The sequence below is a fragment of the Juglans microcarpa x Juglans regia genome, chromosome 4D, assembly GCF_004785595.1.
Source record: "Juglans microcarpa x Juglans regia isolate MS1-56 chromosome 4D, Jm3101_v1.0, whole genome shotgun sequence".
Lineage (NCBI taxonomy): Eukaryota > Viridiplantae > Streptophyta > Magnoliopsida > Fagales > Juglandaceae > Juglans > Juglans microcarpa x Juglans regia.
The window spans coordinates 18,807,839-18,879,927 of NC_054600.1; the positions used below are offsets into that span (position 1 = coordinate 18,807,839).

Consider the following 72,089-nt stretch of genomic DNA (forward strand, 5'->3'; position numbering starts at 1 on the left):
TAATTATTGGACACTTATCTACTCCTAGGTAACAATACTCCCATTTACATTTCAGTTTTAGTACTCACTCACATGATCCTGGCCGTTATATAATATTATATAGATTTAATATATTTATTATTTATTTAACATTATTCAAAACAGTTATACAGAATAATAAATACTATATAACATATATTGAATTCAACTTTGATAACTTGATCCAAATCTTCAGGTGGAACGATAAGAGCCAAGCTCATGAGTTACATGATGATCTGCTACCAACTTTTTCTCGAAATGAACGTACGTGCATGTGAGTTTTGAGGCAGTGAAATTGAATGATAACAGCAGAATTTTCCCTTCTTTTTTTTTTTTAACAGAGTGAGAGCAAAATTAGCCGTACGTTGATCAGACTGGATGAAATTGGAACGTGGTTTGGACTCATTGGTTTGTTGATCTGAAACGTCAAAGCTTAGTTCCCCCAATACTGGAAAGAAAAGTTTATTAATAGATTATTTTATTTATTTGTTCATAAAATAAAAAAAAACTTATTGATATCTCGAAATTTTTTAATTATAAAAATTATACATATAATGATATTTTTAATGTAATATCATTCAAACTATTATGTTCTTAAAAATAGTTTGAATGTTGTTAAAACTAGTTTTGTCAAAAAAGAAGATAAAGTTATGATCCAATTCAGCCACCCGCCTTTAGAGACAGTACTTATTTCTCATAAAGGATCTAAAATAATTGCTTCTCCTTTCAAAATCCTTACCACTGAGTCCAAAGATCTAAAGAAAATATTATTTTGCAAGAATATTAGCTTTCTTCTTAGACTTGATGAATACTAGTTTTTCAATAAGTAAACAATGGTAAGAGGCTTGCTGCCTTCTTTCATATAATATGATGATCATCTAAAGTAATAGTTAAATCAGGAAAACAATCAAAGTGAACACGACCATTAAATAAAGTGGATTAAATCATTCCAAGAATACTAGTTTCAAAATTTTTAAATCTAACATCTCGTAAACATAGTAAAACAGGGGCGTTGATGCATTTCCTTGTCAAAGGTTTGACAGCAACTTGAACAGAATCAATATGCAAATATTTGTAACCTTTTACTAAAAACTCTTGGATTAATGTTTTAGTAAACAGGCAATATTTTTCATGGATTTTTGAAATAGCATAGATTTGTTCAATCGTTCTAATATTGAACTCAGTTTTAAAAGTAGATTGAAGCCAAGTGGTTTTGTAAATAGAATTAGTATTAATCTTTGGAGTACTCCATCGATTAAAATCAACAGAATCAGTTTCTACAACAGAAAAATCTTCTTCTTTAATGATATCAGAGGGTACAGACCTAGAACTAATAGATGAATTAGATCTAAACATTCTATTCATTTTGTCACCACTCAAAACATAACTTCACACTTCAGTGCCTAGTTACTAACATCTTTATCCCAACCCGACAACCTCTCTACCCTAAATGCTCTCTTGGCAAATGGGTCTTACCGAGATACTAGATGGACAATAAGAAGAGTAAGCAAGACAAAGTAAGAATTTAGTATTTGGTTTAAAGGACGCAAAATAAATGAAATGAAGAGAAATAAGACAATCTATCAGCAACTAGAGCCGGAACTTGGCTTTGATACCAAAAAGGAACGGAAGTAAAATAGAGAATAGAGAAAGAATAGAGAAAATGCACAATTAATAACAGGTGGTAAAACCAACCATATGTATGTATGCAAGATGCAGAAAATAAATAATGCTGATAATAATCTGCATAGAAATAGATATAAAATTACAAATTAGATAACTCACAATATTACAAGAGAAACAGGAGGGGAGATCACAGGTATGGAAGAGAAGGAAGGTGAATCTTTGAAGGAGGAAAAAGCTTGTGAGTTTTAAGCTTATCTTCCTTGAACCAGAGGTTCCCTTTTTATAGATGAAGGGGTCACCTTTATAATAATTAAAATAGTAAATTAAGGCTCGTGAGTGAATAATGTTTGGAACCGTTCATTCACGTGAAAGTAGAATTTGCGGGATTTGTGGGAGCATCCGCTTTCCCAGCGTGATTTGCTTGAGCATCTGCTTTTGAGATAATGGGAATCTGTCAAAGAGGACAAATCAGTCTTGTGAGACGGTAGTCTTCTTTGTCATGTAGCATCAACAGTGGATCAGGAGATCATTCGTCTTCAGATAACCTTAGGGTACCTTCAGAGTCATGTCCAAATATGTTCATGTATGGATCAGCAACTGAAGCCTCGGATGATGCTTTTGACTTATTATCTTCGTCAAAATTATCTTTTTCCAATGACTTCTTTAGTAAGTAAATTAAATCATTTTTATTAAGTCCTTTGAGAACATTAGCTTTCTTCTTAGACTTTGAGGATTTATTAGTCTTGGTAGAAGAGGAAGCAGCTGCCTTTCCTTTTTGTGAAGTAGTTAGGGAAGTAGGGGCCTGGATTAGAGGATATCCAGTTGAAGCAATGGAACCATGAGTGACAGAAGGAAATTCTTCCTTTTTTTTTAGATCTAGAGCAATTTGTGAGAAGTCCCTTATCACATAATTAACAATATCTTGAGTATAGGGATATCTATCCCACCATTTTACAAAGCAAAATTAGACTAACAAATCACCATTTCTCTCATACATCCACTTCATGATCCAAGGGATCTTGTACCATTTGTAGAAATGTAGAGAATAAGGGAACTTGGCAGTATGTTTGTCCAATTTTGATACAACAGCATTAACAAAGCATTTGAATGCCTTATGAAGCATTTCTGGAAAGATCTCAGGAACAGGGCCAAACTGGTTCCACCATTTAGAAACCAGAGAGAGTTTTCCTTTGAACTTCTTGTCAAAATTCAGAAACTAAGAGTGACTCATATCAGACACTTGGAATAGCATAAATCTGGACCATGCATCAACATAATCATAATAATTATAAACAATTTCAGAGTCTGAGAGTCTTTTGGGAGTCCATGGGTTTGTTCCCCATTCTACTTCTGTAATGACTCGAAGAATGTAAGCACTGTGGTAAATTAGTTTGGTGAAATCATTCTTATCATAAATGGGTTTTATGACAAGAGAGTTAGTGAGAATCAAAATACTGGAGATTTTTGGATGAATCTTTAGGTATCTAGTGGAAATTGGGGGGAAAATAAGAATAGGCTATTTTAAACGGATCTGTTAGGTTAGAACGGTTAGGTTCTATGTGAAACAGATAGGTTATAAACGGCTTCTTCAGATATTCAGATTTTCCTTCTGGGAGGAAAAATTGAGGAGAAATTAAAGCAGGAATTTTTGATGCCACTGCTTTCGCATATGGATCAAAAGTTGTAGAAACCGTAGACGCGAAGGTCGCCGATTGCATAATTTTACCAAGAGGTGTGAACCTATTGGCAATATCCAGTGCTGATGATGAGGCACTGGGCATAGTGGTGGATCCAAACTCATTCTTGATGAGTTTTATACTGGGTATTGGAGGTGGGGGGTTCGCTCTCTGTTTTTCTTTTCCTTTCTTCTTGCTCACGCTCATGGTTGGGTGTCTGCAAGAATTCTCTGGTAAAAAAATCAGGGATAGAATTATTAGTACCTTTAATGTATTCTATATCGAAATCAAAAACACTTAAAATACCTTGCCATCGTGCAAAAATATGTTTTGATACAATGTTTTCAACATCTTGTTCTAAAACAAATTTAGCACTCATGCAATCAATTCGAAGTAAAAATTTTTTGTTTAACAAATCAGATTCAAATTTAGAAATACATAGTACTATGGATAAAATTCCTTTTTTAATAGTACTATATTTTTCTTGTGCAGGATTCCAGGTTCCAGAATAGAAGCGAACAATTTGTTCAGGAGAACTTAGGGAAACAGATTGTTTCAGAATGCCACCATAACTAATGTTTGAGGCATCTGTTTCAACAATTTTAAAAGAATCAGAAGTGGGGATACCAAGGCACGGAAGGGTCTTAACGTGTGCTTTGATTTTCCTCACTATGTTTATATGAATTTCTGTCCAAGAAGGAGGATGGGAACGAAGTCGTTTGAACAAAAGACGACATTGTTTCCTCATATCCTTGTAGAAATCAGCAACATAATTGAGAGATCCTAAGAACCTCTGCAATTGATTTTTGTTAAGAATAATATCAGGAAATTTGTCTACAAAATCAATGGCTCTTTGGATGGGCCTGATTTTCCCTTCAGAAATATCATAACCAAGAAATCTGATCTTGGTTTGAAATAGTTTGATCTTCTTCGCTGAAATGACAAGACCATTGATTCTAATGATGTCTAGAAACGAGTTCAAATGTTTCCAGTATTCATCAATAGATTTGGAAAAAAAAAGGACATCATCTATATAGACGATGGTAAAAGCAGTGAACGAGTTAAAAACATCATTCATAATGTTGGAACTCACTATGGGCATTTTTAAGGCCGAATGGCATCACATTCCATTCGAAATAACCAAAGGGGGTAACAAAGGCTATCTTATATCGGTCTGACTTAGCTATCTGGATTTGCCAAAACCCAGATTTGAGGTCAAATTTGGAGAATACCACAGCATCACTCAACCTATGAATTAAGTCATTTTTGTTGGGAATATGATACCCAATCCACTGCAAGACTTTGTTCAAGGGTTTGTAATTAATGACTAGATGAGGGGTACCTCTTTCTAGTTCAGCATTTTTCCTGACATAAAGATCTGGGCAAGACCAATGGGACTTTCTATCTCTAATTATGTCTTTCTTCTTAAAGTCATTCATGGTTTATCAATTTTGATACGAGATTCAAAGGAACTTTCCCTTATTGGTTTCTCCAATAGTGGGATCAATTTAGATTAATTCCAGACAATCTTCTTGAGCAGCTCGCCAGAGCTTTTACATTCTACCAACAAGTTGCTGGTACAAAATTAAATCGGCATTCAATAATGTTTCCTTATGAGCTCCATTTTTGCAAGAACTACAAACTACCGTGGATCTTTAAATGGACTTATGTGAAAAATGCCAATATAATTGACAGAGCCTACTTCACAAAGTGGTGGGATAGGTTTGGATATACTGAAAAAGTAATCAACCAGATGATTAAAGATTTGCCTCAAGTAGTCCCTGATTTGTAAGACAAGAAGGAATTTCCAGCAATCAAATCTGGTACACTTGTTCCTGAATACCCTTTAATGATTCAGGCTCCTAGTTCACCAACTGCTTCAGCAAGAGGAAAAGCCATCAGCTCATCCTCAAAGAAATCTTCTAAGTCTGCCAAAAATAATATCCTAAACAGATTTGGCAAAAAAGATTTAATAAAATTGCTTGAACAACAACTGTCTAAGTCTACGAGCGATAATTCTGAAGACGATGAGAATTCAGAAGCATCCTCAGAGGCCTCATACAGTAACATATTTGGTCATGATTCAGAAGGCATTCCAAAGCTGAAAGATGATTGACTACTACTTAAGTTCAAAGAAGACTAACCAAAGTTTACTTTGAGATAATCGTCGCCTAGTATCCAAAGCAGCCGCCTCAAAAGACAGCTGGAAGATAACCAGATGACCGAATGTTATTTTGTCATCTTATGTCAAAAGCAGCCACCCACAAAGACAGCTAGAAAGACACAATAATGACACTCTGAGTCCTGTGCTTAAACAGTTCTTATTGTTCACTCACGGATTGATTTACTGTTTTACTTTAATGATTGTAAACAGGAACTCCTTATGTTATAAAAGGAGTTCCTTACTCTTGAGCTAAGGCAGAACTCACATTTGAGAGAAACACTACTATCCTCTCTCCCTAATCTTAAGTCTCCTTATATACCCTGATTCCTGTAAGTGCAAATTTGCACTACCTTGCATCTGTAATTACTTTAAACTTGTTAATTTTAATAAAGCTTATATATTTATTACAACTAATTTTGCATACTCATACATGCATATGGTTGGTTTAACCGCCTATTTATTTTGTACTTGCATAATTTAATTTTTGTGCAATTTATTCTGATTCTTCCATTCTCTTCCTTCTCTTCTTCTTCAGTCAGCTTCGGCTTTTCCTTCTTTCCGCTGCTCTGATACCAAAACAGCGGAAAGAAGGAAAAGTCGAAGCTGATTTTGCCGTGGATTAGGTACCTTATTCCCAACAAAAATGACTTAATTCATAGGTTGAGTGATGATGTGGTCTTCTCCAAATTTGACCTCAAATCTGGGTTTTGGCAAATCCAAATAGCTGAGTCAGACCGGTATAAGACAGCCTTTGCTACCCCATTTGGTTATTTCGAATGGAATGTGATGCCATTCGACCTCAAAAATGCCCCTAGTGAGTTCCAACATATCATGAATGATGTTTTTAACTCGTTCACTGCTTTTACTATCGTCTATATAGATGATGTCCTTGTTTTTTCTAAATCTATTGATGAACACTGGAAACATTTGAACCCGTTTCTAGACATCATTAGAATCAATGGTCTTGTCGTTTCAGCGAAGAAGATCAAACTGTTTCAAACCAAGATCAAATTCCTTGGTTATGATATTTCTGAAGGGAAAATCAGGTTCATCCAAAGAGCCATTGATTTTGCCGACAAATTCCCCGATATTATTCTTAACAAAAATCAATTGCAGAGGTTCTTAAGATCTCTCAATTATGTTGCTGATTTCTACAAGGATATGAGGAAATAATGTCGTCCTTTGTTCAAACGACTTCGTTCCCATCCTCCTCCTTGGACAGAAATTCATACAAACATAGTGAGGAAAATCAAAGCACACGTTAAGACCCTTCCGTGCCTTGGTATCCCCACTTCTGATTCTTTTAAAATTGTTGAAACAGATGCCTCAAACATTAGTTATGGTGGCATTCTGAAACAATCTGTTTCCCTAGGTTCTCCTGAACAAATTGTTCGCTTCTATTCTGGAACCTGGAATCCTACACAAGAAAAATATAATACTATTAAAAAAGAAATTTTATCCATAGTACTATGTATTTCTAAATTTCAATCTGATTTGTTAAACAAAAATTTTTTACTTCGAATTGATTGCATGAGTACTAAATTTGTTTTAGAACAAGATGTTGAAAACATTGCATCAAAACATATTTTTGCACGATGGCAAGGTATTTTAAGTGTTTTTGATTTCGATATAGAATACATCAAAGGAACTAATAATTCTATCCCTGATTTTCTTACCAGAGAATTCTTGCAGACACCCAACCATGAGCGTGAACAAGAAGAAAGGAAAAGAAAAATAGAGAGCGAACCCCCACCTCCAATATCCATTATAAAACTCATCAAGAATGAGTTTAGATCCACCACTATACCCAGTGCTTCATCATCAGCACTGGATATTGCCAATAAGTTCACACCTCTTGGTAAAATTATGCAATCGGCGACCTTCGCGTCTACGGTTTCTACAGCTTTTGATCCATATGCGAAAGCAGTGCCATCAAAAATTCCTGCTTTAATTACTCCTCAGTTTTTCCTCCCAAAAGGAAAATCTGAATATCTGAAGAAGCCGTTTATAACCCTTCTATTTCACATAGAGCCTAACCGTTCTAACCTAACAGATCCGTTTAAAATAGCCTCTTCTTAATTTCCCCCCAATTTCCACTGGATACCTAAAGATTTATCCAAAAATTTCCAGTATTTTGATTCTCACCAACTCTCTTGTCATAAAACCCATTTATGATAAGAATGATTTCACCAAACTAATTTACCATAGTGCTTAAATTCTTCGAGTCATTACAGAAACCGAATGGGGAACAAACCCATGGACTCCTAAAAGACTCTCAGACTCTGCACCGAGTTATAATTACTTTGATTATATAACTGCCTGGAGACGTTTCATGTTCTTTCAGGTACCTGATATGAGCCATTCATGGTTTATCAATTTTTGAAATTAAAATTGACGAAGATAATTGTTCAGAAATCTTTTTGTATCTGATTTCTTGTTGAAGGAAATTTAGATGTCTTTCTTTTACAAAGAGCAAAGATTTCAAACCTTTATCTTGATCAATCTATTGACGAGATGCAAATTTGAATTTGACCAAAATGGTCGGTAGTAATACCGTCTTTTTCAGTCAAAAAATGATATAAAGCATAAATGAATGGAATGCCTAAAATCACTTTGTCAGACATGTTTCTGACTAAAACAGAGGGGATTTTAAAGCAAACATTGTTTTGACAAACATGAGCGTTGCTAAGCTCATATGTGATTTTCATCTGAGATCCATTTGCAGAAAATAATTTCTCAGAGGATTTCTCAATATTTGCTAGGAATGAGTCCTCCCTGAATCCAATTCAGGTCTGATCCGGAATCAATCATAGCAACAACAGAAAATTGAAAATTATGGGCGACCACAATGATGACCCTAGAAAACCATTTTGGAGGAATGGTATAATGGATCAAACAAATCTGATTATCAGCAGCTAACTCATGTTGGCTTGAACCAGAATCGTTTGTTTGCTCATTGTCAGAAGGAATATCCTGATCAAGTTGTTTATCAATTTTAAACACTAAAAATTCTTGTTTTAAAATCTCATTTTCAGACTTAAGGTTGTTAACCTCAAATCTGAGTTCAACGATTTCTTTTTTAACAAGATTTATTTCGTGTTGTAAATCATTTGTAGAAATTTCCTTGGATTTTTTCTTTTAAAATCTCTCCAAGGTTTCTTGACAACTAATCCTTTGCTTAGAAGACTCTGGTTCTTGGCGAGCCATAGTCTTTCTTAACTTAAGAAGATATTCTGCCTTAAGCTCTGGATTTGTTATTTGAGAAATCAAGGTTAGCAATAGGTTTTCTTGTTCTTCAGATTTAGACAAGACATGAATTGTCTTACCCTTTGTCTGGCAACAAGTATCATTACAATTGCAACCTAGCTTAGGACCAGTAGAATCTGGAGATTCAGTTTCTGAGTGATATTCTGAATCACTAGAACTGAACTCAAGGATATCAGATGATAAAGATGAAGCTATTTCTAGGAGTTGAAATAGTTCTTCTTTATAATTGTTATCAATATTCAACTGATTAAGCTTCTTTTTTAGTTTTTTATCTTTTTTGGCTTTCTGTGGGCATTTGTCAGCAAATGTCCTGGATTGGCACAAGTAAAACATTTTCCTTGAGAAAAATCCTTAGATTTCTTTTTCTTAGAAAATGGCTTTTTATAAGTTTTCTTAAAAAATTCATCACGGGGTTTTCTCCGATACCACCATGAGGTTTAGAAAACTTGTGCTTCCTTTTAGAAGGAGCTATAGCAGGAAGTCCAAATTGTTCACAAAATATTCTCATTTCATATTTGGCTTTCTTGCTATTTCCCATCTGCTCACGAAGCATTCTTTGATCATTACACTTACTAATACCAAGTTTCTTAATTACAGCACAAATATCACCATAAGTGTATGCATCGTAATTTAGAGACCCAGCAATAGTAAGTTCATCCTTCACTTTGTAAGCGAACAAGCGAGGTAATCCATCAATGAATTTTTCTTTCTAGTAAGGCTTCTGACTATTATCCCGAAACATTACTTTGGAAATAAAAACATCTTGGTACCATCTATAATCAGACATCTGATGACATCTAAGATTATTTAACTGGTCTCTGATGCGGCTAGTTATATCAGATGGTGTGCCAATAAAATGCTTTAAAATTGTATAAATCAAAGTATTAACTCCATCAGATTGGGCAGATCCAATGGATTCATCAAAAATAGGTAACAACATTCTGAATGGTTTCTTTGGCATCTCTGGTTAGGTGTTTATTCCACCAGTTTTCCAAAACACAAGAAAAACCTTGTGTTAAAATTTTAACAATATCAGATTGCCTAATATTGTTATTTACATAAGTATTTATCACAAGAGACATTTTACTCATGGAATTCATATTTTTTGTTCAGAGAAACTATCAATATTCCACTCGTAGACCTTGTCGGCAGAGTAAGAAGATTGGCTTTGAAAAACTTTTTCTTCAAACTGTAAATCAGGAGGAGTAAGCCTGGAATACCAGTTCTTCGTTAGACTCATTGGTTTGGGTCCTTTTGAAGAAAATCTGGCTATTTCAGGTTTTAAACCAATATCTTGAAAATTCTTTTCAAGTAGATCAAAATCCTTTTCTTCAGAAGAATGGTCGTTAGAAGACTCATATATAGTTTCAACAAGAACTTGTTCTTCTATTTCTTTGTTAGACAAAGCACTAGTAGAAGGCTGTTCCTTTTTCAGATCATTAAGTATTTAGTCAATCTTATCTAAAGTCTTTGCCTATAGATTTTTAAAGACAATTTTGGCTTGACTTTCAGGTAAGATAATCAAAGGTTTTTCAATTATTTTCTTTGGTTGATCTGTAGTCAAAACCAAAGGAATAGGATCAGATTTTTCAACATTTTCTTCAATCCGATCTAACTGTTGTCCAATCGTATGAAGGGCAAGATTCACAAAGTTATTTTGAGAAATAACCTATTTTGTTGCTTTGAGAATCTTGTCCTTTTCAGGATCTCTGGAAACAGTTTCTGAGATTTTGAAAGGTGAAGCAGATATCTCAACCCCTTTATGGGTGATGAGAACAGTCTCCAAAGGTGGATGGCTAGACTGAACTACCATTTTACCTTCTTCCTTGACAAAATCAGTTTTAACAACATTCAAAGTATTGTTAGAAACATAAATATTTTCAACAAAATTGAAGAAAAGAATATGTTTTTGTTGCTTATTCATTTCTTCTTTCCATTTCCGTTTAACACGTTGTTTTTCTTTTTCAGAATACTTTGTGTGATAAGCTTTTCGCCTAGCACTATTTTTTAGAAGTTTGTATTCTTAAAAAAGATAAACAAGATCAAAAGTAAATGGTTTATTCAACACAGTTAAACTGTGATAAACTTGTGGTGCAACAGGATGCTGGATCCTCCAAAGACCAACCTATTCATAATGAAGCTGATAAAGAAGATGACTCATCTTTATCACCTACAGCTTCAGATATATATATATATATTGTAATTAATTGGTATGAGTATTTCAAATGGATGTGTCAGTACGTTGGTGAGTGCATTAATGGTATTGTCACTCCATTGGTCACTGTATTAATGGTTTGCACAATTCATTTTTTAGGATTTTTTTTACATGTCTTTACATCTTTTTGGTACGGTTAGTTCAGTTTGATAGCTTGTTAGTTACTTTCGATGGTTCATGTCTCGTTTGGTTGGTATCTTTTCATCTATATTTGTTCGAGACTTTCAGTTTCTGGGGGTTCAGTAGATAGCTTTTTGTGATGAGGCTGAGTGTGTTAGTGTGTGAGGTCGAGAGGATGGGTTGTATATTTGTGTTTCTTTTTGTCAGCAGGTCAGAGATGTTTTTGTGTATTTTTGAAGTTTCGAATCGGCTGAAGGGTTCTTGTGACAGTTTTTCAGGTTGACGGAATGTTGAGTATTTTGGTTTTTTGTGTCTTCAGTGTATTGAAATTGGAGAAAGGTTGGTGAGTGACCTGATTGATTTACATCTTCCTGTGAATCACATAATTAAGATTTTAACATCTAAGCATAAAGTAATTAAATAAATATATAAAATAATTAGAATATGTTCATAAAGTAAAAAGTACAATAGTATAAAATTAAAACAGACCATAAATTGATACAAATTTAGCAAATAAGCAACCATTAAAATATACCGAATTTTTTATATATAGAAAAATAAATAGGTTATACAATAATATTATTACTTGTTACGTGTGTGTACATAGAACCAGTAATTGCATTTGTTTTATATTATATATATATATATAAATATATTCGTTTTTGCTAATATTTACTTGTAATCTTTAGTAGGGACTTGCTTCGAAGAACAAATCAATTTTGGCAAATATTTTATATGTTATTTTTTATGTGTTTTATAAATTTTCTTTTCATGGTATTTTTTCATTTGATGCCTTATTTTGTTATTTTCATTTACTTGTTGACTTGAAGTATAAATATTTCGATTGTACGTATTGTTTAACGTAGAAATCAATGGAATTGTTTATAGCTTTTAAGAAGCATTGTAGTTGTTATTTATTGATTTAGTCTTCCTTCAATCGAAAATGTGGAACAGTATCCAAAATTTGAAAGAATCATTTCCTTCATTAACATAATGAGAATGGGTAAGATTGCATTAATTAGTTACACAATCTTTGTTTGAAAAGGATATAATTAAATTCAGTTACACAATCATCTCTAATGAGCCTGTACAGGATGACACAAAATGATTAATCATAGTACAAACATCAAATGACATATATTTTGAACTACCATTTTTGTTAGACTTTTATTAAAACTATTGCAGGAAGTTTTGCTAAAATTATGAATGTTATAAACATGTATTGGATTGAATGATATTTTGAACTAATGTTTTTATTTTCTCAACTATGCCTTAAATTATTAAGTGAAATCAATCATTTTTATTAAATATATATTATTTTTTACAAATAATCATTTCATAAAACTAGGCAAACGTGTTTTGCACATTGCTCCCGCCTAATGTATATATACACCCATTCCTGAAGTTTTTCTTGAACAATTTTAGAAATTTATTAAAAGTTTTGCTAATGCCATTGTTTCAAGATTGGATCGCCGTGATGCCAAATTTCCCAACTCCCTCCATTTCTACAAAATGTACAAAGTCCCTTGGATTCTAAAATGGAGTTATGAGAGAAATAGTAACCTATTGGTTCGATACTACTTTGTCAAGTGATGGGATATATATCCTCATACACAAGACATTATTGATCACATTATCTGAGATTTCTCCCAAACTGCTCTAGATCTAAAAAATAACTGAAGAATTCCCTGTTATTGTTCATCAATCGGCATTGCCTAGATACATATTGATCCAAGCGACCATTGCTACTGAGAATACTAAACAGAGGGAAATTGCTGCTTCCTTTTTCTGCAACTATTAAATTTGATAAATCCTCAAAGTCTAAAAAGAAAATGTTCTTGGAGGGTTTAATAAAAATGATTTGATTTATTTGTTAAAGAAGTCCCTTAAAGATGATAATTCTGATGAATCCGATAACAAGTCGGAAGCATCTTCAGAAACTTCAGTTGCTGACCCATACAGCAATATATTTAGACATGATTCAAAAGAAACCTCAAGATTATCTGAAGATGAATTATCCGCTGGCACAAACCGACAACAACTATTGAAGGCTACTATCCTAAAGACCTGTCACAACCCCGCCCCGGGAAGGGCGGGATCGCGACATACATACTTGTCCTTTTCTTTTACTTTCTTTCTCTTTTTCTAATAATATGCGATCAACATGAACATGACACACATGTACTCTAAATTTCTAATCCAATAAAGGGAACACCTGATAGACATTCTATTCAAACATTCACCCATAAGAGACTCTCAGAGTCCATCCCAACATAAACATCTATACATAAACATAGTCCATCATCCATATAAGGTCGAATAGAATGTTCAACCATAAACATAACCCATCATCCATAAACATAACAATTCTAGTTAGGGAAGACCCTAAGCATCAGCCTCTCCTTCTGCAGTAGTGCCTTGCTCCCCAGCCTTTTCGTCATTACCTGGACGTTTTAAACATTTAAAACAAAAGTGAGTTAAATACTCAGTAAGCAGTACATCATGCTGCTAACTTATTGATCACTTAATCCCTTCTTTTGAAAACATGCATACATAAACATTTGCTAATCTTGACAATGCTTTCATGCATAAACAGTTTAAGGAATAGGTCATACTTTCATGCATAAATATTTCAGGAATAAGCAATACTTTCATGCATAAACAGTTTAAGAGATAACTATACTTTCATGTTTCACTTTCTTTGGTCAGTACATACTATTACGCCCCGTGTGTTAGGGTTAGCAGTCTTCCTTTGGACCTGGATTCTGCCCGTGGCTACAAGTTGGGAATCTCTTTCGGTCAGGAGGCAACACTGGGTGCATTACCATTACTACTTACCCGGCATTGCAATCTGCTCATTCCTTTGGTACACTTTTCTTTCATATGGCCGTTACGTATTTTCATACAATAAAACATTCATTTAGTCTTTTCTTTCTTTCATTCATGTCAGTCCTTTCTTTTCAGTCATTTTCATTTAACAGTTCATTCATGGAAGAACATCATTTAAAAGCATGAGCTTAAACATCATCTTTCATGGCATCCATAAAACATCGGTTCATAGAGACATTTTAAAACATTTTCTTCGCGTCATTTAAAGCATGAGTTCATATGGGCATTTTAAAATGAATTCTTTGAGTCATTTAAAGCATCAGTTCATAAGGACATTTTAAAACTCATTTAAAGCACCACTTGAAACATAAGGCATGAAACATTCATTTCCTTTCCTTTGTAATCAAAACATTTTCATCATCTTTCTTAGTCTGATACACATGCATTTTTATGAACAAGGTATATTTTTATGTTATACTACATATAGGAATAATCAATAAGTTTCTTAAGAGAGCATGTATGAAAATCTCATGATTTACGTGTATGCATTACCTTATACACATACACACAATTATAATCGATAGGGTGCTTAACAGGGGCTATCAAGAAATGGCTTGTACATACTATATTCATTTACTCTTTTCTTTAGAGGAACATTTACAATAAGAGAGAGAAACATTATTTCATAAAGAGAACTTGGTGTAAGCAGCATGGTCATAGCTACTTACCTCTATGCTCCTCGATACTTCTAACTTTAATATAGGTCATATTCCAATAAATAGCATAAGTGTGTTAATACTTATACAATATTCTTTAGCCCTCCCTTTAAAAGAGAAAGCCACGATACTACAATCTAACGTCCCTTCTATGCTTAGCATTAACCCGATGACTACTCCTCACATCAACTTAAAAGAGAAATAACTTAAATATTAAGACATGTCAGCTGTCCATGAAAATGCTATTTTAAAAGTATACATGAAAAGTAGTTAAGAATTCATAGGCTTCAAGCAAAAGACTCAAGCTCACTTTGGGTTATGGATATTAGGAGATAAAATTTGAAAATTCTCAACAATGGGCTTTAAAATAGATTTAGGCATCTCAAGTAGGCTAAACAAGCTTAGGAAACATGCATTTTAAATCAACTTGTAGTCTCTAATTATAAAAAGGTTAGCTTGTCAATATTTTGGACTCATGGGTTAGGTAGAATTTAACCAAATGAGGGAACACAAGTGGGCTATTTTTACATCAAGACATGGCATAACATGGACTTAAGAAATACTTGGACAGCTTTACATATCCTAATACATCATGCATAATTAATCTCTTATCTCTAAGCTAACTAAACTATAACCTATTCACATAAGCAATATTTTAATTAGTTTAGATAAAACCTCTCATTAAAATTAAAGTAGCATAAAGTATAGAAAAGTTACCCATTATGAAACTTTAAAACCTTTAAACACTTAAGCTTATGATTTACTCACTTAATACCTTTCAAAAGCAAGATATAAAATTATAGAATCAAGCAAAACCTCTAAACCAAACCTCTAGCATCCTAAAAATAGATTACCAACCAAACCTCAACACAAGGCAGATGATACCAACATATATAATTTAAAATTACTATAATCATCACCTATGATTAAACCAAGTTTAATAACAACATAGCATTTTTGAAATATAGGAAAATACATAGCAAAACAACTATAATACCATTCGGTTTGGGCCAAAAACAGGGCATACATATTTATTTGCAATATAGAAATTTAACTACATCAAAACACAAGCTAAAACAACTTAGTTGGCTTCTAAAATCACATTAAAAACAAATAATTCAAATTAAGATTTTTACCTTAAACTCTTAACTCCTTTCAAGAGGCAAGATAGAGGTATAGCCGTGTGGATGAAGGGCCAAAATGATAGAACTGTTTTAACCCCAAAACCGAAACATTTTGGGTAAGAAAATGGTGAAACTCGAAACCCATATGTAAATCATACTAGGGAATAAATTAAAAGTCTATTACCTTCAATATTTCACCATTTGGAAGATGAAATCAAGTTTTAGTTCCAAGCTTTGAGGCAAAACCGAAAATGGTAGAAATGAGGGAGTCTTGGAGAGGATGAGAAGAAAAAAAAAATTATTTTTCCCTTGCTATGAAGTCACAAGCTTGAAGGAGATGAGAGGAATTTGGTTTCTTGAAGATAAAAAGAGAGGAGAAGAAGAGAGGATCGGCTTTAACTTGCTTGGAAAGGAAGTGAAATTTTCTTTTTCTTTTCTTGGGTGTAGACCGACGGGTTAAGAGGAACTAAAGGGAATTGATTTTAACTTTTCCCCTTTTGTGTTTCTTTAACCGATGGGTGTAAGGAAGAAAGTGAATTTAATAACTTCCTTAGGAAGCTTACGGGTGCAAAGAGCTTAATGACTTGCCTTTGAAGCCTACGGGTGAAAAGGGATAAAGGGTTTAATTGTTTTAGTCAAAGCTTATCCTATAAGCTAGGGAGATGGAGGGTGGAGATCTATCCACCTCAATGATACTTTTCACCTACTAATCCAATAGTGGAGAATAATTGGGTCATTTCTTAAATGAATAAAATTAAAGGGCTTGAGGGAAAATATTTCAAAGTCTAAAAAAAATATTAATCTTGATTTATTTTAATAAATCATATTTTAAAAATAAAGCATACCCATCTTAAAATAAAATAATTAAAAGTAATAAAAATCTTTATCTGAAAATATTTAACTTAAAAAATTGATAAAATGACGTAAAAACCTACGTAGTAGGACTTGGGTATTACAAGACCGATTAGCCTCCAAACGTAATTCGACATTGGCAGAAAACAGACAGACTATCGTCCTCCCAAGACTGATTAGTCTCAAATTGTCAGATTTGTGATTTTACTATTTATTCCAATATTACTTCTGCTAGATTCTTGATTTCACTATTTGCTCCAGTACTACTTTCACTATTTACTTTAATAATTGTAGTTGGTGCCCCCTTCATCTATAAAATGGGAACCTTGCTTTAGAGGAAGGCATCACTTTTGTTTCAGGAAACATTTCATTCCGAATACTTTCTCATCCTCTCTCCCTTTCATACTTTCCGGATTTCTCCAGAAAATCCTTACTCCTTTTGTTAAAATTATCTTTTTAAGTTATTTCATCATGAATAAATATTGTTTCTCTTCTTAAGTGTTTTCAATTTATTTTCATTATTACCAAGTTCCAGTTATCTGGTCTGTCCAGTAATTTGGTCCTGCTTTTAGTTTATTTTCATTATCATCAGTTCCAGTTATCGGGTCCTGTTATTTTCATTACTTCCAGTTCCAGTAATCTGGTCTTGCATTACTTTCATTACCATTACATCCAGTTACCTAGTCCTATCCAGTAATCTGGCCCCCTGATTATTTGTGCATCTCCTTCCGCCCCTCATTAGTATCAAGACGTCTAATTATAGATGGTATCAAGATATTTTCATGTCTAGAGTAATGCTTAGAAATGATAGTCATAAGCCTTACTGGAAAGAAAAATTTATTGATGGATTATCTCATTTATTTGCTCACAAAATTAAGGATGAACTTACTGATATTTCAGGACTCCTTAATAATGATGATTACACCTATGGTGATATCTTCAACACAATTAAGAAGCTTGGTATTAGTATGTGTAATAATTAAAGATTGCTTCGTCAACAATTGAAGAATAGTAAGAAAGTCAAATATGAAATGAGAAATTTCTGTGAACAATTTAGCCTTCCTCATATTGCTCCATCTAGACAAAAACAAAAATATTCTAATAAATTTACCAAACCTCATGGTGAGAAAAAGAGGAACCGTGATGATTTTTACAAAAAATCTTTCAAAAAACCTTCTAGTAAGAAAAAGAGTTTTCAAACCCCTTCAAAAAGTAGATGTTTTAATTGTGGCAAGTCTAGACATTTTGCTAATAAGTGTCCCAAGAAGCCCAATAAATTCAAAAACAAGTTTAACCAATTGAATATTAATGCCAATGATCAAGAAGATCTGTTTCATCTCCTAGAAACAAAATCTTCCTCGTCATGTAACATCAATGAATTCAGTTCTAGTGATTCTGAGTATCACTCAGAAACCAGATCATCTAATTCTCCTAATATTAAGCTTGGTTATAATGATTCTTGTTGCAAATCTTTGGATAAAACAATCAATGTTTTAACCAAGGCAGAAGAACAAGAAAACTTTTTGTTAACTTTGATTTCCCACATTACTAATTTTGAGCTGAAAGAAGAATATATTCATAAGCTTAAGAAAATGATGGTTCGTCAAGAACCTGAGACTTCTAAACAAAAAATTAATTTTCATGAAACTTTAGAAAGATTTGAAAAGAAAAAACCCAAACATATTTCTACAAATGATTTGCAACGTGAAGTTGTTTTCATTAAAAAAGAAATTATTGAACTCAAAGCTGAGATCAATAATCTCAAATCTGAAAATCATTCTTTCAAACAATAATTATTGTGTCTAAAAATTGATAAGCAAATTGATTAAGAAATTACTTCTGATAATGAGCAAATAAATGATTCTGATTCCAGTCAAAAAGAAGAGAAGTCTTCTAAGATCAAATATGTTTAATTCATCATACGATTCATCCTAAATGGTTTTCTAGTTTCTATTATTGTTTGCCATGAATTTTAATTTTCTATAGTTACCATGATTGACTCCGGCTCGAATATGAATTGTATCCAGGAAGGAATAATTCCCTGTAAATACTATGAGAAATCTACTGAGAAATTATTCTCGACAAATGGATCTCAGATGAAGATCATGTATGAGCTTAATACTGCTCATGTATGCCAGGATAATGTCTGTTTTAAAATTCCTTATGTGCTTGTTAAAAATATGACGGATAAAGTCATATTAGGAATTCCTTTTATTTCTTCTTTGTATCTATTTCTTTCTGAAAATGATAGTATTACTACTAATCCTTTTGGACAAAAAGTTAAGTTTAAATTTGGCATCATGGCGATCCAATCTTGAGAAACAATGTCATTAGCAAAACTTTTAATAGAATTCTAAAGTTGTTCAGGAAAATCTTCAGGAATGGGACAAAACTGGTTCTACCATTTTAAGAACCAAAGAGGAAGTTTGCCTTTTAATTTTTTATCAAAATTAAGAAACCAGGAGTGACTCATATCTAGAGTCTGAAATAACATGAATTTGGACCGGGCATCATTGTAATCATAATAGCAATAAACAATTTTTGAATTGGAAAGTCTTTTCAAAGTAAAGGGGTGAGTACCCCAGTCTTCTTCGATAATGATGTTTAGAATGTAACCACTATGATAAATCAATTTTGATTTATCAGTTTTATCATAAATGAGTTTAATAATAATAGATATTGTTTGGAGCAGAATACTAGAATAATACTAGAGGTTTTTGGATGGATTCTCAGGAATCCAGTGAAAATTTAGAGGAAAATAGCTGGAAGCTATTTTGAAGGGATCTGTATATATTTATCGATTAGATTCAATATAGAACAGATTTTGGGAAAAAAAGTTTTTTGATATATGCAGGTTTGGGGATGAGATGAGAATTTTGTGTTTTGTTTGAAAATTTAAAATATTATATTTTAATATTATAATTGTTTTGGAATTTGAAAAAGTTGAATTGAGATTTGAAAAAATTGAATTGTTTATTATATTTTGTATGGAAATTTAAAAAATGTGTAATGATAATATGAGAATTTTATGTTTTATCTTGTGCCCCAAACCTGAGTGGGTTTGGGGTAGTAACAGAAGAAATTGGTCATAAGAAATTTGTCTTCTGAGTGGGTTTAACAGAAGAAATTGGTTTAGCATATAGGTCATCAGGGGTAGTAATAGCAGAAGCAAATGAAGCAAGTTTAACAGTAGGGATACTCTCAAGGGTAGTAAATCTATTCGCAATTTCTAATGGAGAATCAGGCTCATTTTTAATGACCTTGAGATCAGGAATTGGTAGAGGTGGAGCAATTTTTTTTCCTTTATCCCTTTTCTTGCTCATGGTTGTTGCAAAAATTCACAAGTAAAGAAATCAGGAATGGAATTATCATAACCCTTTAATATAGCTTGTCTTCTAGCAAAAATATGTTTTGATGCAATGTTTTCAACATTTTTTCTAAAACATATTTAGCAATTTTGCAATCTATGCGTAGTAAGAATTTTTTTGTTTAACAAATCATTTTGAAATTTTAAAATGCATAATACTATAGATAAAATGTCTTTCTTAATAGTACTATAATTAAGTTGTGCACTGTTCCAGACTCCAAAATGGAATCGAACAATCTGTTCGGATGACCCTGGTGAAATAATTTATTTCAGAATGCCACCATAACCAATGTCAGAGGCATCTGTTTCAATGATTTTAAAAGAACCAGAAGTAGGGATACCAAGGCATGGAAGAGTCTTGACATGTGCCTTGATTTGTTTAACAAAAGTAGTATGAATTTCAAACCAAAAAGGAGGATTGTTGTGTAGCCTTTCAAATAGTAGGCGACATTGTTTCCTCATATTTTGGTAGAATTCGACAACATAATTGAAATAACCAAGGAATCTCTGTAACTGAGTTTTATCAAGAATAACATCAGGAAACTTGTCAGCAAATTGGTTTCAAACAATTTAATCTTTTTAGTAGAGACAACAAGACCATTCAACCTAATGATATCTAGAAACGATTGAAAATGTTTCCAGAGTTCATAAATAGATTTGAAAAATATGAGAACATCATCAATGTAGACAATGGTGAAATGGGTGAATGAATTGAATATATTATGCATAATATTTTGAATTTCACTAGGAGTATTTTTTAGACCAAAAGGTATTACATTCCACTCATAGTGTCCAAATAGGGTATTAAAAACAGTCTTATATCTATTGGACTCATTGGTATGTGTGTATATATATATATATATATATATATATATATATATACACATATATAATAGTGAGATTTGTGAATAATAATAAAATTTGTAAATAATAGTGAGATCTCAATTCATTTATCAATCTAAACTGTGAGATATATATATATATATATATATACACATATATAATAGTGAGATTTGTGAATAATAATAAAATTTGTAAATAATAGTGAGATCTCAATTCATTTCTCAATCTAAACTGGCTCACAGTAACATCCAGGCTAGGGAGATTTTTTTTCCTTTTCTTTTTTCTATTTTTTTCCCTCCCCCGAAGGTTTCCTCTCCCTCTTATTTCACCAACATTTTCTCAGGACATTTCAAAATCCACACCCCAAGATTTTCTCAACAAATGTTTTTTTTTTTCCTTTCGGTTACCCACGTCCTCATTCCTCTCAACAAATGCCCTCCAAACCTCCACACCCACGTCAAAAACTCCACCCAGCCACTACCGCCCTCCAAACCTCCACACCCACGTCAAAAACTCCACCCAGCCCTCCACTGTAATGCACTGTCATTGAACCACACCAACGCACGACCTTGATACACTCTGGTCGCACCACACCAGCGCAAATCAAAACAAGCCCTCGGAAAGCCCCTCCATGTACAGAGCATCAAAAACCGCAAGCCTTCCAAACTGTCCATATTCAAAAAATAAAAGAATGTCAATTTTTTATAAAATTAAATTTATTTTTAATTAAATTACATGGTCACGTTAATTGATTGATTTATTTTCTTCTATATTATGCAAGATCATGTTTTGAGATTTTTAATCCAAATTCAAAGAGCAAAAGGAAAAAAAATAATTAAGTAGTAAAACAGTAGTAAAGTGTAAGAATATCATTACCCAATAAATTCTATTCTTGCAACTCTATAAAAAAAAAAAAAAACTATATTTTAAAACAAGGTTACCAAAAAGTTGTACAAAAAGATTTTGTTTATCGTATTCCTCGTTACAATATGAAATACAATGGTAGGAAAGTCCAATAGTTTTCACTATATTTTATACTTGAAATGGTTGTGTTGGTGAGAAAGACACCTGTTTAATGCAAGTCTGGAGGACTCACCCTTCCAGTTGTGCGACTCTTCAGCCACTAGTGTTGGTAGTGGCCAAATAAGTTTACACTACTGGACGCCAGGAAACCACTCGCCTCCGCCTTGTTGTCTAAGCTTAGTAACCGGTGGGCTTCCAAACATTTAGACTGTAATTGAACTCGGGGAAACTGGGGGAAGGGGTAAATCACAATGTGTAATTGCAGCTGTAAAAAACTAATTAAGAGCTATACAAAAATATGGGTGAGACATTTTAAATGAACATAGGCCAACCCCAATAACAAGGTCACAGAGAGAAAGAGAGAGAGAGAGAACTTTGATACATTTTAGAAGAAGCAATGGGCAGCACTATAGCACTATTCAAAAGAATTTTAGCCAAAAGGATTACACTCAACCAATTTAACAGTCCCACATTCATACCAAGCCGATCGTTTTCAAACATGCCATTCCCAGGCGCACTTTCCACTATACAATTTCATTATATACTATTTGGTTAGTCCATCTATTTACATCAAAAAGAGACCAGTAGACTTGATATTCTGGTGCAATGCCCAAAAGCATCATCCTTCATTCACCCAAAAATACCACAAAAGCATATTCTCCACCTTTTGTTCTCAATCAGAAGCTGTGACCTACTTGCCGCATGCATTTCTGAAAGGCCTCATGCTTGTTGAGCTTTCAAGTTTTCAACAAATATCACGACCTTATGTCAATCCTATGCCTGCAATTTCCATCCCAGGCCAGCCCAGCTTTCGTGTGCCTATTTCTCAAGTATTATGGATATAGTCCATTCTTTTCTAGAGAAGGGTGAACTAGTCTTCTTATCTTTTGGGGACTCTTTACTTATCCAAGAACTGAAGTTATCACATTCAACCATGAATCCATCACCCCTCATTAGAAGCTCCTCTCAAACTATCATCTGGCAGCGTCCATGACAGCAAATGCCCACCAGCATCCCCACTCAGTAACTGCTTCAGGTCACTTGTGAGATGAAGCGCAGTAACTGGATACTTATGGAACTTTAGCACTTTGTGCAAGACCAACCGGTACTCTGGCACCTTTTCACCCAGATTTAACCCTCCCGTCACATTGCTAGTTGACTTGCTTTGGGAAACCTCCTGGTTAGAGCAGTGAACCATTTGCCACACCTTAACAGATCCACTCTGGTGACCAGTCACATACCAGTTCGTGTCTAGCCAATCAGAACATGTACTACTTGTAACTGAGAGAATAGAATCAGAGGGCAGTTGGGATGTGTTAACCACTGCAAGGCAGTCCCCGTTGATGCTCCAAATGGCAAGCAGAATTCCTGCTGCTGTCACAATCTCCCCACTCAAATCATTTACATATATCGCTGAGACCGGCGCGGGGAACTCGGGGAGCTGCCTCACAAAAACCAAGGAGCTGAGATCCCACATAATAACAGTGCAGTCATCGGAGCCACTAACAATAAGCATGTACGGCTGGCTAACATGAAGGCATGTGATTTTGCCTGTGTGGGCACAAAGAGCCTTCTCCAACTGTAAGCGTCGTAAGACACGAGGCCCATACTTGGTGATTCTCCATACAGAAACTAACCCATCATCAGCCCCAGTAACCAAAATTTGACCATCGTGGCTAGCACTGACACACTGAATCTGGTTGCCCCCATGAAGATTTTCGTGTGTAGAGAGAAGTCTGTCCTGATCATAGGTAAAAAATCTCAAGCTACGGTCCGCAAAACCCCATGCAACGTATTTTGTATATGTTCTTGGTTTAAGCAAAATATTCCTTCCCGCAACAAGAATTTTCTCGTGGAAAGCAACAATCTGAGTAATGGAAGATGAGCTCTTGCGTATCTCATGTGCAACAAGATGGGCAGAATTCTTGAGTGGATGAGGAAGCTTTCTGTCAACCCGTCTCTTCGGATGGGGTTTGGGGAATAGTTGCTTTGGTGTCTGCCCAAAGTGATTGATTTGTGCCAGAATGGAGGCTTTCATGGCAGGATCTGTAACAGAGTCTATGTCCACATTCCCTTCATAAGTGTAATGGTAGAAAACATTTACAGCTTCTTCAGCTGCCTGTAAATCATGCAAGGAAAACTTTAGAAGCAGATCAAAAAGGAAAACTAAAATAGATAGCATAACCATGGAAATGTGGGTCAAATAGGTGTTAACATATGTGATGAGCAGGAAGTTAATTTCCAACCATCTTACACATTGCCTAACAAGATCTTAAGAGATCATAAACAGAAATTCATAGAAAAATAGAGTTTAGGAAAAAGATCATCTTGCTTTCCCTTTCTCTTTCTTCAAGTGAAAAGACAACCCACCAAAATTTCATAGCACGTTAAAAAACCCAGGACCAAACCAAGAGTGGTGGCAGGTCAAGCCAGTTTAGAACTCAACCATTCTTCATCAAGGTTCCATCTAATTAACTCACTGTCTGCTTGGTTCACACAAAATGTAAGCAAAGAAAAAGATTTCTGAAGTTAAAAATTGAGTTTAAGCACAAAGATAAACTTCATCAAGAAGAATATAGAGAAGGGGGGAAATAAGAGAAAACTTCATCTACAAGAATATAGACAAGGGGAAAAATAAGAGATTCTCAATTAGAACAGGTTAATTATTTAGCTGAAAGAAGATCAGAAAGTAAAAGTTTGTTTACAATGAGTTGGGACCTCCCATACACTCAAATTTAAATAGGCATAATTCGTACTTTCAGGATTTCAAAAATTGAGGTGCAGGTTACCCACCTTTCCTCTCTGTTTATATCCAAAGATAAGGTCGATCCAATGATGCAAATTTTCTGAAACATAATCAGATTCCAGTGCTTCCCTGTGCTTCCTGATAAACTCCCTTGCACTGCTGTTGGCCCATGGAGGCAAGAACACATCACCAACCTAGAGAGAGAAAAGAAACAATAATGATCAAATTCATTCCAAAGCAGCGCATCATGTGGGCTAGCATATTTAGATTCAAATCTATTTTTTACAGACTTTTTTCACTTCCAATCCAAACATCTTTGAGACAACCCAAAACCACGTTCACAAAAACCCAAAGGGAAAAAAACATGTTTAGACCGACCATTTACACAAGCACCAAAATAACACATACTAAAAATTTTCTTTGCAAACATATTTTGATGGGCCCCACCACTCACAAACCAAAAAAATCTCAAAATATTTTCATAAAAACTGAAAAATTTTCTGATCCAATCATGCCCAAGTTCCCTTGATTAGTACGATGACAAGGGTGCCTCTTCCAAAATTTACATGATGCCAACAATTGAAATATTCCATATAAACCATGCAACAAATAAAATATGCACTTTGGCACCTCCAAGAAAATTGTGGGGTCCATTTTGAATCAGCAGATTATAAATCAAATAATTATAGTTGTCAAAGATTTATCAAATATTGACAATTGAAACCTTCTCTCCTGATTGTTTCTCTCCCAAGTCAAGATTGAATCGATTTTCGAGGAACTCTGGCATGTAGAAAAATTCTGGAATTAGTTCCTTCACATCTGATGTATTGCCCTTTCCAGCTGCACTTAACCATGTATCTCGAACACTATTGAAAAGACGATCAGCATGATCAAACTGGCCACCCTGAAGTTTTTGATTCTCTGCACTGAACGGAGGCAAGCGTAGAAGATAGAAGAGAACAGTTCCAGCACTAGAATAATGAGAACCATAGTGAAATTTTGGGACCTCTGGATCATCCCAGCTCTCATATCTGACGTGGCAAAAGAAAATTCTCAATAACAGAAAAAAGATAAAACAAAAGAAGTGATTGGAAACAATGCTGTAGCACATCATAATAGAACTAAAAATGCCAAAGCAATGTGCTACGGACAATAGAATTCCCAATAAAGCAAAGAAATTTGCAAAAAAAAAGAATTATTTTTAAGAATTAATTTAATTAATAATACAGAACTAATGTAAATGAGAACAAAATCATAGTGGTATATGATAGATGCCAACCTCTTCCTAAATTCCTCTTCTCCTTCAGGTGTCTGACAACCCATCGGTTTTTCAAGCCTACGAAACGTTTTTGGATCTGAAAAATCCAGATTTTCGCTCTCATAATCTGCAAGAACCCATGGAAATACTGGATACTGGGTAAGATCACTGTATCCACGTCCCGCCAAGGTGTTGAGATGCATGAGATACTGAAAATTGCTGATTTCACCATTTTGCCATCTTTTTGAAAACGATTTTGCCATTACTTTAAAAAGACGGCTACCCTCATTGCTTTCTTGTTTTGTTGATCCTGAAATGGTTGTGTCCAACCTGACGAGCAAGGGAGAGGGTTGCAAAGTTCAAACCATGACCAACGAATCCACAAGATAAGGAAAAAGCAACTAAGCATGGTAAGCATCAAAGTAATAAAATCACCAAAGCATAAAAAAATAAAGAAAAACCATGAAGGCTTATTGAAGTTAAACAAAAACCCTAAAAACAAAATTCGATCCTAGTAGTACATGGAAAATTGCAATCCATGAACTCAAGTAGATTCAGCTCTTCATTTCGATTGCATCAATACATGCTTAAAAGCACAATACTATTACAGCAGTGAGAGTGATTTCAGAATAAATTAAAAATCACCAAGACTTCCATCAATACAGTCAGCAGATATCTCAAGTATCATCATAAAGCATATTGGCATACATGTCTGTCTTTAGTGAGGCATTTTTCATTGCAGTGGGGGTTTTGGAAGATTTCTTTTGGCTGAAAAATTGGTTGGAACGGACAGTTTTCTCACCATAGGGTGCTTGGGTGCAACAAGGCTAGGGAAACAGTTGATTATTTATTTTAGATTGTTGCACAGCTAGAGTTCTGTGGTTTCTGCTTAATGTGAAGATCTGCAAGGAGTTGTCGGTTAGTTGGAAATGAGCAGTATTGGAACTGGAAAGGTGGTGTAGCTTGGCCAGCAGTACATTTTGCATGATGTGGAGCACTGGGGCAAAAGGAATAGTAGATAAACTGCATGTGCATAGATACCTATACCTTTTTTTATAGGTACATAGATACCCATACATAAAATCAAGGTGTCCCTTTAGACATTTTGGCTCTGTTCCATCGTAAATGATTGATTCTTCCCATGTCCTTTCTGAACCATAGCTAATATAAATTTTTTAATAATAGTTGGTTCTACTTTCTATTTGCTAGGGGCTTCTTCTGTATACATCAAGCACACATGGGGTGGTGCCATTTTGGTGTTCCGTACCGGCGTTATTTACCTATCGAAAAAGAAAAGGGCTGGGACACAACAAAAAAGAAAGGGGAGAAGAGGCAAATTAGGTCATATCATACTTGATAATGTCTTTAAACAATTAAAAAAATGTTAAATAATTAGGAATGCATTCCTTTCATCAAAATTACATCAAATGGTGTGTTTGCACAGATAAAAGGGGCACTAAGATGTCCAGTTTCAGTTTTTATTCACAAGGGCAATAGTGAAAATATTGCAGGAGGACAATACATCCCCTGCCAATAAACTTTGGACCAATGTGAATACCAGACACTCCTTAAATCCTAAATGAAGAGCAGGAATCAAGCTCACCTCACCAATGGCCTCTTGGTGGGAAACCAATATACTAGCCTATAGCGGTACATAACACCATGACATCATATAACGCCATATAGCATTAGTGTTACAAGGAGAAACATACAATCATATCAATATTTTGTGTTGTTTTGTTTAAATGCTATAATAAACCAGCAAAAGATACTCAATAGCAGCTCAGGCACAAACATTCATATATAACAAAGTAAGCACAATATGTTTAAACATTAATAAAACATTATATTAGCAAAAGCATATGCATATGCATGTCGAAGAAGCCAACTTTCAATTATTTGACAGCAGGTAGCCCATATGGCACTTTCTCTCCTCTTTCAAGAACAAGGCGAAAGGTAAAATCGTGAGATTCAAGCCTCATTGGGTGATGGTGGGTTCAAAACCCACATGCTTAGGTCATGTCTAGAAGAATAATGGACCTTTTTGGTTCTTGTAGAAGATTAGGTGGTAGCCCACAAATTGCAACAGTGTGAAAACTGGTTCCTACTTGCCTCATGTGGCGTATTTGGAGGGAAACGAATGGTAGAAGTTCCAAGGACTGTGAATGAACGATGGAGCCCAAGACTTTCTCTTTCAATACTCTATTCCTCTGGATAGCTTCAATAGAGTTCAACAGGGCTTAATTTCCATGATTTTATTGCATATATTTTCTCTTTCTAGATAGGTGCCTCTATTGTATACTCCCTGTGTATTTAGATTCCGCCTTGCGCTTTATAATGAAATTTTTGTTCTTATAAAAAAATAATGGCTGGAGGATTTTTGGCAAACATGCAAAAATAATAAGGTACCATGTAAAAGAAATGAACAATGAGAAACAAATGAGTTAGTAGGGAGCATATTTCATACATGCTGTTTCGAGGAAGATTCATGGCAACTAGATTTTTGAAAACTTCTTCTCTCTCTTTTTTGTGGAACACCAGCAAATCATTACATCCATCCATGCTAAATATCTCAATAGCAACAGGACGCAGCTGGTAATCACGCTTTAAAAGCTCATGAACACTATTTAGCTTCCACATACGCCAAAGGTGAGGTAGATTACCGCTAGTACATGCTTTCTCCTTTCCCCATGCACCACCACTATATGCCCATGCCCTTCCCCCAACACATGACTTAACCGTTGAGCTGCAAGATGAAGTTGATTTGGACTGGAAATCCATACTGCCAGTAACATCCTTCTTTACACCCAAAGCTTGATCAATAACAGATAGTTCATCTTCATATTCCTTCTCGCAAATACGTCCAGAGTCATCAATATAAAAATTCTCAATTACATACAAACAGAATTCTCCTATTAGAAATATACCATCATGTTTGTCAAGACCTACAACCCGTTCACAGTTATATCTGAATCGTATCTTTTCAAGAGGTTCCAGATAAGGTCTGATCAAGTATTCTCCATTATCACTCAGTTCCTTATCTGGTTTATCTTCTGAAATTTTGATGTCATCTATTCTCACAGAAGAAGATTGCCTTGGAGATTCTAGTTCAGATCTTTCATGAATGCTCTCCGCTACTGGGATAGAAACTGTGCTTGTCTTGGCAGCAAACTCAAGGGCAGAATGAAGGCTTGCTTCATTTATACTACTGGCTCTGTCATCACTCCATCCATTCCTAACAGAAGCTTCATCTTTCAAATTATCCAATTCTTTAAAAAAAGATGACTGATCATACAGTTCAGCACCAACACCATTCTGTTTGATACTATCGGTCAGAAGAGGGAAGCGTGACTCTGAATCAGTATCAGAAGCATCAGGTCCATTCTCATTTTTTGCTTTGGACAGCTCTACTTCCCTTACTTCAAACTGTCCATCAAGAACATTTTGGATGGTATCAATTTTCAATTTGCAGCGCTCAAGCTTTTTGCGCATTCTATATGGACCCTCAATGGGACAAAGCTGACATCCAGGCTCTTCAGTCATAGATGATTTACGCATTGGGAATATTCCACGCTCATGAACAAGTTGTTGGAGTAGGGTTTGCCACTCACTCTCAGCATGTAGAATCCACCCATATTTATCTTGACGGACAACTCTCAGCTCAGTAGACATTGCATCACGAACCAATTCCAGTGCATATCTCCGTTCGTTTACCTGTTCCCAGTGTTTTAGGTCTAATTTTGAAGTTTCTCGTGATCTTCTTCCTATTTCCCTCTTACGACGACCTTCCATGCCTTTTATTCTCACCCCAGGAAATTTTGCTGATCCTGCAATATACTGCACCCACATAATTGCAGCACATTGCTCCAATACTTTATTCACAATCTGTTCACTTCTTTGAATCCACTCAAAGAAAGCAGGTAAACTTCCAGTCAATAATTTGTCAAACCCATCATGTAGTACATCCAGGTGCTGTCCCTGGTTTGGTTTAGAGACAAGAAGGTCTTCTAGTGCAACCCTGCGATGCACCAGGAGATACTTGATAATATCAACTGCCAAATTCTGTACATTTCGCCTTTGGTCATGGAGAAGAGATATTAAATTGACACAAAGACAGCAATTTAGATCAGTGTCAATATTACTGGGACAGAATATAACTCTTCTGTGAGCAACTAATAACTGCAAGACAGTGCAGATATCTGTTCCAGAATCATCTGGTGAATAGTTTGGGGATAATCTCTTCTTAGGTTCAATTAGCAAACTTAAGCGTGAAAGAAGATCATCTTCCCCAATGGTGACCAAGAAAGATGGGACGAAACAATACAATATCATACGATTTGTATTTTTAAGAATTGAATGAATATAAGCATCAAGTTGTCTGCTTCCTCTTGCAATCGATAAAAGACCCTTTCCAGTTGGAGCTACTTCTTCAATTCGTCCGTCCTTGTTTGCCAATTGCAACATAGATAACAAGAACTCCAGAGTTTTTAGCACACCAGCAGGCTGAGGAAAAGCACCCATATATACACGATCCACTATCATCCAGCATAATGCATCTAAGTTCAAAGACCAGCGATTCTTGTCCAGCTTTTTCTGATTTTCCTCATCATCACGCAAGAGACGCCTTTCAAGGAAGTTCATCAGTCTACTAAGGCACAAACCCTGGAAAACTAACACAGATTCTGTGTCAACATATAGAGGAACACTTTCCAAGATGCCTTCTATGACCAGTGAGGCTTTAATTTGCTCTGTCATAATATCAGAAAGAACTTCTGCCATGAAGTCTAAGACAGCAGTTGCTCCAGCAGAACAAGGACCACCACCATATCCAGAATCATCAATTTCATGAAGAAGGCTTGGACTGACAGAAAAGAAGGTATTTGTGGAAGATGGTCCTTGAGAACTAGACTTAAAGTCTGAAGATGGATCATATTCACTAGTGGACACAGAGGACTCCATGGAAGGAGTGGCAACTAAGGCAGCTCTGGATTCATTATGGCTTGCACTTCCCAGCCAAGATGTCAATGCAAGCACTGGAGATGATGAAGGTGTCACTGGAAGTCGAGAATTAGATTTTTCTGAGAAAATGGGAGAATCAAGCATGGTAAGAGATGTAGAACTCTGAGAATCTGTTGGTTGAATGGGATCAAGAGCGCCTTTAACATCACGGAAGCTAAATCCATTTATGCTTGAGGTAGCAGATACTTGATCAACATTATCACCATCTAAGCGCTGAGCTGTTTGGACATCTTCTTGGACTGAATTGTTCAAATCCTGCTGGGTCATAGAATCATTGACCTCAGCTTTATCACTGGCATCATGGTTTGGCAGAATAGCCATATCTTCAGAACTTGTACTCACCTGCGCTTGAGGGAAGCTTCCAATGCTAATGGAAGTTTTGGTAGACTGCTCCTGTTCATGCGGCATGCTAGAGAATGTATTCTGTGAGCTACTAGTATCATCACAATCATTTAGATTTTTATCTTCCGTCTTTATAGAGAGTTCTTTTGCCATCTTCACTGCATAAGCAGACCTATAAGAAACAAAACTATTAGTTCAGAAAAACAAGAAAAAATAATTTTTTGAGTTGGGAAATTAAATCAAAATAAGGAATAACTTCATGTCTAACCTAACACATGAAAAATAAAGGTCAATACAGCTTTCAAGAAATTCTGCCCGTCTGCAAACAGCACAGAAAGGAGGGCACATTTTTGCCAGATCAACCATGAATCTAAGGACTGAAGTTGCTGCCACAGGGGCAGATGCTTCCCCACCCATTAAACGTGCTGCATATGTCTTATGCATTAGCGCTTCGCCCTGCAGCTCTCCAGCCATGTCTGCATTTTCTTCCACAAGCTCTGCCACAAGGCCAGCACCAACCTGGGAAAGATTACCAGTTTGGTGGGCCAGCATTGACTGCATGCTCAACCTATCAAATGTAGATTTCGCCATACCAATCACAGATTCCAACAATTCCACAAATTTTAGTTCCACATAGCGCCCATCACTAGGCATAAGGGCATGAAAGTCTAGCATGCGGACTTCAGGTAACCTGGGATAAACTGGCTTTCCAAATATCAGACAGAACAAAATGTAATATATATCTGGGGAATCATAAAAGCTTGTGAGCACTCGCGCCAAACCTTGGTAGCCACCACTTGTGCGAAATTTTAGAGAAAATGTAGGAGAAGAAGTAAGACAAACCCCAAGAAGAGTCATTATCCATCTCATACTAGTAGGGTGAACAGCTTCATCAAGAAAATATGTAATTAATTTGGATGAAACAATCTTATGCCACTGCTCAAGCAACTCTTCCAATTTAATGGTTACTTGTAAATCAATAAGCATTTCCAGCAACATATTTCTCACTATGACATGCTTTCCCATAGACTCTCGCAAGATTGGACGACGTGGTGTGAGCTCAGGTGGATCAAATGTCATAATCACAAACCTAACCACAAGCTCCAGTTCGGAAGCCAGAAACCCATCTTCCAAAATGACCCCAAGCAATACAACCAACTTCTCCAAAACAGGAACTTCGACGTCACCCCTCTGTAGAGTCACGAGTAAATGTTGAACAAGGTTAATTCGACGCAGAACAGTGAGATTATGATTCCTGTACCAGTGCATAGAAACTAGATGCTCAAGAAATCCCAAGAGTGCAATCTGAATTGAAACCGAGGCTGTTACCCACAATGTCCAATCCAACAAGACATGCTCAACCATATCTGCATTTGACAAGACAATGCAATTTGAAGTTTCAGCAGGCATATCAGAATTTTCTAGCTCTGAAATATGACTAAATGAATCTTTCTGTGCAGAAAAATCATCCATATCTCCGTGAGATCCAACTGAAGAAGTTTCATCACGGAACTTTGACAAATTAAGATCCTCAAAACTGTTTTCCTGAACACTTGCAGGAGGTGACAAAGTAGTCTGAGGAAAATCTAACTTTTTTGGTTCAGAAAATGAAGCCTCGCATGCAGCAATCTGGAAGAATATCTCAAGAGATTGCATGTCAAATAATGACATTCTGCGACGTAGAAAGAGTGCAAGCAAATGGTACCCCCTGTATGTTTGCATGTCTCTTACATTTTGAGGATTCTGATGAAGTGCACAAGCAAGTAATGTAAGGGCCATGTGCAGCATATCCCTCGTTTCAGAAGCTTCAATAAGAGCCAAGACAACAGTCATCCCGCCAATTGGGTGGATGGTATCACCAATCAGACATTGTCTACAGACATAGATATTCCCATGAAAACGTCCAAACCGTGGTATACCTACATAATCAGAATTAAAAATAAATGAGGGGAGAAAAAAAAACCAAAATAAATAAACAAATTCAAATACACATCAGACTCCACTTGCATTCCTTAAATATGATGCCAATAATTTGATGTGTGGAAGTCACATACCCCCAATCGGAGAAGCAGCTGCTGACATAGGATCCACTAGATTGAGCATTGACATGGTCCCTGATGCTCGAATAGATTCTGTACAAGTCCCATCAAATGCAAATATGAGTTTCTTTCCAGAAAGCTGTAAAGCGAGGTTTCCTATCCTCTCCAAATCCCAAACAATTCCACTGCCATCTGCTTTGGACTCTCCTAGCTTGCTAGCACTGTCAAGCCTCTGCATATTTGAAGCCAAAGTCAAGTCAGCCTCTAATGAATCTAAGATGGCCATACTACCGCCGCCACAAGCCTGGTTAGGGACAAATTGCAGAAGATCTGTGTCTTGGAAGAGCCCTCTATATCCTCTACCAAGAATATACATGAAACAAATACAACCAGGTGTGAGCACCTCCTCAAAAAGATAGCATGAGCGGAGTTTCCAAGTCAAGTCACTAACTCTTGCACAATTAACCGGAGTCCCAATGGTTACCTGCAAAGGTTTCCCAACTGGAGATGGAGAGTATCCAAGTTTTCCTGTGTGCCTCAGCTTTCCATTGAGATACACATAAGCAACACTAGCTTGGAATAGCCCAGCAAGAGCATTTGGTTTGTTATGAACAACTGCAAGGTGATGCCACCTGCCTTCCTCGAGTTCTAATCCAGAAAACGATAAGGAGCAGGAGTTGCTGGTTGCAAGCGTTAGAACACCATCTTCCTTCAGATAAAGCTCGGCATAGAATGTGCTTTCATTATTAGCTGCACCAACAGAAAATATACGCAGAATATGCTGCTCAAGTTGCTGTGCAGTAGAGCCAGCTCTCGTCTTTCTGGAAGGTTCTGTTTCCTTTACTGGTGATTTCAAAAAATTTCGAAACTGAAACCAACAAACAAAGGAATAACCAGCAGCTGGCGGCCATGATCTTTCTCCCAGAGAAACCTGAACAGAAGCATGGCCAGTCTTGCTCATGTCCATCTCCACAAACGGTGCAAGAGAAACATTTTCTGAGGCCATATCTTCCATGAGAATCAATTTCTCCATCATGCCAACAAGTGCATGACCAGAATTCTTCAGCCTCATTTGTAGAACATATCTAATAAGCATTCGAAGTTCTGACACAGATAATCTATCAACAAAATTAAAAGCCTAGTTATTTAAAATTAAGGTCAAATAATACAAACAGGGATCAACAGACGCAAAAGTTTCTTGGCCTGACCGGTATTCTTACCTATATGCCCCAAGAACTTCCACAATCTTCAAAGCATAAGAAAGCAATGGAGATGAGCCCAAAAGAAAGGGATGAATTGTCTCCAATAAAAGTTCAACACAACCTAAATATATTAAATAAAGCAAAGGATAAGAACACTAGTAACTATTCAAGCAAAAAGAAACCAAAAGGAAAAGGCACTAATAATCAATTTAGCAAAAAGAAACCAAAAGGAAAAGGCACTAGTAATCAATTTCTCACCAACGGAGGTTATGGTTTCCTGATTGAAGGAGCCACCACGAGCAAGCTTTTCAACCAGGCTTAGCACATCTAGCTGCACCTTGGGAGTAAAGTGCAATAACGAACGGATAAGAACTCTAATGGCACCAGCATTATACACCCGTTGTTTATCATAATGAACTGAACCCGACGGAAATGTTAATAGAAAACTAGATGAGTTGTTGTCAAGCACATCAGATGATGTGGCATTCTCTGATGCCAAGAATGGTGGAAGCACTACTTCAAGAGAAAGTTCCAGCAACAACTGTATGACTTGCTTTTCACACTCCACACATAGTAAGCCAGACTCAGATAACAGATCAAAGAAAGTTTGGGATGATATAATTGCATGCAACTTTCCTCTATTAACAGCGTTGTCAGAAACTCCAGCTGTCATTACCCGCAACAAATATGTGAACACCTTGACATAAACTTCTATAGCAGATTGATCTATGAGCTCTCCATCACTTTGGAAACTGTGGAGTGTTGTAAGCAGCAAGGAAAACCCAGTTGCTTCACCAAAGACCCTCTGAGCAGAATTATTTACTCCCAGAATACGCCACAAGGCTCCCATGGTGTCACATTTTGCATCATTATGAAGCCTGTATTGAGATCCCGAAACACTGGTGACCATTCCACTTTTCAGAATTTCAACAATTGCACCTAATTCTTCAGGATGAGCCTGGTAACAATGAGAATTTAGTAAATCTTTGATATTGAGTATATAAAAACTGCACAGCGCAAACAGCATGAGTGATTGCTATGACATTCAACCTTATATGATTTGAATGTTCCTCTTGAAGCCACCACATTCATTGAAGAAAGATAATAATCAAAATAAAATTTAGCAGGTTTATAAAGTAAAAATCCGAGTAAATCTATCCAAATCTCAACCTATAACAGTGTAAAATAAAGATGTTCACACACCTGTGCTGCATCTTCAATTATCAAACAGGACAGAATCCTCAGAACTCCTGGACGATGTATATTGGACACCAGAAAAGGAAGAATGGTAGTTACACCATTAGCTGAACGAAATGACACTTGACTCGCTTCAGCTTTCTTTAATAAACTAACCATACAGTCCCATGCAACAGAAATTGTACCATCAACTTCAAAAATAGGAAACTTCCCAGAACCAGAGTCCATTAGCTTGGGTGAAGTAATAATGACATCCCTACCATCCAAATGTTTCTTGAAGCTGCTAGAGCTGGATTTTCTCTCCAAGTGATCAAGGTTACCAGTTTGTTGCTCTGGACTCAAAAGATATTTGTGCTGCTTCAGATCATCTAACAGGACTTCCAGCACACCAACTTCCCGCAGGACTTTTTTGTACTGCTGGTCAAAGGATAAGAGCTTTACGAAAAAAGCAAGTATGGTTTGCTTTAATTCTGATGTTATTGGTTGCTGCAATAAGCAGCAAAGTGAAAGCAATTCTTGCTCAGGAACGCAATTCACAACAGTCACAGCATACTCAAGAATTTTCAAGATTATCTCTTGGAAAGATGGAGGAAAACCACCCATATTTAGAATAAAAAGTGGAACAGTACGTAGCTGCTGACACAGTTTGTAGTTTTCAAGATGACTTGAGAATATTTTAAACATTCTATTTAACACTTCTGACTGCAATTCCCTGCTGTCTGCTTTGAGGAAAATGTCTTGCAACATCTGCACTGCTTCAAGGTCTTTAACTTTGTCGTTGTCCTTGTCCCAAACTTCATTAGCAATGCGGTCGGAAGATGATGTGCGACTTCTGCTATGGCCACCTGTCTTGTTATGAGAAGGCTTTGAACCTTTGCTGCCAGAAGATCCAGTAAATTCCTTTGGGCCGGTTTGAGCTAAATTAACAAGAACATCAAGCAACCTGGAGAGTGTGAGTGAAAGATGTTGGGGCGAAGGATCCTCCTTTCCAGTGGAACCTAGTCTTTCTACTTCACCCAATGCAAGGGAACTGTCTGAAGCACAATTTTGATCAGAAGACTGGGAATAGATAGACTGATTGGCCCGACTTTCCGGCATTTTAGAAAGAGTTAAGGCAAACTGAACAAGAAACTGATAACCATGGGCATTATGTATATCCTCCCTTAGCCTGACACCACCAGCCTCTACAAATCAAAATTGTAACAAATCAGCACCAACAAAGGACAGCACAAAGATAATACTGTGAAAATTATATATATGCCAGAACAGCCAAAAAAATAGCTCAGATATTAAGACCAAAATATTCTTGATGTATCATGGGAATCCTTATCATTGCTCTTATACCACAAGGTAAACACAATGTGACAATACCAGGTTTATATGACAATTCCACACATTCAAGTAACAAGTCCACAATGCCCATCGTATAGGCAGAATCCCCACTGTCAGGATTGAAATCTTTCACAGCCATTAAAAGAACTTTTATCTGCACATGGGAACAGCATATGAGCAGGAGAAATATTTGGTAAAGATGAGAAGAAGCCAATCAATCTTAACAAGAAATAGATAAAATTCCTGGTTGAAAGAAGAATAGAAAATTTGTAACAGGAAAAAGTAAGTTACAGATCCATTGCACAGCCACTATATGAGGCACAGATTGAATTTAGCAAAAAATATCATAAACCAAAAAGTTTCAGAAAACACTAAAAAGGATATAATAGAATTTCCGATCCACATAATATTAGAGTAAGGCTGAAGATGTCAACTCATTGCTTTCACAAAAACAAAAAACAAAAAACAAAACAAAACAAAAACAAAAAAAAGAAGTAACATGCTGTAAAACAATCTGCCGAATGTATATTTAGCGGAGTTTCGCATCTAAATGAAAACACTCAGTAATGCTGAAAAAAATGTACACGTGACTCAACACTATTCAAAGAATATGGGAAAAGATATTTCGTATAAAATGTGGAACAGACAAGCTCAGTAGAGTCCCACAAAGCTTTTCAATCCTTTAAATGCATCGAGAATATTAGCATTAATGGCATACCAGATGATGCTTGTGAATATATTTGGCTGTGCTTCCATTGTCATTCATCAATAGAAGACCAAGTATCTGTTACAATTGGTGAAAAGTAACAATAACATAAGTTAATTATCAGGTCATAAATCTGATTTCAAGGTTTGGTGCCTGTAAACTGTTTATGAAACTCTGACTGAATATAGAGCAGGACACATACTGTTCAGTTACCTGCATAGCATGTCTATGAAGCTGTATGCTGTGCAGAGGAACAAGACCTTCCTTGTATCGAGCAAAGACTATCAAAGACCCATTGGCAACCATCTGAAAGAGCAACTGAAGTGAATCATCTTCAATCAAACTCTGTGCTGCTGTAGGATGGTAGGCCAATGCTTTCATAATATGCACAATACTTCCCTCTACCTGCATGGATATGCAGTAGTAAACTTCTGTACTAGATGTTACCATCACAAGTTTGTCATGGATAAAAGTCATCACTAATACAGCAAAATTGAATCAAAATTAAAGGTAAAAGAACCAAGGTGCATGATTGCTATCTTTGGCAAGGTCCTAGTTATTCAGCAATTAATAAAGTTTATGCTTAATAGGTTTGGACTAAGGCCACTTGCAAGGGATAAATAGTAACATGAAAGCAGTAAAAGAACTAAAAGTTTGCTAATCAAACCAAAGAGTGTAAGATCTTTAGCAGTAAAATATATAAATATATATATAAAGATTTGATTTGATTTGAGACGTTCCACTAGAAGTGAACTTCCAGCAAGGATTCTAGGCTCGGCAAGCACTCAAAGACACAAATCAACTCAGGTACTAAGGCTTCCTCAATTTCAACATAAAATGGAGAAAATAGGAAAATATTCAGCTTCAAAAATATTTTCAGCAACCATAAATTTATATGGTTCAGTGGGTCCAAAAATTAATGTTGAGAAAATTGTTTTCAGGTACTTGGTTGGCATAGAAACCATTTGCATCCTACAACTAGACCAGGAGGAGAGTTTCTGAGGGTGGCGATTTTGAAGGGAAGAAGGGGGAGTTGGGAAGGGGTTTCGGGCTGCTGGTGGGTGTCACTGAAGCATAGGGTTGAGGTGGCAGGGGAATGGGCATGGGCATGGGCAATGGGTGGGAGGCAAAGCCAGAAAATGATTTCAGAGTCAGCAACGAAGTTGGCACCATAGGGAGGGAAGCAATTTCCGTCTGCACCAAAGATCAGAAGATGGGGAAATTGTTTGCTGAAAACATTTTGCATCAAAATAAACACAGCTTAAGTTTAAAAAATAATAACTTTAGCTCCACTTCATTTTTAGAAAAGCTATATGTCACCAATTGAGCTTTTACATTTTTCCAGTGCATCTCATTGCCGAAATAAAAAGGTGATTTGATCATACAGCCATATTATAATAATAATAAGGGCAGCAAATAATAGACACTAAGTTGATATAGAAACAAAACGATACAAATTGGTGATATATCATTGCACATCCCCAGATCAATAAAAGTCTCTTTTTTCAGCTACTAAATTTTCAAGAAGAAAAATATAATTAGGTAGAAAATCATGTTTGAGTATAAATTATGTTACAATTCGTGCACTCACAGTAATTAGGACAGACCAAGTCCTAGATATCTAATGAATTTAGTCATGCACTAGTTCACTTTAAAAAACACCTAGTTATGCAGCAGCCCGTTATAATTTAGGAGCACAACATAAGTCACCTAATCAATCAAAAATACTGATTGCTAAAACGTAGGTATTAAATGTGACCTTTTTTCCTCACATGAATGTCAACAAGTCAGGTGCCAATCATGACCAATTCATATTGTTTCAAGATCATTTCATGCACCAACATAGTTCAGAGACATCATAACTAGGTTGGAGCTCTATAACCATTACTAAAGATAAAATCAAAAAACAGTGAATGACCATCTACTCAATAAGAACTTAAAAGGTTTCTCCTTCCAAAATAAATCCTGCTTAATCCAATAAAAGCACAAAGAAACCAATGAAAAATATGTTATACATAATTTGTGTGTATAAATCTATATGGCAAGACTGAGGTAAAGTTCCAAAGGTCCACTAGGTTCCCTTCAAAGCAATCGTGCCAACAATCTGTGTGTAAGTATGCATGTAAATGTATGCATATCTATGGGCAAGACTTAAGAAAGGCCCAAAACATAATACAATATTGTTATAAAAATAATAAAAATGAAACTTCAAGTGGAAAGTCTAAACTTGTTGTAATGAGCATTTTAGTAAACTTTACATATTTAGCATGCATGGGTGACGCTCTTGTATATGTCCCGTATACTCGGGCCTTTGTCTATTTTATGCTCAATAAAATTTTGTTTATCAATAAAAATTAAAAAATAAAAGTAAACTTTGCATATTTAATGAGATTCATGGGATGATTGATCATGATCCTCAATTCACCAATATCATTTTGGTTTTTCTAAGCAAAAAAAAACATGTTATGTATAGATGTGTGTGTGTTAGAGAGAGAGAGAAGAGTTAGACCTCAAGACGGCGAATTTGCCCAACACCATCATTACAATCTTTTTCTGCTTGCAATGGTACCTCGTGATCAGATGCTTTTTCCCTTTGACCAGTCTCATAAGGATCCAGAAGGGCATTGAGAATATAAATGAGACAACACAATATGCCCGAATCAAGGAGAGATTGCTTATCAACAGGCTGCAACGATGAAAATGTACAAAAACCTTAACAAATGGGAATGTATATGCATTATACAGGCAAGATTAGTCACATGCACATCTCTGCATTTCACACGCCATCATTTTTTAGCCACCTCATATACTGTACAATGCATCATCTAGAGTTGCAGTACAGTACTCATTTACTCAAGACCAACCCTGTTACTTTCAGCTAATCACTGCAATTTTCAATTGGAGGACTAAGACAAAATCATTGCAGACTACCAATATCTAACATGACAGAACACAGAGATTGTTTCAAATAAAGATGTAAGACACAAAACAAAAATTAAGCCTCAAGACTAATGATTCTATTAAATATACTGAAGATTACGGAAATCTACCCCAGATACAAGGATCTCAACTGCCGTTAACAAATTTGAACCATGACTGATTCCATCCTGCAGAGAAGTATGCATAACATGAGTTCAAAAAAGCAATCACAGAGAAAAACGATCAGCATTCGGAGACAGACATAAGACAAACCTTTGTGCCTTCTGAGAAAAACTTTAATACTTTAACTACATCCAAAGACCTTGTTTTGCTGCTGATTTTTAACTTCTCAACATCGGCTACAAATGCTCTCCCCACAACAAAAGAGAAAATGTGTGTTTCAACTAACCTGTGATTCATTCAAACTTTGAAATCAATCCATGAGGTCAAAATCATCAAACAGGTTGTAAATATTCAGCACAGAGAGCCCCAAATTTGTTCATTTACTGGAAAACAAGCTATCATATCCATTGTTCACATGAACTCTCTGAAGTAAAGACTATATTCCACGGAATGAAACCATAATTCATTGTAGAATCAATAAGAATTTGTATAATTTTTATTGGTAAAACAAGTATGCATATCAACCATATAGACTGCTATGACTAGATCTGATGAAAGACAAACCATGCTATTAGCACCAAATAAGGGAAATTACCTTAAACATGCACCAAATACCATACGGCACATATAAAACATGAACACGTGTCACAGATACTTATCAATCAACAATCTAAACTTTCTTGTTGATAGAAAAACTAAGAAATTATCCAGTACTTATACTACAAAGTGAAACAAGCATATAACAATGACCATCTTATTAAACTACAATATTGCATTGAAATAATTCTCAATTCAATTCAGAAAAGTCAATAAGGAGGAACTGTGTGCATACATGGTAAGTAACTGAGCTACATTAGTATGCTGCTTCACTAATCTACAAAAAACATCTACAGTCAAATTCAAGGCCGCTTCTTTCTCCTGCATGGATAATGAAGATGCCATTAATAAATGATATCGGTTCAAAGTACAAAAAGTTAGATGGTAGACAGTAGAGTAGTAGAATGACAAACAAGTAAGAACCTTTTCCAAGCTGGATGACCTAAACTCTTCCCAATATCTCTTGAAATCCAATTCCAATTCATGTTTGTCTCTGCTTTCACAGAAAAGAAGAAGAAGAAGAAGAAAGTTGTTAACAGCAGTCATGAATATAGAAAGCAATCAAAAAGAGTATCTAAGATAAACCCCAAGGGGTTGCCCAAGTGTTGAAGACCCTGGTCTTGGGGTATCACTCCCTTCAAAGTCCAAGCTTCAACACCTCATGGGTGCAAACAATCCTTTGGGGCCACACCCCCTAGTAAAAAGCCAGCGATTTAACCAGTTCCATATAGGGAAACTTTCGAGGGTGCGGTGCACGGAACCAGGGTTTACTCTGCAGAGGTGGGTCTGAAGGGTCTTGCCTTGGAGAGGTTCCCCAACATCAAAAAATAAATAAATAAATAAAAAGAGTATCGAAGATATTATGTTTGCCTCTGCTTTCAAATGTGAAAAACTCATTTTTCAGTTTGATAGTAGATATACAATTTTTTCTAAGGATGGAAAGGAATGTTAACCCAGTACACAGGAAGTATACATGAATCCACTCAAAAAAACATAAGGGAAAAGAGGCTACAAAATCCTGAAAATTAGAAATCAAAAGAGGCACCATAATAGGACTTTCTCCAGCAATACATGATGTTAAGAACAGAAGACTTCAACCCTGCACCAATCTTTTGCAGTCCTCAAAACTCCATACGTAGATTTACAAACAATAGGCCACCAGAAATAAATTGGCAAGTAATAGGCCATCCAAAAATATTAGGGAATATATGTATCTTAGACCAACTTTTGCTTCACTCAATCCATACTTTAAGCGGCTTGAAGAATGGACAAAATCTAACAGCAAGAAGATAAAAACAACAGAATAGACAGCCAAAAGTCTTGTAGCAGCCAAAAGCCTGCTACAGTGGTTGAGTTATTGGCCAGCTGGACAACTCCGGATGGCGCTCCACAAATTAAAGCGGTGTGGAAGATGGTCTCCATTTGCATTATGTGGTGCATATGGCAAAAACGTAATGAGAGGACATTTGAAGATAAGGAGCGGTCTTTAGAGGAGCTTCGATCTTCATTTTTCTGTACTTTAATCCTTTGGGCTATAGCTGTAGACTTTAATGGCCTAAATTTGCATGACTTTCTTGTTTCCAATATTACGAACTAGACAGGTTCTATCTCTTGTATAACATCTTGTGTACTTGGGCTTTGCCTATCCTTATTAATACTACCGTTTACTTATCAAAAAAAAGGTTAACCATATAATTGAAATCAAAACAGTTGACCATGTAATTGATAGACAGTAATATGAACAAGTGGACAACAATAAGTTTCTGATTATATGTTTTAATAAGAAATATGATAATATCCACTGCCATCAGATATGTAGACAGTGAAATAGTTACGCTAAACCCGATAATAAGCCACCCTAGACACATATGGTGCAGGAATTTTCCTGAAGTAAATTGATAGTGGTTAATGAAATGATTTTTCTAGGATGGAATGCATTTCTTTTTGGCTAAATCACCCCCAAACTCAAGCAACACAATTCAAGGGGATGAGTTGAAATGTTATCAATTGTCGACAAGTGATCCCAAGCAATGGTGATCAATGGTTAATGTCTAATCGGAGCCAACATATAGAAAAGAGAATCATTCAAGAAAAGAGACACCATTGATCCCTAACCATGAGATACCCAAAAGAAATCATGACCGTTAGATGACTGGAGGGCATGAGACAGACACGAAACTAGGGGGCTCGTAGGAGCCCATTGAAATAAATAAATTGGGCCCATTAAAATTACAAAGTCATCTTCATATAGTTTGTAAATTGATAAAATATTCAACATATTTAACCTAAAAATCTATTTATTTTTATAAACTATGTACAAAATTTTTTTTTGATAAGTATAAACTACGTACAAAAATAATCAATCTAGTGTGCAGTATAGGACATTTTTTTTTATTGGCACTAGGTGTCCGGAAATAGCGTCCCGACTAATCTCGGGGGTACACAGACCCTCAGCAAGGAGTTTCCTGCAAGTACACCTCGAGTAATTCAAGAGGAAAATCCCTCAGTCCAATGGTCCCTATAGATTGTTTGCACTCAAGGGGATTTGAACTTTACACCTGGGGAAAGCATACTCCTCTTCATCTCCGACGAGGTTCAATAGGACATTGTTGCTTGATATTTGATTGGTTTATATCTTTAATGAAATGCAGATTTTGTTTACATTTTAGAAAGTTGTAAAGAGCAACAAGATAACAATTTCATCTCTAGCACAGGAGGAAGAAACCTAAGAGGAGATGCTGAAATAAAAACCTTTTTAGCCTTTAAAATTGGAGAACACGAAGCAGGAGTTTCTTGAGTTGGAAGTTAAAAGGATGAAATTAAAGAATGTATAGTTACCTACCATCAATGATATGGCAGTGCTTGTCAACCACAATCTACCAGTACATCAATGAGATGACAATGTTTATCAACCAAAAAAAAGACAGCAAAGGAAGCCACCAGCAACCTTTAATCTTAATCCTAAGAAATACTAATCCTACATACAGGAACCATTTGGGCACCATAAAATTCAATGCCGCATCGCAATTGAACACCATCAGCACCCACAGAGCTTATGTTGAACTACAAAGACACCATGGAATATATATATATATATATATATATGTATATGTATATGTATATGTATATGTACGTATGTATGTATCTGTTGCGCTTTACGAAGCCTCAAAAAGTACTCGAAAAGAGCTCCACTAAACCTACGAACTCACAAATTGCTCTCATCAACAAAACTCACCATAAAACTACCCAATTCAGCATTTAGACCCGAACCCAGTACAATCCCAAACCCACAAACCAGCGTAATTAATCCAATGCAGTACTGACCACACACACCATTTCATACAAATTAAAATAATCATTTCCATCTACTGAAAGCAATAACCAAATTGAGAGAGAGAGGGATTGAGGGAAAAAGGGAGGAGTATTGAACCTCGCCGGAGATGAAGAGGAGTCTTGCCAACGAGTTGAAGAAGGAGCATTGTGATCGCGAGCCGATGACGGAGCCGAAGAAGGAGAAGAAGAAGATGAAGAAGCTGCAGTGGCGGAAGCAGACGGAGATTGAGAAAGGCCAACCTTCTCTTTAATGTCCTTAATCAATGTACCCCATTTCATTGTTTTGCGTTTCGATCCCTGAAACATGTGCGGCCCTCAGTCGCATCCGCCGCAACAGCGCCCTTTTTTTTTTTTTTCAAATCCCCAGATCCGATCCTCCTCCTACAATAACCGACGAGGATCTTCCCCAAATCTCATCAGACCCACCCCCCCTCCCCTCCCCAAAAAATCTCACAAATCAATTAAACAAACAAGCAAAGATGTCAACAAATAAAAGGTCTAAGCTGAAACTGAAAATGTAGTCAGCCGACCAATCGAAACCAGCTGGTAATCAAAAGCAGAAGCATCAGAAGCAAGATCTACGAATTCAATTAAAGTTTTCCTTGGAAGCGTGATCGTGATCTCCCCAAATTTTTCCGATTACTTTCTTTTTTGGGTCGTTCTTCCGAATCCGAGAAAGAAGGAGAAATGAACGGAAAGCGGCGTAGCGGACTTTGGATGGAAAGAGAGAGAGAGCAGAAAAAAATAAGGAAACGAACCACGATATATAGATTAGATAGACCAACAGATATCTATAGAAAATAAAAGGAAAGAAAAAGGACTCTTGACTCACCTCTATATCTCTCTTTATTATGTCTATGTATGTATATCTGTGTGCCTGCTGCTCTCAGACGGCCTCACCGCGCCTTCTCTCTCGCTCTATATCTTCTCTCTTTCTCTCTCTCCACGTCATCGTGGGTCCACTCTACGAGCTCTCCACGTGGCACATCGAGATTTACGTACAAGACGTGATTTCCTCCCCCATGTTTTGTTTGAATAAACACTTAAATTAATATTCCGCTCCTAAATTTAAATTCTTTTCTTCTTGTTTGTTTAATTGTGTCGTTTTTGTGGGTTTTAATTGAAAGAGGAGACTGGAGAAGAGATGTAACCCACACCTTTGCGCTTCTATTTCTTAACCACAAAGATACATATATTTATCAATCAAATGACAAGTAGCTTTCATTCATTCATTCATACTATGTATATCAAAATGAGTGATTCTCAAGGAAGATATTGTCACATGCATTTACATCCAACCTTATTTTCTTATTTCATGACATTAATGTTTTCTTCATCGTTTAAGTCTCGTTTGGATTGATAGTTAATCTCATCTCATATTATCTCATCTTATCTCATCTAATCATTACAATTTTATTAAATTATCACACAAAATAAAATAAATAATTTAATTTTTTCAAATTATTAAACAATAATAATATTAAAAAATAGTATTCTAATAATATTTTATTAACTTTCATCTCAACTCACTATCTAAACCTCATTGAATAAAAAGTTTGGGATGGAGTTTGCAATGTTATGTGTAGGGATTTGATGGCATGCATTGTCTCCCATCATCATGTCTGTTTTTTTTTTTTTTTTTTTTTGGTTTTTAATTCCCCTAATTGCTCCTTTTTTTTATTTTGCATGTTGTTAAATCATCATAGGACGTGCCACACATTTCCTACTTTTGTTGTTATTAATATATGAATATTAAGAATGAATGAATGATTGATTTTATGGGTGGTGTGTTGCCACTGCTAATCCAATTTTCATATATTGTACAACTCAAAATCTTAAATGAATATAAGATATGCAAGACGCAACCCATAAAATATTTATCGAGTATTTGATATTATCTTAAAGATATACACGAATAATAGTAATTCATTTTGCCTCTCTATCTCTCTTGAACTTAAGATTTAATGGATTTTTCATATTATTTTTTTTTTTTTTAGTGTTGGATATGTCACATTTATGATGTCCTTCAATGTTGCACCATTCTTAGCTCATGTCTTTAGAGTCCTTGTATGGTCTAACTTATTCCTACTTATATAAAGAAACACTACAAAAAAATTATTTATTTGTAATCAGTTATTTCTTATAAAAATGATTATTTTCTGTTAAAAATAGTCATTATTATCGCAAATAATCCTTTACAAATATTTGTTTTTCTTGTAACGAAAGGATTCAAAGTTCAACCACTACAAAAATATACAAATAAATACTCCATTACTTTGCAATTAGCCACCTATATTAATCTACAAGAATTACTCCCTCCGATTCAATATCCAATCTCAAAATTATCATTTATATGAAACTGAAAGTAGATTAGGTGAATCCCAGAGACTGACACAAGACCTACTTTAAAAGTACTAACCACACAAAGTAGAAGAATTTAAACCTACTCTTCTAATGTTAGAAAATTACTTATAACATTGATGGGTCAATTATAAAGGTAGGTAAGAATGAGTCTCTCTTTTCTCCCCCTTTTTTTTTCTATTAATAAGATAAACCAAGAAGGTGTCAAAATAATACAAATGCTGATGTGAACAGACCCTTAAAAATTCCAACCCATTTGGCAACACATGAAGAGGGCTGTAATCAAATCAAGCCTTTTTCGTCCATTTTTCATGTATGACGAGAAAAGAGAATGCAATATTTATAGAGAAATATTTTGCATACAAATGAATTACATAAAAGTAAATCTACAAAGTGAGATAGTTCGATATGGTATGTTAAATTATAAAATTATTTTTATTATAAAATAGATTTAACAGATCATATGAACCACATCACTTCTCATAATTACACAACGGAGGCAGAGGAAAATGGGATTCATCCACTAAGATTGACAATTCCTATTGTGGGCAATTTTCTGAGGCATGGTGGCTGTCGTGATATTGGTAAACCATGTTTATGATTTGGTTTCGGTAATGCTAGCTGCACTATGCCCTTGACCCCAAACTGATCTCTATCTTTTTTTCTTTCTTTAATCAAAGCCTTGTTTGACTCTGGTAGATAGACAGATCATAGATGGCAATTAGTCCTTTCATTTCTTCTTGATTTTAAATAATGACTGTACGAAATTTTCCAAGAGAAACTTCTCCGCATTAGGTTGGAGATAATCATTTTATAGATAATTAAATATAATAATTAGAATTTTCCTTAGCATGCAACAAAAAATAAAACACGTGTTAATCAAATAGGAAAAAAATTTAAGAAAAATTATATTTATAAGTCAGTATGGATAACATATCTACTAAAATATTTATATGATATAATTTGATTTGAAAGATAGAATTTAAAATTTAAATATTATAAAATAAATCTTACTATTTAAATTATATAGATAGTGTATTCTACACATTAGTTTGAAAATCAAATAATTCAAAATCTATATAACTTTAATGTTATATTGGGGTGTGCAAGACTCGCATATACTCTTTGAATAAAAAAAAATAAGATTGGCCTTACTTATTTTTTTTTAAAGGTAGCATGCAAAACATATTCTAAAATTACATAAATCATTTCTCACATATAAATTTTAATAAACTATTTTTTTACTAAATTAGTTTGGAGAAAATAAAAAACACTTACGGATTTTTAATCTCCCGCCAGTCTCGGGGATGATCGATTACTTGCTCAGATTGATCTGACTCGCATTTTAGAGAGTGAGTTTTAAACGCTAAAGAACTGGTCCTTCTTTTTAACTTTAGATAGATAAGTCGAACTTTTTTCTTTTTCTTTTTCTTTTTCTGTTTCATCAATCGATCCATTCCCATGTTCTTCTTCCTTGGCTGACGTCCTCAATTTCTTTTAGCGTCTTCCTTAATCTTTCTCATACACGGCTTTTATTAAACTAAACTATTTATTTATGAGTCTAAAGTTGTATCAATAAAATATTACTTCAATTGAAAAATAAATATTATATAATTTGATGAATTTAGTGATCCCTTAGGCTCCGTTTGGATTTTTTTGTCTAAACTCTGTTTAATCTTAGAGCACTCATAATAGATTCTTTATCCTATTATTTAAAATATATCACTAAAATTTATTTTTTTTATTTTACATACTGATTTTTATAATATGACATCTATCAGTTTATCTATTTTTTTTTAAATCATTTAAATATTATTTTTTATTTTTTTTAATATTTCATTTCTACCAATAAAATTACAATATCCATATATTTTTTTTTATATTTGTAATTTCTTATATACAATATAAAATAATTCAGTCATATACACGTAAAACAAAAATATATAAGCCAAATAAAATAAAAAATAAAATCAAAATATGAAAAAATTGGTTTAAAAATATTTCCAATATATTTTTTAGAAGAAAATGAAATATATGTGTTTTAAATGATGAATAATAAAAAGAATTTTCTTACATGATAAAAATCAAAGTAAAAGAAAATGAGGGAGTAAATAAAATATTAATAATAATAAAATTTACAAGATGAACAATACTCGTTACATATAGCGGGTTACTGTAACTAATTGTATTTTACAATTCATTTTACATAATCGTATGGAACTCCTTTTTAGAGCAATTCTTCAAATAATTTACATTTTTTGTATAATACAAAAATCATTGAGAGTGCTCTTAAAAAGAAAGAAAGAGGCATACAAAATAGATCCCACAATATTTATTGAGCATTTAATATTGTTTGAGAAACTCATTTCAACTGTAGTAAGTGTTGTGAAATCCACATTGTGTGTATATTTTTTTCTTACGCTGTTAGAGATAAAATGAACCACGTTTAATCCACTAAAAAATATTAACAAAAGCATAAGAAAAAGGAAGAGAAATAAAAAACAAGCTGAGAGAAGTGAAGCAAGGAAAGCTAAATCAGACACACAAAGAGGAAAAGTGACAAGAACATAAAGCTAACAAGAGATCAATCATGAGGCCTTGATAAAATGGAATTTTCCTACAAGACACCATAAGTTTCTCAGAGGGCTACTTCTACCTTCCTCTTAGAGGCTTTAGAGGCATCATCTTCTTCCTCCAAACGGGAGTCCTCAACTTCCATTGTACTATATTTATTGAACTAAGAGACATGTGATGCTACGAGAGACTTTACAAATCAACAAGTATGTTGGATTTGCCCTCTAAATATCTCATGAACTTAGGCCTCATGTCGAACCATATATTTCTATATCTCTCATTTATATTTCATTTATTGCTTGTTTTTGTAGATGAATGCAAGGGCACCGTCAACGTTAGGCTCTGGCCTAGACCGAAAAATGCATTATTAAATTGATAACAAAAGTTTAGTGCTCTCATTTATTTATTTTTTTCTTTTGAAGGAATTGTAATTAAAAAATAATTCCATCAAAAGAAAAAAATAAATAAACAAATTTTATCCTTCCGATGAAATTTCTCGATTGGTTTCGAGGCCAATATTAGAACTATTTTTTCATCAACTGGGCTTTAAAACGCGTTGTCGAAAGTATTGAATATTGTGTAGACGTCAAGAATATGATATAAAAAATTAAATTGATATATTTTTATCAGTTTAAATTTTTAGAATAAGTGACAATATGACATTGTATCAAATAAAGGATCCATTTGAGATTTTTAGAATAAGTGACAATATGACAATATGACATTGATCTATTATTCCTTTATTAATTGAATTTTATGAGAGACATCTATCGATATTATCCCCGATTGTGTCTCTAACTGTTCGGGAAATTATCTTCTTTAAATTGATTTCAAGACCCGTTCCCTTTTGAGACTCGTCCCTTTATCACTTTCCATGAACACCTAAACTTTTTTTAGCAAGAAATTATTTATTCTTTTACTTATTTCAAAAATTGGAAAAAAATATTATTCTGTACTTGGAATAAAATAAAACATAATTTAGTATAAGTTTTTTCAACGATTATAATAAGCGTTTTTATTCTATTGTCAAAGGTCTCGGATAAATTTAGAGGCTTGGAGATTTATGCTAGCATTGGACCATTCAAATATTATTTTTAGCAAAAAAATTGTTTGAATCTAGGAGTGACAATATATGACACGGTCCGTTAACTCAACACAAACACGACACGATAATATCTGGTTTGAGTTTAGCCTTAACAGGTTCAGCTTAAAACGAGTTGACCTATTAAGACATGATTGCTTAACGGGTAACAGGTCGACCTATTAAGAAAGTTAAAATTATATTTTTACCCTTATACCTAAAAACTAAAACACCTTAAGACCTAAGTCCCGCGGGCCTCTGCACTCAAACCCCTCACAATCGAATGCTTCAGTCTTTCCCCCCCCCCCCCCCCCCCCCACCCTCGAAAAATCCTAACCCATGTCGCCACCGAAGTGACCTCCCTCACAAGTCGCAGCCTCGCCTCTCAGCCGTCTCACGGTGTCCCAGACCATCTCTCACTGCCTCACTTCTTATCTTCTCCTCAACCCTGTCTCATGAGTCACGGGCCAGGCTCAAGCACTAGTAGTAGCAAGTTCTGACTTCCTGTTCTACACTTATCAGTTCTTCTCTTCTCCTTAATTTTCTTTGTAATATTTATAATTTTTTTTAGTTCCCTAAAAAATAATACTAATGATTACCATTTCTTTATCTCTTGCTTCGTTGAATTTTTTATGATGAAGATCTTGATTGGTTGAACTTTTGAGCTTTATTTCTTGCTTCATATCTTCTCTCCTTAGTGGCAGCTCCTGCTTTAGTTCTTCTCTCCAGATCTCCAACAACAAGATAACATCCTAAACCCTAGCACTCGATCTCTAGCATTGATTTGATTTGATTTAGGTCTCAAGCCATAGTTGGGTGCTCCGCCTTATCCCCAATGGATAGGGGTGAAAAAAAAACTAGTAAACCGGTCTGAACCAGTAGGTTTGGTTTGGTTCCATTTTTCTCAAAACCTGTCGAAATCAGTCCAGTTCCGGTTTTCTTTTTTCTAACACCAGACCAGACCGGTTCATATTATTTTAATTTTTTATATTATATATAATTTTGTATTATATGATAAATTACTAATTAATATAATACTAAATTTTAAAATCATATATAAATAACTATATATTATTACTGTAGTCTATTGTATTAGTAATTATACTAATATTATGTCACTATATATTATAATATACTATAATATATTACAATATATTATCACTATATAATATACTGGAAAAAGAGAAACGAATCAGACAGGAACTGGTAAAATCGGAAGTATTGGTTTAGAAGTGTAACTGGTGCGGTATTGGTTCTTCAAATTTCAAAACTAATATATACCGGTTCAGTTCTAAAATATGTTTAAAACTGGACCCGTTACATATCTACCAATAGAATTAATAACAAGTATAATTAATATTATCATCCATATATCCAGCTTGAACATGGGAAATTTTGGAAAATTACGTCGTACTAGTATAGAATTGTGCGTTCCTCTCTGAAGTACTTCCAAACGAAAATATTTTCATTGTGCAACTGAAGTTCATCTTGTTGGTTGCTTTTCAGAGCTTCAGTTTACTTTGCTTACATAAAAAGCCTGCATTTCAAATATTTATAGACTATTTGCATGGTACTAGACTCAGAAACAAATTAGAATAAAGGGAATTAAGTACTGATCATCATGTTGAGGATTTTTACTTCCCTTAAGTACTCATCATCATGTTGCGTAGACTTTAGTCTCTGGAATAAAAGAGCATCATGTGGGCGGCGGGCAGATCTTCCAATTATTTCTAGAAATACTGCTAAGGCTCATTTGGTTAATATGTATCATTGTGAAAAAAAAAATTAAATGCAAGTTAAATGATGCTCTTGGTAGAATTAATCCGACGTCTAACCTATGAATTTCTATAATCACTAATGGTTATATGGCATTACATCACATTTTCTGGATAAGAAATGGGTTCTAGAAAATAGTTTTGAACTTTTCTTTTATACCACTACCACATAATAACATATCTTTTCTTTTGAACTTTGCTTGCATGGCTCGTGACATTTTGAGTGTTCTAGTTTCTACTGTTACATCTGAATATAATTTTCATATTGGTGGGCGTATCATTGGTCAGTTTAAGAGTGCACTGAAAGCATATACTGTTGAAGTATTAGTCTGCATAAGAGATTGATTATATGGCGAGCAAGACAACATTATTTTTATTTTATTAAATAATTGATTGTAATTTTTCAATGTAATAATTTTATTCGACATAAAACTTTATTGATAACATTTTTTTTAATAAGAACATAAGAAATAAAATTAGACAAGTTAACTAAAGATGTAATAGAGTTGGAGAACAACAAGAGTAAGAAGGACGCTACACTTCCTTCTTCAAGTTGTAAATTTGTTTAAATTTATGTGTTTATCATATTTGAGATTGTAGCATTAAAATTATTACAATGCGTGTTTATAATATTTGATACTGTTAGGATTTTATTGATGGATGATTAAAATGTCATGGTCAAAAGAGGGAATGGGTCATGGGTGTAATCAGTGGGTTGGTGTTCTAACTATGCTGGGCTTTGTGACCTGTGAGTGTGTTTATCATATTTGTGTGTTTATCATATTTGGTACTATTGAGATTTTAATTTTGATATTTTTATTGTTTAGATTGTAATTTTAGACTTGTAATTAATTTTATATTTTTTTATGGATATTGTGGTTTTATTATTTATATAAAACTAATCAGGTCAAACAGATTAATTTTAGGTCTGTTCAACTCATTAACATAAATAGGTTGAAACGAGTCGGGTTAGGTAGTGTTAACATATTTTGTAGTATTCACTAATGAGTCGACACGGGTCGTATCAAATCAACCCGTTATGTTAATAGGTTGTGTTAGTGTTTGAGATTTTAACACGATAAGTTTAACAGGTCGTGTTCGAGTTGACCTATATAGTATAATCTACATGCCTTGAGACGATACAAACATGACTCGTTAACACAATTTGACACTCATATTTGAATCAACTAGAAAAAATATTAGACATTATATTTCTCCAAACTATTTTGGAGCAAATTTTCCCTAGTCCATCTATAAAAATGACGTGTGTTATTTGAGCATGTGAGAAGCGCATATTTTTTTTTTTTAAGTTCAAACTAAGAAAGTGTAAGATATCCCTACATTATAAAAAATATATGCGTATCACATGCTTAAAAGACACATGATAATTCTTTAAATAGTTTGGTGGAAAACTCGTCCTTCTCAAAATAGGAACAAGCATTGGTTTTGTTCTAAGAATGAAAACATAGCCAAATCAGTATACTTGTAAAATGATTTTTGAACCCAAAGTTCAGTCAATGCATAAAAAATAAAAAATAAAAAATAAAAAATAAAAATTGTATGTTAATTTTGTTAATGACACACCAAGCATATTAGGCCTTGTTTGGATCTTGAGTTGGTCTCATCTTATCTCACATCATCATATCTCAATATCCAAACACCACTCAAATATAAATACTTTTCAATTTTAAATTTTAACTTTTGTATTATTTAATTATTATAACTTTCTCAAACTTCTAAACAAAATATAAAAAATAATTCAACTTTTTCAAATTCCAAAATAAAAATTATATTAAAAAATTATATCCTAATAATATTTTAACTCTATAATATTTTTATTTAACTTTTTCTCTCTCATTTTCCAAAACCTCATAAAACATCTTAACTCAAACTATTTTACTACTATTCATCACCATTTTACTACTATTTACAAATTTCTCTTCTCATCTCATCTCATTTCAACATCCAAATAAGACATTAATGATGTAAAAGCCAGTTAGGTCATATGAGTATTTTTTTTCTCGACAAAAAATGGTTGGAGGGGGCAACCAGAGATGATTTTCCTAATAAGACGTGACCATAGTAGCATTCAACCTGATGGAGAGCCATACAAGAGGGGCCTAGACGGCGAGAACCATAGTCCCACGAGGGCATCGATAGTCTACGAGTCAATAGATCACCAATAATCCTAACCGCTTCTCGTTACGGGATTCGATCCCAGGACTTAGTGTTCATTGTCAAACTCATAGACCACTGAGCCACCACCCTCAGTGGTTATGAACTTATGAGTACGTTGATTAGTGTCAAGCAGTATCTTTATACAATAATTTAGTATATTTTTAAGGCACATCACCACAACAAATGTGCAATCCATTGATTTGGTTTGACGGTAAATATTATGTTCACACGTATGCTTGTAAGTAGCAAAATTCATTCATAAAATCTATCTAAGAGCTTGATAGTCGTAAAAAGATATTTATAATATTTTTTAATAAGTGTAAAAATAAATATGACTAGATTTAATATATCAGATCTATTTTATAATAAAAAGATTTTATAACCCAATATAGTATATTAAGACACGTAGTTTTATAAAATAATTTCTTTTAAATATATATATATATATCTATTTTTTTAGAAATATATTTCATTTTATTTAATGAAATCGAAGTTATAACTGTAACTTATCAATATAGAAAAAAATTCAGACTACAAGCCAAACTGCACAACTACTCTGGAGCTCCCCTACACAAATTTTTTTGTAACAGATATTATCTTAACTTCTATAAACTCTCTCCTGACAAACCTTTCGATTTGTCTGATAGAAGAGCGTTCTGTAAGAACAGAACTAAACTACCCCTTTTCCTTTTTTCAAAGGAAGAGGGGTACCATCACCCTCCGTCCTCCAAAAGAGGTGGAGTACTATCACCCACCATCCTCCCAAAGGAGGAGCGGGACTCTGTTGCTATGGACACCAAGTCCAAAAGCCTATTTCTTTTTATTTTTACCTAAAACAAAACAACAGAAAGCTGCAAATACATAGAAGAACTGAAAAACAGATCTACAAAACAAAAAGGAAAACTAGGACTGAAGAAAACACTAGGAAGGGGGTTGTAGTGGCGCGTGAGGTACATGCGCCCCTCTAGGAGAAAGCCCGCCAGGCTAATCTTGAAAAATTTGGCATTGATGGCCCCAAGAAAGCCGTGTGTGGTGTTGACAAAAGACTCTGTGTGGTGGCGCGTGCATGCCACATGCCCACCTTCAACTCGCACATGTGTGCTATGCGCCGCTCCTCTTGGAGTCGCGTTTGGTGGTTTGGATGATCAGCAGCTGGGTAACACCATAGTGGGGCATGTGAAGGCTTTTGGTATCCGGAAAATCCCAAATCGGTGTTTCGTCCTTATTTGTCCTAAAAAATACATAAAACAAAATAAAATACAATAAAACAAAAATTAGGCAAAAGTGAATGGAGGGAGGGGGGACTAGCTGGTTTTGATTATGGGAGATGTTTGAGAGAGAGGGGAGGCGTTCTCTCTCTAAAGAAATGCTAGGGCCGGCTGTCCTGCAACTAATTTCTTTTAAATATTAATTTAGTTCCTATGGCTTATCTGAAACTCAAACTACTCATTCTGCAGTTGAAATGTTTACTCCATCATCTTTCAAAATAGATAAAATTAATCACTTAATTAAAATTATGTTACTAAACCGTTAAAATGATGACGTAGCATAACATCTAGCATGCCCTTTGGCAATTTTTTTTTTTTTTTTGATAATGAAAAGTAAAAAATTAAAACGTATAGAGAAATTCGACTTCAAGATAAACCATATGGACAAATTTTATTTTTAAATATTTTTAATTCTCTTTATAAGTTTAGCATCTCTCTTTGGAGAGTTTTATGTTTAAATGAAGAATACCAAGATTTAGAAATAAAATATATGATTTTTTGTTAAAGTGGGTAGTTATAAAAGAAAAGAAAAATTTAATGAAATCAAGAAAATCCAGATAATGAGATGTTTTGTGGGTCTTAATATTAGGAAAATGTTGAATGTACTTAAAAAAAATTTACTTCTCTACATATCAGTTAATAAAATACTGAAAATCATGAAATTTAAAATTTAAAATTTAAAAGAAAATTAACAAAATGAGTTTTATAAGTAAAATTATAAGTAAAAATATAAGTATATGTAATACTACTTAAAAATTTGTAGCTAAATTTAAAAAGAAAAAGAAAAAGAAAAAAGAGTTTCTTTTTATTTAAAAAAAAAAAAAATCGTTGCGATTTCGGAAATTAAGAGCGTGCGAGGATTGCACGGCGAAGGCGCGTATAAAGAAGTGAGAAAGTATTAAAAGCAAGGAGGAAAGGGAATAAATGTGGGATGGGTTCCATGAGGACCAGGAGAAGCGCGTGAAAGTGGCCCCCACCGTTGGATAGTTCAAACGTGAAAGCGCGGACCAGGGGGAAAATGCTGACTTTTTCAACGGCTCATTGTTTTGAAATTAATTAATAAAAAAATTCTCCTCCCCTTGCCCCCACCACCCACGTCACAAACTATACTTGTTCTATTTTTGGTGGCTTGAACACTTCCAATTTCAAACTTCTCTTCATCGTTCAGCAGCCAGCTTAACGATGAAATTGTTTATTTATTCTCACTCAATTTTTTTTTTTAAATTAAATGAGAAATTCTCAAAACTTATTACAATTTTCTTCTTAACATCATTCAAACACAAAATATTTTTAATTTTAAATATTTAATTTTTTTATTTAATTATTACCTAATCATTACAAGTTTTACAAATTTCAAAATAAAAATGATATTCAAATAAATTTTTAATGTTATAATATTTTTGTTTAATTTTTTCTCTCTTATTTTTTAAAACAATAAACCATCATAATTCAAACTATTTCACTACTATTCACAAACTATTTAATTACTATCTATAAAATTTTAAAATATTCCAAGTGTCTAAACGAGCTGAAGCAATTAGTTTTTTTTTTTTTTTAAATGGGGGTTTACGTATTATTAATATATTAAAAACTGTTATAGACATAAATAGATTACACAAAGTAAATTTATAAACTGATGTGATTTTATAAAATCTGTTAAATATACTTTATAAATTTATTTTTATGTAATTTCTTCATAGTTAAAGTATTTTCCTTTTTGAATTGGTCCCTCAGCTCATATATTTCCTTGGATTTGCGGTAGTGTGATCTGTGTATGTGTGTGATCCTAATAGGAAGAAAAAAAGAGTTACAAATGGGGTTTGAAATTTGAATTTTAGATACAACTCGAAATGAAATTGATGTGAGAGGGCTAGCTCATTAGCTGCCTCTGCCCGTTGAAGTTTTCAACAGCAAAATCCAGATGGAATTGCTTTGAGGCTTACTGCTTATTTCCGTTTGAACAAAGAAGATAGTTTTCTCAGACACATTCATCCAATTCAAAAAAAAAAAAAAAAAAAAAAAAAAAAAAGAAAAACAAAAACAAAAAATCAAATACATATACTACAGTCTACAGGCATCCTAATTTGAAATGATCAATCAATTCAAACTAGTAAAAAAATAAAAGAGGAACCTCACAGGATTGTTTAAAGAATTATATATCCCATACTTCTCATGTAGAATTTTCTATTGGGTGTATTGTTTTGAAGTAGGGGTGTTACCAATCCTATATGAGTGGCTAGCTATCCATTCCGTTAAGGGTGATACCCGCCCCCTACAGGGAGGAGTTACCCCTCCCCCGCCCCCCGCCCCCGCATATGCGGGGGAGGGGAATTTTTCCCCGTACCCCGCCCCCGCTGCGGGGGCGGGGTACCCCTTCCTACTGCTGGGGTGCGGGGGTAGACCTCCATCCGTCTGCACCCCCGCATTCTCTTTATGGGCCTTCGGCCCAGTACAATTTTCTGGACTCTAAATGGCCCAGAATCGGTTTTGGGCCACTTTGGGCCCATAATCGGTTTTTGGGCCACTTTGAGCCCATAATTTAACTTAAAAAATCTATAGATTTAAAAATTGAAAAAAATAATAATATATATATAGAATCATAGATTGAACTATTAAGTAGATATTAAGTTTCAACTATTAACTAATTAAATAATAATCATCACTAAAGCACTGAGCTGAAATTAGTAGTTTACAATTATACAAATTAAGAGAACTAATAAACTATTACACTATTACAAACTCTTCTAAAAAAATAAATATTACAAATTATACAATTAACTATTGTAGCAACATTACAATTAATTGTAAATTAACAAAATCATATTTTTTCAATTTGATCAATTTGATTTTGGGGTGGAGCCGTAGCGGTGAATTCACTGAATGGTGAGTTGTGTCGATTGCTGTGAGACTGAAAATCAAGATTATAAAAGTTAATAAGTTATAAAACCTGAAATATTAATAAGTTAAAAATAAAACAAATTAGAATTAAAAAGTTATAAAGATGAAACAAAATTTTAAATGCAAAAAACAATTAAATGAGAAATTGTGCAAACCATGGCAATGGTGGGTCCAATACAAAGTCATACTGCATCGAAGGTAGCCGTAGACGCCGTCTCATGTATCACTATAAGTATTAAATTTGAAATCAAATTAATGAATACCAATTAAATGAAAATAAATAAATTAAAATAAGAAATTAGAAAATGAAATTAAAATAAATACCAGATCCAGGCTGATCATCACCCTCCTCCTCAACGTCGGCCTCCTCATACTCAAGAACATTCGGAACATGAATTGGAGTTCCCTTGATCCAATTCTGCGTGCAAATCAAAGCCTCCACAGTAGCAGGAGCTAATGAACTCCGAAATGAATATAATACACGCCCTCCGGTGCTAAAGGCAGACTTTGAGGCTACAGTGCTAACATGGATGGCTAAAAGTGTGCGGGCTATCTCTCCAAGGATGGGATACTTCACAGCATTCACCTTCCACCAATTTAATATATCGAAATCTCGTGAAAATGGTAGAATCTCTGCTGCTAAGTATCTGTCTATCTCTGACTAAGCCTCTACAGAACTCCGGAGAAAGGGGGTCTGCTCATACCTCTCACCCCACTCCAATCTACGTCTTTTCCCAATTTTCGACTTCAGGAAACTGTGAGCTTGAGGTTGATGGGGTAGGTGTAGGTGCCGCAATATTACCACCCCGCAGGGTAGAAAACTCATCAAATAATCTATTAAGGGTTTCTCAAACCCTTGCTGCAATAAGCTCAGCCCATACTTGCCCGTACGCAAGGCCCAATCCAAATATCATGCCATCCAACTTATACCTCGGGTCAAAGACGACAGCTACATATAACAAAATATTAGCCTTAGTTAAATCTCCTCAATACTTGTCGTACTTTGTCCTCATAATCAATGCCATCTCCCTCAGCCTAATGTGACCACCCGAGACCATATCATCTAATTCTTTTTTTACCCTACATATTTGCTGACATACAACATTGGATGTAGGGTACAAAGTTCCAGATAGCCTCGTGGTGACATTGTAAAAAAGCCTAAAAAACTCTACAAAAATAACTACAATTTCCCAATCATCATCTACGGGTTTCCCCAATCTCTTGTGATCATCAAAATATTTAACATAATGGATGTCTTCATCACCCAATAATGCAAATGCCAGCTTATATTCTTGGGCCGACTCCAACATCAGAAATGTTGAGTTCCATCGTGTAGGTATATCAGTACAAAGGCCCTTCTTAGATGTTTGGCTCGCAGATCTCGCAGCAACCTTGAATTTCTCCAACCTCGAAGGAGAAGATCTCACCCATCTCACAGCAGTCCTAACCCGAGCAATCGAGTCATGAAGATCCCTCAAACCATTAGTGACAATCAGATTCAGAATATGTGCTGCACATCTCACATGCAGACACTCACCACCCATCAGTGTCTTATTTGCCTCTCTAAGATAGGTCTTTAGATGTCCCAATGCGACATCGTTAGACGAGGCATTATCGACTGTGACTGTAACAACTCGAGTTAACCCCCACTCCTTTATTGCGGCCTTCAAGGCCTTCCCAATTGTTTCACCTTTATGATCGGTGATTTTATAAAATTTTATAATTTTCTTTTGCAATGTCTAATGACAATCAATAAAATGCACAGTCAAAGACATATAATTAAAATTTTGGATCGATGTCTAAGTGTTAGTGGTGAGACAAACAAATTGATCCGCTAATTGACCCCTCAACTTCTCATTTTCAATGTAAAAATATTTTTTTACATCCTTTGCCACCGTGTGGCGAGAAGGAATATTAAACCTCGGTTCCAAGTATCGAGAATACGCTTGGAACCATTTCCCATCAACAAGTTGAAAAGGTAGCTCGTCTATGAGGACCATACGAGCTAGGTGTCTTCTACACTCATCGGGATCATACTTAGTATACCCCCTCAAAATTGCACCCCCACTAGTCCCATCCGCCATTTTTTGAAGTCTAATTTCTAGCCTAGATTGGCTTTTCTCTTGTAATGATCTTAATATTGGACTTTTTTTACATTGCTCTTCTAAGTGCACCTTTAATTGTGAGGTGCCATGTTTCCTATAGTGACATCCATAAATTTTTTCACAATGGTTACACTTGGCTGGGGGGTTACTTGGGTCACCACCCTCTAGTTTGGTGAAATGACTCAAAACTATTGAAGCAGGTTTCTTGCTGGGCTTGGGGGCGGGGCAAGGTGCCGTAGGGCTAGGGGTAGGGGTATGAGTAGGAGGGGTAGGTGTAGGTGAAGGGGTAGGGGTGCCCTCAGCCTGGAAAGGAGAGCTGGCACTAGAATCTGCTGGCATATCCATGAACTCAAGCAAACAAGAAATTTGAAATTATAGAAAATATAGCAACATGCCAACTATATATTAACAATATAGATTATAGCTTCTTAGACTTGAAAGACTATAAGCATAACAACTATATAATGAACATAAAAAAAAGTAGAATAAAAAAAAGTATCATTCACATTCATATATATATATATATATATATATATGAATGTGAACTCTTATATAATCACATTATAGGACACATTGTAATAAATTTAGAATATAATTTGTATGCAGTTCAAGACTATATGACTATATAATAACCATTCATATCACATATTCAAAGCCAAAACAATATTTGGTCAGCGCAGACTAACATAGTATGCCTTTTTTATCTCTTTTTTTCTTTTGTTTCCATTTTTAGGTAAAGCATTATGTTACATATATGCATGTTGACAAGGTAAATACTAAAATAAAGCTCGAGAATAAAAATAGAAAGAGCAAGAATGATTAAAAAAAATTGATCCATGTCTTACTTAACATCTTGATGTCAATATTAATTGGCATCCCTACTGTACATGGCCAATGCCTTATCAAGTTTGTTGAAGTATACACTTACCAACTAAAGTCTAAGATGGTCTATCCCTTTCAAGTTTAAGACTTTAAGTTGTTTGCAAATTTATGGTCTTTCTTGTTAGTATCATAACCCCACGGCTATGATATTTCTTGTTAGTATCATAGAAGTTGTATTTTTTTTTAAGAATAATGTTATTATTTTAATCTTTATTATTTTCAGCATACATTTAAAGTATATGTCATTAGAATTGTTGATATAAAACTTTGTTTAAAATGTGATAAAATTGGGGATTTCGAAACTCTAAATTAATTTAGGGGTTTCAAAGATTGAAACCCCTAAATTAATTTAGGGTTTCGGATTGGAGCCCTAAATTAATTTAGGGTTCCAATCTAAATCAATTTGACACAAATAATATGGCACTATTTAAAGTATAAATCAAACAAAAAAAAATCACATGCACGAGACTCATTCAAAGTTCAAACCACATGTACAATCTAAGCTCCACAACACATAATTCAAAAATCCCATCCTCCATCTCCGATAAACCCCATCCTTCCTCCAATCTTCATTAAAAATATAAATCACAAAAAAAAAAAAAAAAATTTTGAATTTTGGGTTTCTTACCTTCGGATCTTTGGTGACGAAGATGAAGAGAGAGGGACCGGGTGCGAGTCGTGCGACGGCGACGGGGATAGTGATGCAGAGAGAGGGACTGGGAGCGGCGTCGGGAACCCAGAGAGAGGGAGAGACTGAGAGCGACTGAGAGTCTGAGCGAGTGAGAAGTGAGCGAGGTTGCGAGGGAGGGAATCGGGAGGGGGGCCGGGGGTGGGTTTTGATATAAACTCAGTCGTTTCATGCCTGGGTTTTTTTTTTTTTAATATATAAATTAATAAATATAATATATATATCCGGGGCGGGGCGGGGTATTTACGGGGCGGGCGTCACCCCCATCCCGCCCCCGGAGGGAGCCCCAGATGCGGGCGGGTGGCCTCGCCCCCCGCATAAGCCAGACCTGGTGATCCACCCCGCCGCATGGGGGCGGGGCGGAAGCGGGGCAGGGCCCCGCTGCCCACCCCTACATTCCGTACCCATTCCCCCATGGGTAGGGTGACTTGTCGCATTTGCTTGCTGGGAAGGTAGATTTACGCCACCACCTTTCTGCTACCCAGTTCGACAATACATTTTCACACAAAAATCCAACAAAATCGCATATACATAAGAAACTGCACAAATCTAACAAAAAGTCTCAACAAAGTTACAAATTGCAAAGAACTATGGACCTATCTTTATGGCTCATGGCCGTGGTCGTGGGTCATAAAATTCGTAGACTCACAGTCGCAGTCATGGGTCGTAGAGAACCACGACCAAGCCATGGTCAGTAGAGACCCTCAACCAAGTCGTGGTCTTATTATTGTAGACTGCAGCTTGGCCATGAGTCGTGACTTGTGACCAACAACGGAGAGAGAAGACGGCTTAAAGGAGGGGGAAGAGGAGGAGAGAAGAGGGAGGAGAAGATGAGTTTTGCTACATAGAAGATGGTGTGGTAGCATAACACTTAAAGTGAGACCTATTATAATTTTAAAAAAAATCAAAACACCAATAATTTCTTAGCATTGTTGATATGAAAAGTATATATATATATATATATATATATATATATATATGGGTTGTGCGGGCATGTGAAACTTGGGTAGGGCCAAGGCCCAGTGATGGAGATCCAAGAAGGGCCATTCGTAATGTCACTAGGAGGGCTAGGCATGCCGAGGCTAGGGGGTGGCATTGGGGTGCATGCATGGCTCGGATGATGGGTCCTTGGGTGCCCAAGAACTAGAGGAGGATCAACTTATTAGCCAAATTCGTTAATTTTAGGGGTTGATTGGCAAATTCCTTGAATTTAAGGGAGGAGGCAAACCCCTTAATTTTAGGGGATTGGGCAGTTGCTAGATGATTGACCGAATATCTCCTTCAAATTAGGAAGATTATCTATTTGTTAATTTGTTTGAGTTAATTTCCTTTATTTTAGAAGTTTTTGGGATTGTTTCCTTAATTTTAGAAGTTTAACTTGTTTTGGGATTGTGATTTCAAATTTTAAAAGAAGTTGTTAGAGGGAATAAGTGAAGGAAGGCTAGCTGAACCTTAGTACTATTTATTTCGGGTTTGCATTGTAATTGAGGCATTAAATTATTTTCAATAAAAGTGAAGCTTATGCTTTATCACCCTAATTTTCGAGAATTGAGTGTTAGCCCGAGTTAGTCTTAATTTTCATCATCATACCAATCGGATCTTGGTGTTGCCTTGAGGTAACCCTAAATTTAATCACCCAATACGCCACAAACACTTGAGTGAGAGTGAGGCTTCCATCACCTAGCCCGGTACCCGCCCTTCACCAGCTTTGTGCATAGGCGAGAGCCCACTCGTCCTCCTGCCTGCCCTAGGTGGGGGTCGGGCTAGTGGATCGGGTATTGGTACTTGACCCCGAGGCCTATTTTGAAAGGACAAGATTGAGAGTCAATATGCTTAGAACCATTTTTTTTTCAATAAAATTAAGCTTATGTCTTTTAAGGTCAGGTAAAAGAGTAAGATAAGTTGAAAATGAAAATCTTTATTTGCACGTAAGACGTCACACTATTTATTAAGTTAGTACGTTGTATTAAAAGAAAGTTTGAAAGTTGAATTTTTAAATTTCTATTACAATTAAAATAATTCATTGATAATATATCTAGAAAGACAATTGTTCGAGATTATTCATTTGTAAAAGTATCTTCAAAATTTTTTTATGTCACGAAATTTTGAGGCTGATTAAGATCGATTTTTTTTTTTTTAAATAAATTTTGCGTCAGTAGTAAAACATGTTTGGATTTACGGGAAAATTTGCTGCCATCAAACAAGGTAAGAAGTTTTTGGAATAAACCCAGATAGTTTGTGATTGCTAGGTTTGGGCTTGGATTAACCCTCGACCAAACCAAACCCACAAAATTAGAAAAGTGAGATAGCTAGCTAGCAGTTTGTCCACATGATGTCACCCAACAAGGCGTGATCCCATCCAGTATATACCGCATGCATGCTGGCGTTGCCATTACTCATCAATAAAACAGCTTGATTGATCGAGTAGCTCTTCCTCTCATGTCTGGGACATATTCATTTCTTTGCCATTACCTACTCTCAGAGAAATATGATAACTCTGACCCGCATATTTGATAATTATATGGGGAGGCACTTTACCTTTCTCGAAGCAGGCCAACATATACATACATATATATATATATATATACACACACATATACATTCTGTATTCATCATGTCATTTACTAATATACTTCAAAAAATCTGACAGGGTACAGTGATGATTCATGTGGCATGATCTTCGTGTCTTTTACTGCGGAGGGTAGATTCGAATATCATGAAGTCCTCCACAACGTCTTACATATAGCTTTGCAAAATCTTATGTATTTAAAAATGAGTTATACTGCTTACAAGTCTACGTGTAAATATCGGTGCATGACGTGTTAAAGACTAATTGATGTCGTGGATATTTGAAATAGTTTAATATATATATCAGTAATATGCTGAAGTTTTGTGAATGAAGACAGCCTATAGCCTATGAGTGTTTTTATTATTGGAAAGTGGAGCAGTTGGAATCGGGGTAGAGACATTCACATGAGCATTGCTTTCTCTTTAAGTCACTCACATGAAACAACATATATAAAATAAAAGAATGGCCTCATGAGGTCTTTCAAATATATATATTATATATATATTATATATATATATATATATATATATATATAATGGAGCAGAAATATATGAAGCATGCAGTACTTATCATGGGGATCATGAGTTGAAAAAACTAGAGATCTATGATTTTCGAACGAGGGTTTAGACACTGTGCCTAGCTATCATGTTTGCTTGTGCCTAGATGTTGTTCGTACAAATTTTAAATAGATAAATTCTGTACAAATTTTGGTAAAAAAGTAAATCTCATCTTACAAAAAAAAAAAAAAAATTATGATATATTAGTAAGATTTATTTATTTATTTTTATTTTTTATTTTTTTCACAAAGGACTTGCATAAATTTTATCTATTTAAAATTTATACCTACGTTACTCTTATTTAATTGTCGATAATTAGCAAAATCTAAATATAGTTTCCCTACTAATTAACGTGTATCGAAGTAGGCTGGCATGTCTATTGATTTCTTCAAAAGTTATAATATCCCACACTCACAAGTATTAGAAATAAAATATAAAATGTTTGTTACGTAGAGGGGGCGATTCATGTAGTGTTAATTCATGAATATTTGATTATATAGATAAATGTGAATATGACTAGTTTAATTAAATAGGCTAGACCTTAAAATCTTAAATACACAATCCATATAAATAATAAGTGACATATCATAACCTGCATAATCCGTTTAAAAATCAATTAGAATTGAGTTAATTAATACGGCAACTTCTATTTCAAGCAAATGGGTTCAACTAACCCGTATAATCTGTTTGATCTGATTAACATAATTTTATATGAAAATTGATATCTAAAATTTTTAGTAATCACATTATAGTTAATATCTCCAAAAAACAAGACTACATACTAGCAAAAATGTAAATATTTTTTAGATATTAACATTTAATAATATAAATATTACAATCATAACAATAACAAACATAAACTAATAAGTAATATTGTAATTGTAATCTTCAAATACAATTTAAATAGATTATATGGGTTGATTGTGGGTAAAGACTAGTGTTGGCCTATTATTGACCTGTTTATTAATTGTGTTTTAACAAATACTTATTAAACGGACCCCATCACCGGCCTCTAGATTTAAAACAACTTTCCATTTTTCAAAAAAGCCTTTTTTTTTTTTTTTTATCTCACTCAATACTTACATTTTCCCCTAAATATCAAAACTTATCTTAAATTATATTTTTACAAAATCCATTAGTTTTTTGAATAATCAAATTTTATATGTTTTTATTAATTATATTCCAATATGATCATGTGTAAATTAATATCGGTGAACCCTATTTAATATCTTGTACATCTAGTTAAGATTTATTGTGTTTGTATGTTGGTTGTGAAGAAGTAATGAAATGTGTTTGGTTTTTACTTGCATATATACAGTTCCAGACAGCTGGAGTGTTTGCTGCTCAATCACCAGGTCTGCCTCATCAATGATAGATGTGCGAAGTTGCGGATCAACGTCCACCCACCATTTGTTTTCTAATAGGTTATTAGTGGATGGGCATTTGTATTGTGGATGTTTTCTGTACTTTAAAGCTTGTAAGGGACATGATTAGCTGCTCCCATTTGTAGTACTTAATTGCCTTCAATTGACGCACCCTATGCCAGTGTATAGTAGTAACCTTAAAGGCTGGCTGATGATCTTGAATACATTTGTAGTACTAATGTGTTGATGTATTGGATGGAAACTTGAATTTAATTTATATATATGCTATTATGGTCTTTGTATTGGATTAAAGTACTATTTGGTAATATTGTAAATGAGTTCTTCGACAGGAAATTAGGTACCCTAAAAAAATGATGAATTTTATATGCTAGTCTAGAAGCTGGGTCAAAAACCTAATCGCAGCGATTTCCAGTTCACCGCGAATAGATTTTAAAACACGATTTATTTTTTGCGGCGATGACATCTGGTCGTGAAAGACTGAGAATGCCATTTAGGATTTTAGCGGCGAAAATATTTCGATGCAAAAACAAGTTTTAGTGGCAAATTATATGTCGCCGTGAAAAACTATTCGCCCCGTTGAACCATTCGCAGTAGACTTGGGGTCTATTGCGGCGAATTTAACCGCCGCAAGGTATATTTACGGCGATTTAATGTGACGCAAAAAATATTTCTTGCGACGAAACCTTTAGACGCTGCTAAAGAGTGGAATATATTGCGGCGACTTTCAACTTATTAGCGACAACGCTGTAAAAAGATATTTGCAGCGATATGACACCTAGATTCAAAGGATATTTGTGATAGAGATAACAATTTCCGCAGCGAGTCTTTTCGCCGCAAATAATTTTTTTTTGCATCGATTTTTCTGTTTCGCTTGGTAATATTTTAAATGAGTCTAGAATTGTGACGAACCTCCAGCGCAGCATAAATCGCTGCTAATATGTATTTGCGGCGAAATCCTTAGTTATTTGTGGCGGAAGGTGGCGTCGGGAAAGACCCAATTTCTTGTAGTGAATTGACCAATTTTGACACGAATTAATTTCTATAAAACTCAAACTTGTTAATTTTGTGTTGTGATCACGGGTCACATGGACAAATCTAAGGGTGCGAGGGAAATTTTGATATTTTCATTAGTTTATTCAAAAACTATGTTAAAAAAAAGGTGTGTAATATAACATGAGATATATATGCCACTAGCTAGCTTCAGACTTCATGGCATCCGGTAAAGTCATAAGTCCAGTATAAGAGCATGTGGAAATTTAAAGAGAAACAACAGAAGACGTGCTTGTTCTATTTGTTTGTTTCTAACTTTCAAACTTTTAATATTCCTTTAATTATAAAATTTAAAATAATTTTTTCTAAAACAATTCGCACACTCTATTGATCTATTGAAAAAGGAGCGAAGAGGTCTTTGTAATAAAAGAATATTATATGTGAGTTTTTTTAATCCCAAATATATTTTATTCTCCATAAATCATATACATATTCATTGAGAATGAATATTATAATATATGCTCGGTGCAGGTTGGAATGCCGAATATAGTTGGGAGAAGATGGAGAGATAGAGTGGAATGCTGGCATCGCCGTGCGTGAGGCTTGTCTTAGACTGGTCAGCTACTGGGCATTCTTCCGACGGTAATTATTTGGAGGTTGTGGTGGAGGAGGTGCAAGGCTAGAATGCAAGGGGTACATGAATCAGAGACAATTGTGTGGTGCTCGATTAAACACTGGCTCTCATGGGTTGCGATTAGACTCAAGAATTCAGGAACTATATTGAGACGGGATGAAGACGTCCTTCGATGTCTGCAGCTTCCAGTCAATACAACGAGACCGATGGTATTAAACTAGGTGAGTTGGACAAGGCCAAAAATTGGGAGCGATAAGCTAAATGTGGATGTTAGTTCCTTTGGTAATCCAGGCCCCTTAGGTGTTGGTGGAGTAATTAGAAATGATAAAGATGAGTTTGTGTGTGGTTTTGCAAATTATATTGGGAATAATTCAAATAATGTGGCAGAAGTGTTGGGGCTGCTATATGGTCTTCGTAATGTTTGTTCTTTGGGTGTTAGAGATGTGAAAATTGAAATGGACTCGATGTTGGTAATTCAATGGTTGAAGTCTAAACGATGTGGCTTGTGGTATTTGGATGATTATTGGGATGAAATTTTTATAATGCTAGAGGGGCTTAATTATTCCATTAATCACTCTTATAGAGAGACAAATGCAGCGGCATATGGCTTAGCCCGTAGCGGAGCAAAGGGTGGTAATGGTTTGTGGTTTTCACTCTCGGAACTTCCATTGTTTATAAAAGGTATAATAAGACTAGAAAAGGAGGGCTTTTCTTATATTAGAATTACTTGTCAATAAGGTTTGATTTTTTTTGGCAGGGATTGGTAGGTTTGTTTTATGAAATGATTGTATAGTTTTTTCTCAGGTTATATTGGTTTTGCACTTGGGTATTGGTTTTAAGTAATAAATGTTACTCCCAGGTGTAGAGTTGTTATTACGGTATTCTTCTGTCATAAGTGAGAGTTTTTTAATAAACTCGAGAAATGGTCGCTATTAGACATGTGGCCCGAACTCTTAAAAAAATGAATATTATAATTAATGACTTTTTTTTATTGAAAGAACAATGAGATCAATTTATATATTAAATATTTTTATTTTGTATTCTACATTCAAACTTGGAACTTACTATATACTAATGCACGCTTTTAAGTAATCTTTAAATTTTTGTTACATACGAATTTTTATATGCCATCCTTTATAGATATAAATTATAAAATATATTTATCTGATTTCCATCGACGGACCAACCAGATGCTGGCATATATAAAGAGAACTTCTATTTATAAATTGGTGTGAAGGAAACGGTCTATGCAATTGATATAATAAGATTTGAATTATAAAATAAATTTAAATTTGTAATATTTTAAGTTAAATTATACCATATAAACAGTATAATTGATTATCTTCGGTTTTGATTTATAAATAAAAGAAAGTCTCGGGGCACATTTTGTGAGAGTAGGCGTTGAATTTTGTGTCTATATTTAAGACTCGTTTGGTTACATAGATGAGATGAGAGAATATGAAATTTTTTTGAATAATAATAAGATAATTTGTGAATAGTAATAAAATTATTTAAATTAATATATTTTATGGGGTTTTGTAAAAGAAGAGAAAAAGTTGAATAAAAATATTATAAAGTTAAAACATTATTAGAATATAATTTTTTAATACAATTTTGTTTTGGAATTTGAAAAAGTTGAATTGTTTTTGTATTTTAGAAGTTTGAAAAAATTGTAATGATTAGATGAAAAATTTGAAATTAAAAAGTGTATGTGTTTGAATGATGTTTAGATGTTGAGATAAAATGAGATGGGATAGGTTGAAACCATCTGTAAAACTAAACGGAGCCTTAGGGGAGGTTTGGATGGGGAGTTGATAGGAGATTAGATGAGATGAAAGTTGAATAAAATATTATCAGAATATTATTTTTTAAAATTATTTTTTTTTAAATTTGAAAAGGTTGAATTATTTATTGTATTTTGTTTGAAAATTGAAGAAAATTGTAATTATTAGATGAGATGATGACAGAAAAACTTAGGCTGCGTTTGGTTTCTAAATTCAGTTGAGTTTAGTCTAATTTTAAGCTGAGTCTAATATCCAAACACCCAACTCTCAAATTATTAAACTCATTCCAACTCAAAACCTTCTTACACATGGGACCCACAACTTTTTTCAAATTTTCATAAAAAGTACTAAAATTATCTTAACATCCAAACACATTTTTAACTCAGTTTAAATGGGCCCTGCATAACTCCCTTCATTACTCAACTCACTACTGTTTATAAAGAACTCAACTCAACTAAGCTTAGCTCAACATCTAAATGCAGCCTTAATTAAGTCACATCATCTATCTCATCACCTATCTAATCATTTTCTTTTCTTTTCATTCTCGTTATGGTTTCAGTTGAGTTAGGACTAGTTTGGATAGTGAGAATACTTTACTACTATTTATTATTTTATTATTAATTTTCACTAACTTTATACTACTATTCAATATTCTATCATTACTTAAGGTTGCGTTTGGTTAGTGAGGTATTATTAGGTATTATGTGAATAGTAGTGTAAAAAATGATAGAATATTGAATAATAGTGAATAATAGTAAAAAGTACGTAAAAAATAATAATAAAATAATAAATAGTAGTGAGATACCTCAGTACCCAAACTAGGCCTTAGTCCTTAGTCTACGGCTACCTATTTCTATTGGGTTTGTTTATTACTACCCTACGCTCCGCCTTGGTACTCCTCATTTTGCTTCCTATTTATTGACGAGAAAAAATGCTGGATGTAACTGCCTGGGAGAACCGTGGGGTAAACGAGTTCCACGTGACATTGCACCGTTTCATTTTTTCTCAAAACGGTTCATTCCAACATTCCTTCATCTTTATCTCAGTGTCTTCAGTCTTCTCATTTCCAACTTTTAAATAAAAATGCTCCCCAAGCACAGAGGTTCCTTCGCCTTCCCCAGGCACAAAGTTAACATCCAAATTCAAGATTGCAAATTAAGAGTTAAAAGTGGTGGGTTTCTCTAGTTTTTCATGCCTAGGGTAGATTCTGGGTAAATCAAGACGAATTATAAGCTGAGAAAAAGGAAGAAAGATCCAGAAGTCAACTGCTTTCTTGCAGGACTATGAAAGGGCATGTAATTAAGGAAGAGTGAGGTGGGCCAATACCCACTATTTCTTGACTTGAGCAACCTGGTTTGTAGAAAGCGATTCATGATCTATATATTACATGAGTTTCGGTGCTCAAGCCCCCCAGGTAGTTACATCTAGCATTTTTCATTACAATTTACAAGACAGTGCACATGTTTGATGCCCAATACCATTAAACATGGACCATGTCTCCGATGTCGTTCCTTAACATTTTTTATTATTATTTACTGTCCAGATCTGTAATAGAATCCTTAAGTTGGTAAAGGAAATTTTTACCCATTATGCACAGATTTGTAATATAATCCTCAGCATCGACGAGCTCTAGAACCTCCACCTCCACCCTTCTTGAAGCATCGAATCTCACAGTAAAATCTTAGGAACCGAGTGGGAATCAATGCA

General features: G+C 34.7%; 1 protein-coding gene across 1 annotated transcript; it reads right to left on the reverse strand.

Annotated features, from left to right (window-relative positions):
* Positions 1 to 22,139: 22,139 nt before the first annotated feature.
* Positions 22,140 to 45,521, reverse strand: LOC121259869 (protein SPIRRIG). The gene is made up of 19 exons (XM_041161668.1): positions 44,751 to 45,521; positions 41,744 to 41,813; positions 41,556 to 41,641; positions 40,874 to 41,009; positions 40,732 to 40,788; positions 40,191 to 40,367; positions 37,895 to 38,086; positions 37,694 to 37,759; positions 37,015 to 37,129; positions 35,650 to 36,827; positions 34,705 to 35,404; positions 34,465 to 34,567; positions 33,260 to 34,362; positions 31,474 to 33,124; positions 28,312 to 31,377; positions 25,866 to 26,174; positions 25,311 to 25,617; positions 24,634 to 24,780; positions 22,140 to 23,959 (listed from the first exon to the last, which is right to left on the reverse strand). The coding sequence occupies exons 1-19, from the start codon at positions 44,957 to 44,959 to the stop codon at positions 22,784 to 22,786; spliced, it is 10,848 nt and encodes a 3,615-aa protein (XP_041017602.1). The 5' UTR covers positions 44,960 to 45,521; the 3' UTR covers positions 22,140 to 22,783.
* Positions 45,522 to 72,089: the final 26,568 nt, after the last annotated feature.

Bases quoted from the DNA above. Each gene is read 5' to 3' on its own strand.
- LOC121259869 (XM_041161668.1), bottom strand. From the start codon at position 44,959: ATGTTTCAGGGATCGAAACGCAAAACAATGAAATGGGGTACATTGATT. The intron at 41,642-41,743 runs GTTCTTACTTGT...TTATCCATGCAG, and splicing joins GGTCATCCAGCTTGGAAAAG to GAGAAAGAAGCGGCCTTGAA. The intron at 33,125-33,259 runs GTATGTGACTTC...CTGATTATGTAG, and splicing joins AGCTGCTTCTCCGATTGGGG to GTATACCACGGTTTGGACGT.